This window comes from Loxodonta africana, chromosome X, assembly GCF_030014295.1.
Source record: "Loxodonta africana isolate mLoxAfr1 chromosome X, mLoxAfr1.hap2, whole genome shotgun sequence".
Lineage (NCBI taxonomy): Eukaryota > Metazoa > Chordata > Mammalia > Proboscidea > Elephantidae > Loxodonta > Loxodonta africana.
Genome location: NC_087369.1, coordinates 2,025,266 through 2,097,354, shown reverse-complemented (window position 1 = coordinate 2,097,354; position 72,089 = coordinate 2,025,266). Strand labels below are relative to the sequence as shown.

General features: G+C 47.4%; 1 protein-coding gene across 1 annotated transcript; it reads right to left on the bottom strand.

The window, feature by feature from the left end:
• Positions 1-23,055: 23,055 nt before the first annotated feature.
• Positions 23,056-62,832, bottom strand: GYG2 (glycogenin 2). The gene is made up of 9 exons (XM_064277982.1): positions 62,780-62,832; positions 55,190-55,331; positions 44,946-45,120; positions 41,734-41,896; positions 40,303-40,429; positions 38,226-38,448; positions 34,156-34,296; positions 28,879-28,986; positions 23,056-23,217 (listed from the first exon to the last, which is right to left on the bottom strand). The coding sequence occupies exons 1-9, from the start codon at positions 62,784-62,786 to the stop codon at positions 23,056-23,058; spliced, it is 1,248 nt and encodes a 415-aa protein (XP_064134052.1). The 5' UTR covers positions 62,787-62,832.
• Positions 62,833-72,089: the final 9,257 nt, after the last annotated feature.

Here is a 72,089-nt window from a genome sequence, read left to right as displayed (position 1 = left end):
GGTCCATGGCCTCCGGGGTCCCTCCAGTCCCAGACTGACCGTTAAGTCTGGCCTTTCTACGAGAATTTGGGGTCTGCATCCCACTGCTCTTCTGCTCCCTCAGTTGGGTTATATTTTTGTATTGATTTTATTTAACTTTGCATTACTTTTGTAATTCCATCTCTCAGCCTTATAAAAAAGACTACTATAGTTTGAATGTGGATACCACTAGACTGAATTAAGATTTCTAGAACTCTTGTGTAGAAAACAACCAGTTACATAGTGCTGCTGGTCCAGAATTACAGTGAACCAAAATTAACTACATGGGACTGAATGGACTAAAAGATTACTACGGTTACAATTACTACATCACAGTCAAGCTTTCAGAGCAAAATGTGACAGAAAAACAACATAAACTCATCAGTCTATTGAGTTCAGATGAAAAGTCAGGCCTGTACTCTTAAACAATGTAACAGAATAGAAAGCAAATAGGGAACGCAGGGTCTTAAAATGTATATGAATTCCTTGGTAAGATTGACTCAATTCTGCAGAAAAACAGGTCCTAAAGAAAACTTATTAACTTGCCAGAATATCAGATGTATAGGTATCTGACCCTGTGAGAAAACTTGAACACCCAATAAGTATTCCTCAAAGAGGAAAGAAAAGACAACGCAAATGGGAACTCATTTTCCCAAAGTGGAAGGAGAAATAGGAGGGATCTCATTTTTCCAAAGTGACCCCTGAAATTACAAATTGCTTCTAGGATATTCAGCTTTTAGTGCTTTCCAACGTAGAGCTCCAGGCTCTCTGGTCATGGATCCTATTCCCCAGGGCTGAAACTTTGCTCTCTGCAAGTCAGATAAAATTCCTAGGAGGTAGTCTGCTTTAGGATTTGGGTCAGTGTTTCGTTTTACAGTGTATGTGCATTGCATAAGAGTTCCCTTTGTGCCTGAGGGGCAGCTTAATGCTGTGGCCCATCATAGGTCCCAGCTTATCCCAACACCGGCATCTCTATTGGTAGCCTCCTGAAGACAGGCCGCCTCTCAGCTCCTTCAGGAGAGGCTTCTCTTGGCCTCCTTAGGACCGGCTCCTCTTGTCCCCCTCAGGACATTCTCCTGTGTCCCTGCTGTCTGTCACCAGTGACTGCCAGTGGGCTTGGAAGGTTTGCTACTTTTTGTCCATGTTGGTTGACATTTCCTAGGTAAGCTGTAAACAACTTGTGGCTTGATACTTGTTCTCTGGTCCTGGGCTTTTCCCACACTAAGGCAGTAGAAACTTTTAAACTGGTCAGTAAGTTCTTAGCACATCCCAACTCCGAGATCTAGACCCTCTTGCCATATTTAAGCCCTCTCCTATAGTTCCAACATGTTGTTGCTTTGTCCCTGGGTGTAATCACCTGTGTGGCCATGTATCCAAGCGTGCTGTAGCATCCTCTGGCTCCTTTGAGTGCTTGTATCTGGCCTTCTTACGTGAGTGCGCTTTTCTTTCTGCGGTTGACAGAGTATTCCAGAACACCCACAGACCCCCTTTGGGGGGAAATGAACACATGCATTCAATGGCCCACACCGTATTTTTGTAAAAATAAATTAACCTTAAAGAACTTTAGTTAGATCCTCGTCTTTGTGCCTCTTACAGATACACATCTCAGGTCATAAAACATCTTTGAGTATGTGCACAGGAAAATGGGAAAATTGCTTCTGTTCTTCAGGGCTGTGTGGACAAGGTCATAGTAACTAATGAATCCTGTGTTGCCTCAAGTTTCTCTGCCTTTGATTTCTCCATTTCTAGAAAGGCACTGCCATTTGTCCTGTTGGTTAGGTCTTAAAAGTGGAAATTACGAGTTTTCTGTCTGCTTTCATCAGTCACTGCCCGTTAAATCAGTCCTCAAGTTCTGCTATTTGTACCCCCAACACGTATGTCAGTATTGCCCACTTTTGGTAACAGATGTTGGTCTCCTTCAATATTTGTTGTTCTTTTGGACTTTAGTCATAGAATTCCTGAGTTTGAGTTGTAACTGTGGTCACCTAGGAATAGCATTTTATTTCCCAGCATTCCTTGCTACCAGATGGTACCATGTGACTAAGCTTTCTCAGTGAGCTGTAGCTAAAAGTGTCTCATGTCATTTCTAAGAAATGTCATTAAATGTAGAGAACATACCCCTTTTCAGTATATTAGATTGTTGAATTCTGCATTTCAGTTCATATACGCATTCAAGAAAAACCAGGCGTTTCTCTGTAGAGGAAATGAAGGGCAGCCATGGCCAGATCCCACACACCAGGGAGAACCACTGAGCCCCTAGGTCCCCAGATAGAGAGCACTCCAGGTTCCTGCACGGAAGCCCTCTATTGAGCATCTAGAGTCCCGGAAACCGGAAGCAGAAGTGAGCGTTCTGAGGGAGCAGCTGTGGACTGGGCAGTCCTGTCCAGGTGTGAGGTCTCTGTCCTAAATGTCCTGCCCCCACCTGCACTCCGCGGCCCCCGCGCCCGTTTTCTTCTCTCTCTTTTTTTTTTTGCAGTCCCATCTGGGCCAGACTCTTCGGCCTCGTCCACCACTGTTCGCTTACACACATGCACACACTCGTGCACTAACTGGTATCCAGGATGGACATCAGTTTATACACCAAGAAAACATTTGCTCACCGTGTATTGCAGTGCCGTCAGGAAAATGTCTCTGAAAGTTAACGATTTCTGCTTATCCAGATATATTTCTGTTTTGTTGTAAAGCTGTATCTGCTTTGTCAACATGAAGTAGACTGTGTGTCAATGTGACCTAAATCAATTTTAATAAGTGAACATAAGCACAGTTAAGGACCTGAAGGCACAAAGTCTTGTCTGAGATACAGGGCTTTACCAGGAGAAGCATCTCCGGGTTGTGTGAATTGAATAGGATGTTTCCTTTGTCTCGTCTCCCTAGTATCCAGCAGGGCTCTAGATCATCCATGGTACTTTTGGAGAATAACAGCCAGGATTAAGAACAAAACTGTAGCATATGAGCAGAAACGGGGTTGTCAGAAATTGAGACATCAAAGACAAATGGACCTGCCTCCTGACCCTGGCACGTCAGCATTCTGGCTGGCAGCGTCGAGCTCGTGGTTAATCGATTGTCTCTAACTTTACTCAACTGTGAGCTGTTTGAAATGATATCCGTGTAGGAGAGCCATGAGATATAAATAAGCTAGTGTGTTGAAAACTTGAAAAACCTTTCATAAACCGTAGTTGCTCAATACGTGGAATATTTTATCATTATTCTATCTTATAATGAAGGTTAGGGTTTTTGATGTCTTTAAAACATGCACCTGGTCCACTGCAGTGGAGGGGACTATTGGATGTTGCTTCTGGCTCAAAATTTGTTGTGACCCGTCATACCAGGACTGATTAGAGAGGACATAGTCAGCACATTTCACCACTTCTCTGACAAGAGGAGCCTTCTTCCTCTAAAGCCGCTCTGACTTAGCACCCTCTGGCTATGTGAGGAAGCCGACGGATCGGTGCTATGTCACAGAGGTCACTCTTACAGACCAGGGGATTCCACATGTCAGGGTTCCGGTGGTCATGGATGTATGCCTCCAGGGGCTGCAAATATTAGAGAAGTTTGGAGTGGAGCCTCTGGAGGGTTGGTGGTAATCCTCTTTCGTAGGCTTCACAGGCAATTTTAGAGTTAATCCGTCTGCATTTCAGCTTACTTACAAAATTATATGTTTTTGTTGTAAAAATTAAAACTAATGAACCGTTTGCAAATTCAACAGTGTTTACACGTGTAACTTGGTGTCATTGATTATGCTTATCGTGTTGGGTGGTCCTTACAAAATGGAAGTTGTAACTTCTCAGCAGACACAAGTATATGCTGTTGTCCTTTCTGCAGAGGTAGCCGTCTGTCATCTTATCGCAGGAGAGTGTGTGTGCGTGAGGGCATATGCGTTGATGTTTGTTGAGGGGGCAGTCACTAATATGTAATTGGCGTGCATCCAGTTGCGTGGGGTCTTGGAATTTGAACATTGTGGGGAGATCTGGGTTCTCATGTTCCCTGTCTCATCTGAGCTCGTTTTAATTTTTATTACCTTTGCCTGCCTCTGGAAGGGACAGAAAGTATGACAGAACAAGTGAGTTTTTGAAAAATAGTTGACTGACACATAGAAATCCATAATTCTCTGAAAGAATTTTTTTTTTTTTTTTTTTTTAGCTGATGAACCTGTCACCACTTGATCTGCTAGAGTTCAAGAAAATATAACCAGCCCAGGGCTTTGGGTTTCTAATTTGTGCGGGCGCTTGTTCCTCTCATGGCTGTGAAGGTCAGAAGGAAAAACTGCCATTCTGAAGTGTTATCCAGTTGTTAATCCTCACCGTGTGCTTTGTGTTTCGTTGAATGTTCTGGTGGGTCTTAATGGAAGGAGATACAGGTGGTGATCTGAGTGAGAGCATTTTTCAAATGTCTGCAGTGTTTTCTAACTATCCTAGACCATGAAGAGAGAAGAATAAGACTGCAGTTGGCAGCTTTCAAACTGTGGTGATGTTATTTCAGTGCGTTAGAAGGCCACAAGACAGGACGCAGTCAGTGAGGAGGAAGTGAATATAGTTAGTGAAGGGACGTGGCTGATGGCTGTACTCTCGAGTAGACCTTAGAGCACAGAACTTTGTGTCAAATCCCCTTCAATTCTCAGTTCTCCGTGACCGTCAGCCTCAGCCTTCGTCCTTGGACACCGTGGAATACATGGTACCCTCCTGATCCGAATGTATATGGGATGTTTTAGGACTCGGTGATCGCTGAGGATGTCGCTGTGGTCTTTAGCCAGGAAGAGTGGCCTTTGCTGACTCTTGCTCAGAGAACTCTCTACAGAGATGTGATGATGGAAACTTTCAGAAACCTGGCCTCAGTAGGTAAGGATGGCATGACTCTTTTTTTCCCCCCTATTTATTTCTTTAGTGAACATAAGTATTTTACTCATTGACGATGCTTCTGTATTTGGGCTGAGGAATGGCAATAAATTGTTCAATAAAACAGGGGTGGTCCTTTGGTCTATGGAGCTCACGTATCCTGGCGTCCCCATGAATATAAAGCTCTGTGTATTAAAGTGAGTTTTTATTTCCTTTGTGATTAAAAGTCCTCAGGTTCTTGGAGCATTGTAAGTGTAAATACTGGCTGCAGGGGTCCCTTTGGGGTACTGAGAGATAAGTGGTGTGGGACCTGGTAGAGAGTTTTATTGTGTTTGTTACAAGACTGATATGATTATCTTGGTGCACATAAACTCACACCTATGTTCAGAGAGCCCGAAGAGCAAAGTGTTGGCTGCATGTCAAGGAAATGTCCGTTGCTCTTCACAGTCCTCCTTTGTGATGTGTGTTTCTCCGTGAACACCATGTCCGCTGTAAGCATTTGTTTTCCCAGAGAAACAGGGAAAAGATCTGAAGACAGTGGAGAGAGGATTCACCCAGGGTCAGTGTGTGGGGAAGCACCAGGAAAGCAAGAATTTTTTGAAGGACTAGCCCTGCCTGGAGGGAATTACATTTGAATCGGTCAGAAAAAGTCTCTACTGTGTTGAGGAGACAACTTTGCAGACACCCGAGCTTACTTTTCTGACTTTAGTAATCCTCACAACCGTGGTCATGGAGACCTTTTGCCTCTTTAAATGTTACATGTGTGTTATGCCCAGCGCTTTTCTATTTAGCTCTCCTAGCTACACCTTTTTTACGTCGCCATCACTGTAAATCCTCACGGAAGTATTTCCTAGTAAATTGCTTTTTAACCATCGTGAGTGTGCTGCAACAGCAAAACGTGGCTGCGTGTTTCTTTGTTCAGAGCCTTTTTTATCCCCTAACAATTCCTTTCTTTTTTTGTTTTATGTCGTGAACCTGAACTTGAATTACGGGGTCAGTCTCTCAAAACTTTAATGATGGGGAAAAGTTATCCAGTGAATGTACAGTGGTGGGATACAAGAAGAATAATACCTCGTTGTCCATGTTAGGAGAAACCTTTGAATTGCACGGCAATAAAGATCAGTATAAAAACCAGGGCAGACATTTGAGGTGAGTGTCATTCAAAGAAAACAGTGCCTCAGGAGAAAGCCCTAAAGTGTGATGACATAGAAATACATACATATGTGTGTATATATGTATGTGTATTAGGACTTCACGCATGTTGTTACGATTCAGCTAATGCCAAAGTAACGAGGGCAGCGGATACAGTGTAGGGCAACCAAATGTGTTGCCCATTTGCTTTTTTGTCTGCATTTTTTCTTATTGTGCTTTAGATGAAGGTTTACACAACAGACTCGTTTCTAATTACACAACTAATGCACATACTGTTTTGTGACATTGGCTGCCAACCCCACGACATGTCTCCCCTTCTTAACCTTGGGTTCTCCATTACCACCTTTCCTGTACCCTCATGCCTTCTTGTCGTTGCTGCCAGGCTGGTGCGCCCCCTTAGTTTCTTTTTTGTTTTATGGGCCTGTCTAATCTTTGGTTGAAGGGTGAACCACAGGTGTGACCACATTACTGAGCTATATGGGTGTCCTGAGGCCATACTTGGGGTTTCGTCTGTTTGGATTTTGACTCAATTAGCAAACAATCAGTGGTGCCCTGCTCAAAGATTCTGGTGGACTGCGCCACTTTGGATGCGTGTTGCTCTCCACATTCCTACCAGAAAAACAATCTGTTGCATCAAGCTCCTGAAAGTTTCAGGATCTGTTTGGGTGATTGGAATTATTGGCAAGACTGTGAAGAGAAACACACATTCGGTGTGGCATATAGGCCACCATTTGTGAGCAGAGTGTTGCTCTTTGTTTCCTGTTTGGATCAAAATCACAGGACAACAAGCTTGGTTGTTGATGGAATGTGTATAGTGTCTTCATTTATGTTATCAGTTCCTGAACTGTTACAAACCGTTCTGAAGCCTTGATGTATAGTAATAAATACACCTCCTCCTCACTTATTGACTATTTCTGTATCCAACATTTTACATTTAAGACAATAGTGAAAAATCTACTCTCCGACTATTTTGCACATCAACAACATACATTTGCAAGTAAACAACGCTGAGGTGCAAGGCAAGAGTAACACTGGGTATGATGGTTAAGATTATGTGTCACTTTGGCTAGGCCGTGAATCTCAGTGGTCTGGCAGTCATGTAAGGATATACTTTGGCAGTTATGTAACGATATAGTCATCCTTCATTTTATGATCTGATGTGGTTACCATCCATTTTTGCACAATGACCCGATCTTTGGAATCTCAAGGTTGATACGTGAGTAGGTGTATGTATGCACGTGTAGATATATCTATGTATGTATAAATGAATCTAGCTGTATGTGTGTTCAGAGAACTTTCATAATAGAACATATTTAAAAAATGAGTCAGGTTTCGAGTATTTGAAACATATTTCACTTGGATACAATGATCCGAAGTCTCATGTTTTAGAAAAACAGTGACATAATGGTAGTATTTATCATAGACGATTTAATCTGTGAAACATGAGACAAATCAGGACAAAAACCATGTACTTTCAGTGTGTTTGGTAATAGCGCAATGGAAAAAATTTATTTCCAATGCATGTTGCCTATTTTTAACAGAAGTCATACAGCAGAGAACCTCCATGAAAGTAACGAAGGCAATCAATGTTGGGAAGCCTTCTGTTGGATTCCAGATCTTACCGGACTTAATAGAAATCCTCCCGAAGTAAATCCTTTTCAATGCCATAACTGTGCAACAGCCTTCATGGATCACTCACCACGTAACCATCATACCAGATCTTACAACGGATGCATTACTTGTCAGTGTAAGGAATATGGAGAAGCCTGCAGTTCTCCCTCTCTGCCAACCACTCCTATGAGAACTGTTAATGGAAAGAAACCCAATAAATGTAAGGTGTTTGAGAAGGACTTCATTTGTATCTCAACCTTTAGGAATCTTGTGATGAGACTCACCAGTGAGAAATGCTGTGAATGTAATGAATGTGGGAAGGATTCCTGTAGTTTCTCATCCTTCTGGACACATGTAAGAGGTCAGATGAGTGAATGTGAAGAATGTCTTAAAACCTATAGTCCTTTATCCCTAACGTTACATAAAAAATTTCTTAATATGGATAAACCTTATGAATGTAAGGAATGTGAGAAATCCTTTAGATGATTCTCACACCTCATTCTACATGAAAGAACTCACAGTGGAGACAGATCCTATGAATGTAAGGAATGTGGGAAAGCCTTTAGTCAGGCCAAATACCTCACTCAACACAGAAAAACTCACAGTGATGTGAGGGCTTATGCATGTGAGGAATGTGGGAAAGCCTTTAGATGGCCCTCAGTTCTTACTGTACATAAAAGAAGTCACAGTGGAGAGAAGCCTTATGAATGTAAGGAATGTGGGAAAGCCTATATTCAGGCAAAATACCTCATTAAACATAGAAGAACTCACAATGATGTGAGGCCTTATGAATGTAAGAAATGTGGGAAAACCTTTAGGTGTTACTCAGCCCACTGCTACTCATAAAAGAACTCACAGTGGAGAGAGACCCTGTGAATGTCAGGAATGTGGGAAAGCCTTTAGATGGCCCTCAGTTCTTTCTGTAGATAAAAGAAGTCACAGTGGAGAGAAGCCTTATGAATGTAAGGAATGTGGGAAATGCTTTAGTTATCCCTCAGGCCTCACTAGACATATAAGAACTCACAGTGCAGAGAAGCCTTATGAATGTCCGGAATGTGGGAAATACTTTAGTTATCCCTCAGGCCTCACTGCACATAAAATAACTCACAGTGGAGAGAAATCTTATGAATGTAAGGAATGTGGGAACGTCTTTACTCAGGCCTCACACCTCACAACACATATAAGAACCCACAGTGGAGAGAAGCCATGTAAATGTAAGTAATGTGGGAACACCTTTAGTCCTCATCCCTCATTAAACATATAAGAACTCAGAGTGGAGGCCTTATGAATGTATGGAATGTGGGGAAGCCTTTCGGTGGTCCTCATGCTTCAACAGACATATGAGAACTGACAGTGGAGTGAAATCTTAGGAATGTGGGAAAGCCTTTAGTCAAGCCTCACACCTCACTAAACACACGAGAACTCACAGCGGATTGACATGTTAGGAAGGTAAGGAATGTGGGAAAGCTTTTCGTTCTTACACCTCACTATACACATAAGATCTCACAGTAGAGAAAGCCTTTATGAACATAAAGATTGGGAGAAAGTCTTTAGACATACCTTATCCCTCATTAAAGAGAATTCACAGTGGAGCGAGGCCTTATGAATGTAAGGAGTTTGGGAAAGCCTTTTGTGATTCCTCAGCCCTCACTATGCATAAATGAACTCACAGGGGACAGAAACCTTATGAATGTGCCAAATGTTTTCTATTTCAATCATTTCTCCTATGTTTATTAATTGGAAATTTGCAAGAAATATCTTTACCTTCTCTCCCCTTTATCTTTTAAATTGTTTATAGCAGTACAGGCAGTCCCCCAAATTATGAACGAGTTCTGTTCGTAAGTCTGTCCTTAAGTCAAATTTGTGCGTCAGTCAGAACTTTTAGGTACAGTTCGTATCTAACATCAGTTAGTGAAGTGGTTGCCATATTATGTAATATATAGTAGACTTTTCTATACGTAAAACATTAAAGGGACGCTTGATACACTGAAACATCTTTAAGAAGATAATACTACAGTATTAACGTTTTGATCACTTTGCAAAGTAGCATCCGTTTGTTATTAGGATCCTTTGCCACTTCCTTGGATTACCTCTTGGTACGCCCTCCTCACCTCTGACTTGATGAGGCCAAGAGGCCGCCTGTGTGGGCACTGCCCATTTTTGCTATGCCAGGTGTGTGGAATTGCTGCTCACGTCAGAGACCTTCAGACGTTTGGAACGTGAGATTCCCATTTGGGTGACTCACGACCAGGCCACCAAGCCCTTGTGTTGTATTCCTATGGCTCCCACTTTTGGGATGCTTGGGCGCCTATTTATGCCCCTGCGTATGAACCTCGTTTCCATAGTTTTCTAACTGAATCAGCCCCTTCTTGATAAAGTTCAGCGAAAATGCTTGACTTCCCTCTTATTCCATATTTTTCTGAATTTCGTCTGACAGTTCCTGAGTATCTTGTTTAATACGTTAATGAAGATGTGTCTTACTCCATCTAGACTTTTTAAGGTGTCATCTCGGGAAGACTTGGTCCAGTCTACTGAAAGTGGACATCTCGTTTGTCATTTGAACATTTATTAAGATTTAGCATATATACCTATACTTATAAGGAGCCCTTGTAGCGCAATGGCTAAGATATGGCAGCTAACCAAAAGATTGCCAGTTTGAATCCTCCAGCCACTCCTTGGGAAGCCTTTGAGGTAGTCCTGCTCTGTCCTATAGGGCTGCAGTGAGTCAGAATCGACTCAATGTCTATGGGTTGGGAGCCCTGGGGGCATAGTGGTTAAGAGCTCAGCTACTAATCAGATGGTCGGCAGTTCAAATCTACCAGCCGCTCCTTGGAAACCCTATGGAGCAGTTGTACTCTGTCCTATGGCATTGCTATGAGTATGAGTTGAAATCGAGTTGATGGCAGCGGGTTTTTTTTTTTTTTTTTTTTTGCCTATGGCTGTATCTTTATTGCCCTGTCAGTAGTATAGATTTTGTTGTTTGTGGTGTGTGACTTCCAGTTAATAGTGACCCTATAGGTCAGAGTAGAACTGCTCCATAGGGTTTCCAAGGCTGTAATCTTTACAGAGGCAGACTGGCACATCTTTTTCCCGAGTAGGGGTGGTACGTTTGAACTGCTGACCGTTTGGTTAGCAGCCATGTGCTCTTAACCACCGTACCATTGTGGCTCCACATTTCGACTAGGGAGTTAAAAATGTTGCAGAGTGGAAAGAAGTAAGTAAAAGAAGCCACTCCAGAAGTGCCACATAGTGTGTGATTCCAAGTCTGTGGAATTCTGGAAAACTCAAAACTGTACAGTCAGTACAAAGATCAGTGGTCAAAAAGGGCTTAGGGAGAGGGAGGCAGAATGAATAGAGGGAGCACTGGGCATTTTTAGGGCAGTGTAAGTATTCTGTAGGGTACTGTAATGATGAACACATGACATACATCTGTCAAAACCCATATGACTACAACACAAAGAGTGAACCGTGATGTAATCTATGGACTTTAGCTAATTTTATAATGTATTAATATTAATTTGTTCATTGTAACCCATGTGTCCCACACCAGAGGAATGCAAGATGTTAATGATATTAGAAACACTGGGTGTAGGTGGGGTTCACGGGGACTCTATACACAATTTTTCTATAAACATAAACCTGTCTGAAAATGAAGTCTGTTTGAAAGCAGTCAACAAAAATGTGGTATCCAATTTTCGTTTTAAGTTTTTTTATAAGAAAGAGTGCATAATCTGTCAAAGGCCCTTATGTTTTGTTTTGTGTGAACCGACTAGACATCATTTGGTCTAATTTTTGTTTTTTTATAACTGAATTAAAAAAAATCGTGATAAAATATATGTAATGTAAACTTTGCCATCTTAACCATCTTAATTGTGGAAATGCAGTAAGTACATTCACAGTGTTGTTCAACCGTCACCCTTATCTATGTCAAAAAAATTTTCATCACCCAAACATGCTTTGTACCCATGAAGCAATAATGCCTCATTTCACCTCCCTCCAACCCCTGGTAACTGTTTATAAACTTTGGTCTCTCTGTATTTGTCTGTTCTTGACATTTCATATAAACAAAATCATACAATGTTTGCCTGGGGTATTTTACTTTGGTGTCTGGCATATTTTACTCAGAATGTCTTCAAGGTTCATCCGTGTCATAGCATGTACCAGAATTTCCTTTCTCTTGAGGGTTAAATAATAATACTCCATTGTGTGTATATATCACATTTTGTTCATTACTGGTTTGATGGGTACTTGGGTGGTTTTCACCTTTTGTCTACTGTGAATAATATTTCTATGAATATTCACAGAATGCTTGAGTCCCTGTTTTCCATTCTTTTGGGTCTATACCTAGTGGAGTGGAATTACTGTGTCGTAGGTAATTCTCATCTATGGGGTTGCTATGAGTCAGAATCAACTCAACGTCAATGGGTTTCATTTTTTTGTTTTTTGGATTTTTTGATGGGGGTTAGGGTCATTCTGTGTAACCTTGTTATTTGTTGTTTTGTGCTCAGGGTTCCAGTCACCTGAGGATTAATTCTCTTACTAACATTCCTGGTAATAGCCATTTAGGGCTACCACAATATCTTGTGGTGCAAGGATTTAAATGGAGGCGGCACTCTCCACCCATGCATAATTGGAGCAGCCTAGGCTATTCACATGGCAGAATCGGGTGCTCAGAGTAAGAGGAGACATTCAGGCCCCTGGAGTCCTAGGCTGGGACCTGGCACATGCTAGTTTTTATTATTACCCAAAGCAAGTTGCCAAGAAAAGTAGTCGCTCATCAAGTCAGTGCCGACTTATGGGGACCCCGTGTCTGTCAGAGTAGAAACGTGTTCCATACGGTTTTCTATGCTATGACATCTTAGGTCTTTTGGGCAGTCTGGCAGTTCTTATTCTAGGCATTTTCTTACGAGGTCTTCTGAGGCACATGTGGGCAGGTGAAAATGGGTTTCTGGTCTTGGTTGGCTCCCACATGCACCTACATTAGCTGAGGGTCCAGGAGGAAGCTGCGTCTCCAGGCTGGGTTCTCTCACGAACTTGGGCTTGGCTGGATGCTGGGTGATCTAGGATGGCCCTGGATGGGATGACTGGGCTCTGTTCCATGAGGTATCTCTTCTTCCAACAGGCAGCCCAGGCTGTTCCCGTGATGGAGGTGAGTGCCCAGAGTGAGGGGGAGCATGAGGCATTTCTTGAGGCGACAGAACCAGACATAAGCCGTCGTGGACAGAAGGAAGTTGTCTAGCCCTACAAACAGCATAAAAAGCCCATCTGAGGCAGCCGTCATAACCGAGGACTGTGCTGTGTCTGGATGTTCAGTAGCATCTTTAAGGTGGTGGTGGAGGTGTAACCGATGTCCGCAGAGGACAGCCTGGAGAGGGACAGTACGTGCAGCTGGAGATGGGAGTCTGAGATGATGCCTGGGTTGATGGTCAGGTCCCGCATGAAGGTGACCAGCTACATGGACAGGAAGGCCCGGACAGGAAGGGTTGCAATTCTGGTTCCATTGAAAATCCCAAAAGAAGAAAATTGGAAGTTCACACATCATATTTTGGCTCCATGCGTTCATACTGAGTACGAGGAAAAGTTTAAGGAAAAAAAAGACTGATTTTCACGCAGACATTACGAACCTAGCAGTAATAGAAGAGTTTCTATTCTGAGGTAGATGGATGATGGTAGATGGTATCCTCTATTTTGTTTATGGGTCTGCTCCTCTCTAGGGAATACCTAGTGTCATTTCTGAGTAGTGAATTCTTGCGCCCCCACCCAGCCATTGCCCGAAGCACTCATGTGTTCTATGGTCTCTAAGAGAAATTCATCTGAGGAATATATGTTGAGCACTAACTATGTGCCAGGCACTGTGTAGACAATGGGTATACAGTGCTGAAAAGCAGAAGTCCTTACAATCTAATGGTGGAGGCGGTGTGCAATCAAATAACAACATAGTATTGTAACATCAGATTGTTGACAAGTATTCTGGAGGAAAAGAAAGCAGGTGAAAAGTCGAGATTGAACAGGGGTTGGTATTTTTTGCTGGATGTTCAGGCAAGATCAGCAGACAAGGGAACGTGTAAACAGAGGCCTCAAGGATGAGCGTGCAGGAGACATGAAGATACCTGGGAAGTGTGTGCCACAGAGGGTGCAGACAGGGCAAAGTCCCCAAGAAAGGGGTTTGTTTAAGATGTTCAAGGCCGGAAGGCAGGCAGTGTGGTGAGAATGTGTTTAAGACAGAGATACGAGGTGGTGAAGAACAAGGTGGCCTTGCAGCTACTGAGACTTCAAGAACACAGGTTGTCCCTCACCCACTAACTGGACTTCTTGTACTATTAATTAGGTTGAGTTGGGTCCTCTCTTTCCATTTGGTTATTATTTGAGTTTCTGTGTTCTAGGAGACATCTTTTTGGATATATGAGCGCAGGTTCCCTTTCTCTGAAGGCCACTCATGCTGAGTGTAGTGTTCACACACACCCAGCACACCGTGGCTTCCCGAGGCTCTGTGAGTGCCATGCTCTTCCCACCTCCAGCCACACAGATTAGGTCAGGATTGGACACATCACAAGCTGACAACGACGGATTGTCTTTTCCCTAAAGATTGTAGAAATGGTATCCAGATATTCCAGTCGGGAAGCCTCGCGTGGACCTGCAAACTTGGGCTCATTTTGCCGTGGTCATTTTCTACCCTTGATTTAAAGAATTCTGAAAACGGCTCAGTAAACAGAGAGCAATGTAATGGACATGGAGTCAAATACATAAGGTTAGGTAGTCTCTGAGAGTCTGCGATGAAGAGAAAGGTTCCAATCCTGCAGCATTCCAATCCTGCTTACATTCCCAGAAAAACTACTAGAAGAGCAAAAATAAACTTATCCATATAAGACAAAAGGAGTGCTATCTTTTCAGTATCAAGACACCTTAAAGACTGAACACCCTGGAGAAAAGGAGCAAAAAGCAATAAGCCGGCTCTTCACAAAAGATAAAGTGCGAATTACAACCAAAGTGAGGAATTGTTAAATGAAATGTTAGAAGACTTCCCATATGATACTGCAGACAGGAATTTCAGAATCACACAAACCTGGATCTGTATCTCATATCTAATACATATTAGGTGTGTGCACTTGGGCAGACACGGAAGCATTCTGATTCTTAATATCTTTGACTCTGTAGTACACCAACCGTGTTCCTGTCGATTCCAACTCATAGCAACCCTATAAGACAGAACTACCCCATACGGTTTCCAAAAAGTGGCCGGTGGATTCAAACTGCCAGCTTTTTGGTTAGCAGCCATAGCTGTTAACCACAATGCCACCAGGGCTCCTCCCTCTCTGGTGGGGGTATTACTATCCATCCTCTTTGTTGGTTACACACACACCTGTTGCCGGAGAGTTGATTCCGACTCATATCGACCCTGTAGAACAGAGTAGAACTGCCCCATAGGGTTTCCAAGGAGCGCTTGGTGGATTCGAACTGCTGACCTTTTGGTTAGCAGCCATAGCTCTTAACCACTATGCCAGCAGGGTTTCCCTTAGTTGGTTTTTTTAAAATTCATGGTTGTAATATTTTGGAAGTAGATGACCAAGCCTTCTTTCCAAGGCACCTCTGGGTGTAATTAAACTGCTAGCCTTTCGGTTAGTACCCACGTGCTTAGCCTCTTGCACCACCCAGGGACTGCGTAGTCCATGAACGGTGATGACATCGGGCTGATATTTTTTTCCTGCATCTCAAATCTCTCCACTCTTTCCAGATCTCGGTGCCCCAGCCTCCAGCCTTATTTCAGTTCCTTATCATTTTCCCCAGCAATCCCAGGTTGGCAATCGTTCAGCCCAATATTCACATTGACCCAGAGAGATTGTAGTATCACTCAAGGGAATTGTTAAACAACCTTAATTTTTGAAAAAGGGGAAAGAAAAACATTTACTTGTTGCGTTCCCCAAGCTGAAGGTGAGGGTTGCAATGCTCCTTTTCCTATGCAGCCACCCCGCCCCCTGCCGCCACACACACACCGGATGGGATTCGCAGTCCACAAGGTCAGGCACCAGCAGGACCACCCACGCCCATCCCTGGAAGATCCATTTGGAATTGTTCCATTAGGAAACTGTCATCCAGAGAGTGAGTGAGTATTTGAACTTCCACTAGACATCTTTTAAATATTGCAGTGGAAGGACAGGGTCTTTTTCGTGGTACATACCTAAATGGACATATTATGGGGAGGGTGGAATTTTTAAAAATTTTAAAAAATTGTTTAAGGAAAAGTGAGACTATGCCACCAATGAACCTGCGAGTCCAGACTTGAGGATGGTGGCTTGACGGGTTTACAGAGCTGTTAAGGTGTGATGGTGCAGTGAAAGTGAACCTAGGCTTTGGAGTCAGACACACTGGTTCGAATCCTATTCAGGCACTCACTAGAGGTGTAATCTTAACCCCAATTTCTTTTTTATTAAAGTATGAATTGCTCAGTTACTTCTGTATACAAAGGCTAAATGGATCTTGGTGAAGGACAGTGGCTTGTTATTTACGTAACCAGGTAGTCACGCCAATATATCTGCTGTCCCAGATGTCTTTTCATTGCTGGTACAAAGCAGTACAGTCCTTAGCACCTGGTATGCAGGTATTTCCCTGGTAAATGTTTTTACTGTCCATTTGCCCTAGTAAATCCCCAAAGAAGATGTTTGCTTTTAGGGGGCAGGACCAAAACACCTTCCCTCTGCCTTCTCAGGGATATAGAAACTCTCCAGGACTCTGTCACGGCTTCCTCTGCAGAGATTGATCACTATTTTACTTCACAAGACAACACACTGGTCCACTATGACATCGATGGTGTTACGCTGACTTGGATGGGTTTGATCAGGAAGTAGCAACACTTCTAGACACCTTGGTAAGACAAATGTTGACCAGTGGGTAGGACATAAAGACCTTGTTATGGATTGAATTGTGTCCCCTATAAATGTGTGTCAACTTGGCTAGGCCGTGATTCCCTGTATTGCGTGGTTGTCCTCCTTTTTGTCTTCTGCTGTAATTTCGCATGTGTTGTAAATCCTAACTTCTATGACGGTAATGAAGCCGGATTAGAGGCAGTTATGTTAATGAGGCAGGACACCACCTACAGGGTTAGGTTGTGACTTGAGTCACTCTCTTTTAAGATATGAAAGAGAGAAGCTCGCAGAAAGGAGAGGGATCTCATACCACCAAGAAAGAAAGGCCAGGAGTGGAGCGCATCCTTTGGACCCGGGGGTCATGCGCTGAGAAGCTCCTAGATCAGGGGAAGGTTGAGGACAAAGACCTTCCCCCGGAGCTGACAAAGTCTTCCCCTGGAGCGGGCGCCCTGGATTCAGACTTCCAGCCTCCCAGACTGTGAGAGAATAAACTGCTTGTTAAAGCCATCCCCTTGTGGTATTTCTGTTATAGTCGCACTAGATAACTAAGACACCCCCTAAAAATCCATAGGTCTGCCACCTTAGTGAAATTTCTAGGAGTCCAGGGTCTGCAGCATGGTGACGTGTCCTTTCGAATGCGAAGGACACATTGCTGCATCTGTTCCCTCCTGCCACTGGGAACGAGGCACCAATCCTAGTGGCCTCTTTAGTTTTTGGAGACAACATGCACATGATTTGGGCCAGCTCTCCTGACCCATTTTCTGAGTAACCCTAACGTCTACGAGTTTTGAGTGGAGCCTCTGATACAATTTCAACAGGAAACAACATTTTCCAAGCGTTTGCGGGTCCTTTAATCATGGCGTTTTAGTCATGAATGTAGCAAAACTTTTTTGGGTCATCATAATTGTCTTAGTTTTCTACACCATTTTCTTACCAACCTTCACCATAAGGACATGGAATTCAGCAAGCACATAGAAGACCTGGACATCACCATCGCCGCCAACCAGGTTGACCTTTTGCGTGCCATCGAGTCCATTCCGACTTCTAGTGACACTCTATGACAGATTAGAACGGCCCCATAGGGTTTTGTGGGCTGTAATCCTTATGGAAGCAGATAACCAGGTCTTTCTCCCTTGGAGGAGCTGGGTGGGTTTGAACCGCCAATCTTTCTGTTTAAGCACTAAGAGCTTAACGATTGCAGTTTTTCTGTAAACATAAACTTCTCTGAAAATAGTCTATTTAAAAACAACAAAATACGTTACCCTTTTTTAAAAAGGTTTTATGGCAATGGCTGCATAATCTTTTGAACTTTCTTATATTTTCTGTGAACTGACTAGACATCATTTGTTTTTTTTTTCCATTAAACTTAATATTGTAAAATACATGTAATGTAAATTTTGCCGTCTTAAGGTACATTCACAAGACTGTGCAAGCATCACCCCTATAGATAATGGATGATACGCAGACAGATAGGTAGATATATAGATACGGATAGACACAGATAGCTAGATAGATGGAGGATGGATGGATAGACGGATGATAGGTGGTAGGTGGATGGATCGATGAATGATAGATGATATATAGATAGATGATTGACAGATAAATGATAGGTAGAGGGTAGATCGATAGAAGGATGCGCAGATTGATTGATAGATGGTAGACAGACATGATGGATGGATGCATTGAGGATGGTAGATATGTAGATAGATGGTTGATAGATGATATATAGAAGATGGACACCAGACAAATAGATGATTGATAGATATAGATAGGTGATGGGTAGATAGATGGATGATAGATATATAGATAGATGGATGATAGATATATAGATAGATGGTACCTACCTATCCACCTGCCTACCTTAGAAACAAGGACGGTGAGACTTCAGCTCACTTCCTTTGGGCATCTTATCAAGAAAGACCAACCGCTAGACAAGGACATCATATTTGGTAAAGTGGAGGGTCAGTAAAAAACCCTCCATGAGATGGATTGACACAGTGGCTGCAACGATGGGCTCAAATGTACCAACGATCATGAAGACGGCGCAGGACCGGGCAATGTTTCATTCTGTTGTACATTAAATCGCCATGAGGCAGGAGTGACTCGAGAGCAGCTAACAACAACAACAAAAAGTTTTCAGCGTTTGTCTATGATTTAACGACGTGGATAACTTTTTTTTTTTAGCCTTAGTAGTGTTCACTGGGTTAGTGTTTTACAGAAGGCAAATGATTGGCAGTGTCTCCAGAAATTCCAGTAATGTTACCAATGACAACAGCAACTACAGATTGAGTGCTTAAAACCACATGTCACGCTGAGCTGTGTTCTGTATCCTATTTCATTCTCTGCAAAACCCTGCAAGCACGCATCATGATAAACTCTTTTTACAGATAAGGAAAAAGGGAAGGAAAGCTTATTTTTTGTTGGGATTTTTCAGAGGAGGGCTTTTTAAGCAATGGGCTGTGTTCCATTCATGAGGTGGGGCTGTTTTCAAAAAAGCACCGCAATCGGATGTTTAAAAAAAAAATGCTGATTACAGGTCTGAGAGGAGCAGGCATACAGTGTTTCTAGCAAGCTGTGTTTTCCCAGGAAACAAGGAAGTGGCCAGAGACCAATGGGGGCGGTCCAAAGTTATACCAGCTGCTGCTGAGTGGACCCTGGCTCATGGTGCCCTCATGGGTGCAAAGTAATGGTGCTCCACAGGGTTCTCAATGGCTGGTTTTTTGGAAGTAGGTTGCGAGGACTTTCTTCCAGTGTGCATCTGGGTGGACTCAAACCTCAAGCCTTTGAGTTAGCCGCCCAGTGCACTAACTATTCACATGGCACACACACATCACACACCTAAACCAGTTGCCATCGAGTTGACTGTGACAGGAACCCCCGTGTGTCAGGTAGAGCTGTGCTCCACAGGGTTTTCAATGGCTGGTTTTTTGGAAGTTGATCTCAAGGCCTTTCTTGCAAGGTGCCTCTGAGTGGACTGGAATTGGCAACCTTTTGGTGAGCAGCTGAGCACGTTAACTGTCTGTGCCACACCCACTGCTGTCGAGTAGATTTCAACTCATAAGGACCCCTTGTGGCAGAGCAGAAGTGCCCCATAGGGTTTTCTAGGCTGTAATTTTTATGGGAGGAAATCGCTAGGTCTTTCTCCCGAACAGCTGCTCATGACTTCAGACTGCCATCCTTTAGGATAGAAGCCAAGTGTTTAATGTTTGTACCACCTAAGGCTTCCATATACACATATAAAAACCAGATAAAAAATCAACCAAACCCGACGCCCTTGAGTCAGTTCTGACTCATAGTGACCGTATAGGACAGAGTAGAACTGCCCCATATGGTTTCCAAGGAGCACCTGGTGGATTCGAACTGCCGACCTTTAGGTTAGCAGCCATAGCTCTTAACCGCTGCGCCACCAGGATGTCCATGTAGCATATACATACATATGTAGTCAGTTGCAGTCAAGTCCACGCCAACTCATGGCAGCTCCATGTGTGTCAGTGTAGACCTGAGCTCCACAGGGTTTTCAATGGCTGCCTTTTCAGAGCTAGGTTGCCAGGCCTTTCTTCCGAGGGACCTCTGGGCAAACTCAAACGTCCAACCTTTCAGTTAGCAGCCAAGCACGTTCACGGCCTGTACCACCCAGGTGCTCCAACAATTCTGAGAACGCATTTAATAAGTCTCCTGTAGGAAAAAGGCGACCACGCGTCTTCTTCCAAACACAAAACGTTCCTGATTTCTCGCAACATATGCAAACACAAACCAGACAGAGAGACTACTGCTGGTTAAAAATTTTAATTTAAATGCGTTAGCGTTAGTCCAAACGTGATAATGCACGTAGAATACAGAATTCCGTGTGGAACTTAGACCTTGATACGATTGACCAGCGGCCCTGAACAAGCATTCATTCTCTTCTCCAGAGAAACCAAAACAGAGTCACTCTTCTCTGCAGTCTTCCCTCTGGACTCGTCGGGCAGAGACTTGTGTTATTCACAGCCAACACCATAGCTCACGGCACCTGCGCTCTGTCTCTGACCTGTACACTGGCTTTGATTCCCACCGCATCCCAGTCCACCCGAGACTCTGCCTGTATGGCCCTGTTAAGTCAGCCCCTGAAACATCTCGTACGCACTGCTAATCCAGACCGCAGATCACCTCCCAGAGGGAAATGAACCCTCCAGAACCCACGCCTTCCCCACATGGATGCCACAAGCAAAGAAACACAAGGGAAATTTCACCCAAATTCCCTGTTGGCTCAAAAATAATTTGCTTCAGGACCCGGTTAATCAAACTATCTGACATAGTCCTCCAGCTTTTTCAAAACCTGGGTCTAATTCATCCTTTGCTTTTTAATACTGAAAAACAAACAAAGAACCGTTGCCATCGAGTTGACTCATGGTGACCCCATGTGGCAGAATAGAACTGTGCTCCGCAGGGTTTTCAGTGGCTGTTTTTTTCCGAAGTGGATTGCCCGGCCTTTCTCCCAAGGCACCTCTGGGTGGACTTGAACCTGTAACGTTTAGGTTGGCAACCAAGGGCTTACCCATTTCTACCACCCAGGGACTCATTCTTAATTTTACAAATCACACTTCCTTCTCTTTGTTATGCTGATTTCCGTTTCCGATTATAATGGCTGTGGCTGCAAACTGGAGGCCCGATGAGATGTTACAACACAGTATATCATCAACACAGAAAACTAGGATATTTCTGAAGACGAGGCTCCCCCGTGGAATAAAGTGTCCGGCCTTATAAAACGGAGAACTCTCCTGAGAGAGCTGGGTTGAACGGCTTGGAGAACACAGTGGCTCCAAAGGTCATTTAGACTGAGGTAGTGAGGCTGAGAGATAGCAAGCTAGGCCAACCAAATTGCCATCAAATTGACCACAGATTGGCTTATCTTTAAATGAAGAATGTCTCCAAATCCTGTTACTATGAGTGAGCTGTTGATTGAAATTACAAACAAACAAACAAAAAACGCCACACCAAACCAGTTGCCATGGAGTGGATTCTGACTCATATCAACCCCATGTGTGTCAGAGTAGAACTGTGCTCCACAGGGTTTTTGATGGCTGATTTTTTGGAAGTAGATTGCCAGGCCTTTCTTCCGAGGTGTCTCTGGGTGGTGTAATTAAAAATGAAGTTCGACAAGGCAAACTAGACCACGTACTGTATATTTATGAAAATAATCCACGCCTTCTGTGTGTGTTTGCCAGCCGTGCCCTCCTCCACCCTGAGATAGTTTCATAGGCACTGCTATGCCCTTTTTTTGTTTTACATGTTGCTGCATTATTTTCATAAAAATACAGTAATCCTACTAAAACCAGTGGCCGTTTGAGTCGATTACGACTCATGGCGACCCCATGTTGTGTCAGAGTAGAACTGTGCTCCACAGGGTTTTCAGTGGGCCATTTCCCAGAAGTAGATTGCCAGGCCTTTCTTAGAAGGCACTTCTGACTGACTCGAACCTCCAACCTTTTGGTGAGCAGCCAAGTGTTTACCCATTTGTGCTACCGAGGGACTCTTGTCCAGAATCATTTAGGGTAAGGTCCTGAGTGCTTCTAAACCAGTCAGTAAATTTAGACGAGATTACATCACCACCATGCCTGTTAAAATCATCCTTCCAGATTTCTCTGGCATTTCCCAAGTTGAGTTCCCATCAAAGGCACCGGGAATCCTGAAAGATTTCAGAGCTGAGCGGACAGCCACCATGGTGGTTCTCAGACATGCTACACCGCGACTAAATGAGCGTCAGTCAAAGAGGACATCTGGATGCTAACTTAGCCCTAAAGGAGCAGACGTTTTTGTCCATGTATTCCGTATGTTGAAAACCGCAGGGAATAAAACGTCTGCTCCTTTCGGGTTTCAACATACGGAATACATGGACAAGTGTCAGTAGCTTAGCGGCAGAAGGAAATTTGCAGGGAAATGTTTAACTACACATAAAAAAAAAAATGTTGCCATGAAGTCATCTCTGACTCAGGGCGCCCCCATGAGTGTCAAGGTAGAACTGTGCTCCATGGGGTTTACAGAAGTGGACTGCCGGGCCTTCCTTCCAGGCACCTCTGCGTCGGTTCAAATCTCCAACCTTTCAGTTAGGAGTCAAGCACTTCATCATTTGTGCCACCCAGGGAAGCCCTGCCGGAACTCTGTTAGAAGCTCACTCCTGCTCACTCTGCCCACAAGGTGAAAAGACAGACTCGGCCTTTCCGGAAAGCCTGGAGGTTGTTTGTCACTCGGATCAGCAGTGGGCTGGGTTTTTTATTTCCGATGTGATTTTCCTAGGCACTCAAGTTGGTCGACCATAAGTAGAGGCACGTGGTTTAACAGCGTTTCCCTTTAGGATAGGAGATGTCCGAGTAACAGAACCATGGCAACAAGATAGTCTCTGACCACACACACACGCACATAAACACACACCTACACAGATCACTGCAGAAAGCGGTCCAACTTCTCCTGAATTCAAGCGAAGGCATCCACACACACACACACACACACAGCTGCACAGATCACTGCAGAAAGCGGTCCAACTCCTCCTGAATTCAAGCGAAGGCATACACACACACACACACACACACACACAGCTGCACAGATCACTGCAGAAAGCGGTCCAACTTCTCCTGAATTCGAGCGAAGGCATCCCTGCCCAGGTAGTCAATACGTCCCTCTTCCCATTTCTTCCGCTCTTCCTCCGGACTCAGTTCTCTGACCTTTTCCCGGATGGAGATCTCGGAGACAGAAACGGCCAGGTCGACCTGCAGAAGAGAAGCCGACAGAAGAGGGGTGTTGGCACTGTCCACCGCTGAATGGAAGGTGTCTACAGCATCCGTCTGCTCAGTAATCGATTCCATGAACAGTGGTGTCACGAGGGGGGTGTGGGGAGAGTGCACCACACCGGGTGACGCCATCAGAGGGGGTAACACCAGAATGACTGCCTCTAAAACTTTTGTACGGTGTTGCAGCAGACATTATTTTTTATAAATAGAGGGTCCTGCACAGAGCTGGAGAAAAATGTAAAGCAAAATTCTAACAACAGCAACAAAAGACCAGACTGACATGTCTGACAGCGACTGGAGAAACCCCGAGAGTATGGCCCCCGGACACCCTTTTAGCTCAGTGCTGAAGTCACTCCTGAGGTTCACCCTTCAGCCAAAGATTAAACAGGCCCATGTAATAAAACAAGACTAAAGGGGCACAGCAGCCCAGGGGCAAGGACTAGAAGGCAGGAGGGGACAGGAAAGCTGGTAATAGGGAGCCCACGGTTGAGAAGGGAGAGCGTTTATACATTATGGGGTTGACAACCAATGTCACAAAACAATATATGTATTAATTGTTTAATGAGAAGCTTGTTTGTTGCGTAAACCTTCATCTAAAGTACAATTGGAAAAAAATCTCCGCAGGTAGTTGTAACAACAAAAACATTTTTGGTAAGTCCAGCTTACATGTATCAATATACCTACAAAACTAAAACTCTATGCTAATGTACTTTGGTGAACTTCTAATGCCCTCCGGTCAGAACTGTCACTGTTACTCAATTACAATGACGCTTCGTCTGCACACGCTACAGGCACGCGCTGTTTTTGTCGCTCATGTTTTATAGTCGCTGATTTTGTCAAATTTTCTGGTGTTTTAGCTACGATACTGTGGTAATTAGTATTTGTGAACCTAAATCAACAACTTTTTTGAGAACGAAGTAGTAATTAAAGGAAAACAAGGAGTGATATACAGGAATTAAGGTTCACGAGTAACATCAGTACGAAAAACATGAGTAAGGATTCTGTATGGCCTGGTATGGGAGGAGGTCTATGGCGGGGTGACCCCAACCCTAGAGATGCCGGTGGCCATAAAGGAAAGTCGGTCCTCAGAGAGAGCCTGCAACCAGCAGCACTTTTTCTTGAACAAATACATACTGAACCTAATGTGAGATGCTTTTTGCACGTGTTCTTTGAAATTTTATAAAATATATTCATTGTACATATGTTCACATTTTTCCTGAGAATTGCTGTTTAATTTCTAATGTGAGCTGCCTGAGTCAGTCTCCAACTTACAGCGACCCCATGCATGACAGAATGAAACATTGCCTGGTGCTGTACCATCCCCATGATGGATTCCAGATCAGACCACTGTGCTCCACAGGGTTTATGCTGGGTAGATTTCAGCAGTACATCTCCAGGCCTTTCTTCCTAGTCAGTTTTGGATCAGACTGTTGTGATCCGTAGGGTTTTCGTGGGCTCATTTTTGGAAGCAGAGTGCCAGGCCTTTCTTCCTTGTCTTAGTCTGAAAGCTCCAGTGAAACCTGTCCAGCATCACAGCAACAGGCAAGCCTCCACTGACAAACGGGTGGGGGCTGCACACGAGGTGCACTGGCTGGGAATCAAACCCGGGTCTCCCACATGGAAGGCAAGAATTCTACCAGTGATCCGCCGCTGACCTACCTCCTGATTTCTGTGGGATTAACCATTTTCTGCACGCACACACAGACACACACACACACAATTGATTTAATATTTCCACTCACCAAAACCTTAATTTTGTATCACGGTAAATAATCAAGCTACGTTAAAGGAAGAAAATGTTCACCTCGTGTAAATTAAACCTATACTGTTTGGAATTGGATGGCAAAAAAAACCCAAACTCATTGCTGTCAAGTTGATTCCAACTCATAGGGACCCTATAGGACAGAGTAGAACTGCCCCATTGAGTTTCCAAGGAGCGCCTGGTGGATTTGAACTGCTGACCTTTTGGTTAGCAGTCATAGCACTTAACCACTATGCCACCAGGGCTTCCGGGACAGCAAGATAAGCTAAACAATTTCCTCTTTCAATGGCCAGGCTTCTATATTCTTAAGCGATAAAAACTTATTGCCGTTAAGTCGATTCTGACTCATAGCACCCTACAGGACAGAGTAAAACTGTCCCATAGGGTTTCCAAGGAGCGGTTGGTGGATTTGAACTGCCGACCTTTTGGTTAGCAGCCGAGCTCTTAACCACTATGCCAGCAGGGCTCCAGATATGATATATAAATATGCAGGTGTTGAAGCACACACACACCTTACTTCTGTTTAGTATTCAAGAGAGTCCACAAAAATAAACACATTTGCTTTAAAAACTTCTTACTAAGCATTAGAAAAAGACTTTGAAAAATACGTATTGGCAGTAATAACAGACTCACACAGACACACGTTTGACACTAAAATTGACCAGGCTTTCCCCAGATGGTCAGTGCTGGACACTTAGTTGTTTTCTGCTATTGAGTCCACTCTGACTCATGACGACCCCAGGTGATGTGGTAGAATTGCCCCATAGGGTGTTCTACGCTGTCGTCTTTACGGGAACAGATCACCAGGTCTTTCTCCTGCGGAGTCGCTGGTGGGTTCAAACCGCTGACCTTTCGATTAGCAGCCGAGTGCGTAACCATCGCACCACCAGGACTCCTTACAAAAGGCCTATCGTTAGGTGCTGTCAAATCAGTTCCGACTAGCAACCCCATGTGACAAAGTAAAACTGCCCCCATAGGGTTTTCTAGGCCTTTCTCCCACGGAGCCTCTGGGTGGGTTTGAACCGCTGACTTTTCAGTTAGCAGCCGATCGAGTAACCCATGATGGACACTAGCTACGTGAATTACAGTTCACGGGTGGAGTAGTGGTTAAGAGCTATGGCTGCTAACCAAAAGATCACCAGTGTGAGTCCACCAGGTGCTCCTTGGAAACCCTATGGGGCAGTTCTACTCTGTCCTGTCGGGTTGCTATGAGTCGGAATCCACTCGAAGGCAGTGGATTTTTTGGGGGATACCACTGGGCACACACTCGTTTTTCCACTTATTTTTTGCTCCGGTGTTTTCACAGTTAAGATTCTGCCTTCTACACAGACCATCATACATTCTATCTAAATATAGCCATCCCATTGATTAAGGAAATAGCAAGAGTTAAAAAAAACAAAACAAAACAAAACTCTATTTCAGGTTAGCATCACATTTCTCCCCCCCTAAGGAGTATGGAAAAACCTGTTGCCGTCAAGTCGATTTCAACTCATAACGACCCTACAGGACAGAGTAGAGCTGCCCTATAGGGTTTCCAAGGAGCACCTGGTGGATTCGAACTGTTGACTTTGTGGTTAACAGCCAAGCTCTTAACCAGTGTGCTTATGATAAACAGAGAAAAGATTGAAGTTGTCAAGGATTTCATTTTACTTGGATCCACAATCAGCACCCATGGAAGCAGCAGTCAAGAAATCAAATGACACATGGCATTGGGCAAATCGGTTGCAAAAGACCTCGTTAAAGTGTTGAAAAGCAAAGATGTCACCTTGAAGACTAAGGTGGACCTGACCCAAGCCATGGTATTTTCAATCGCATCATATGCATGTGAAAGCTGGACAGTGAACAAGGAAGACCGAAGAAGAGTTGACGCCTTTGAATTGTGGTGTTGGCGAAGACTATTGAATATACCATGGACTCCCAAAAGGATGAACAGATCTGTCTTAGAAGAAGTACAACCAAATGCTCCCTAGAAGCACGGGTGGTGAGACTGCATCTTACACACTGTGGTGACTGAACCAGTCGGGATGAAAAGGAGAATCCGACAAACCAAGTGGCCTTCGGTTTTGTGAAACAGATTGTTAAACGAGATGCTAGTTTGGGATGTTGCATGATACAGGGGCAGGAGTATGGCCAAGGGCCTGGTTAAATGGACAGATGACGACAGCAGGTCGCCTTCCCAGCCACGAGGAGGCCGGTTGGGGTAGGACTCCATATATATGGCAATGCCTCAGTGAGCTACGACACTCTTGGTGTCATCCACTAAGAACAGACCGGCAGTGGGACCGGAGCAGAGCATACAAATCAGGCCCTAAGTAGGGTTTCCTCCAGACCCCCTCTCCGACCTATCCCCCCAGCTCTCTGTGGTAGGGAGCTTGTCTGTATCTCACAGATACTGGGGGGAAGTCAACCAACTTAACCAAGGTCCCAATCTACTCTAGGGCAAATCTGTCAATGTGAGGTCTCCCATGATTCCTCTTTGTGCTCTGAGAATATAAATTCCATGATTTCTGGTGGGTCATTCTGTGCATGGAGCCCTGGTGGTGCAGTGGTTAAGACCACAGTTGCTAACCAAAAGGTTGGCAGTTTGAATCTATCAGCCGCTCACTGTAGGGTCATTATGAGTCTCAACGGACTCCATGGCAATGGGTTTTTTTCTTTTTTTTTTTTTGTATCCTGCATATACATGTCAAGGTACACATTTTGGATACCTCTTGAAATGGAAGGCTAGTTTGTCGACAGACGAGTTCACTATGTTGTTGTCATTTTGTTGTTGAGTGCCATCAAGTCAATTCCAATTCATAGCAACCCCGTGTGACAGAGTAGAACTGCCCCATAGGGTTTTCTAAGCTGTCATCTTTACGGGAGCAGATCGCCAGGTCTTTGTCCTGCAGAGCTGCTGGCAGGGTTCGAAGCAATGACCTTCCGGTTAGCAGCCAAGCACTTAACCGCTGTGCCACCGGGGCTCCTCCCACGCCACCTTACCAGCTGCAGTTGTTGAAAAGGCTTTAAGGAAATCTTTACTCTCTTGGAGAGCTGAAACCTGGTCACGCTGTTCTCTGAGAAGCTCTCTGGAGCCATCAGAAAACCAGTTCCCGTCGAGTCCAACTCCGACTCTCAGTGACCCCACATGTCAGGGGCAGAACTGTGTGCTCCATGGGGGTTTTCTGCAGCTGAGTTTTTGGAAGCAGATTGCCAGACCTGTCTTCCAAGGCACCTCTGGGTGGACTTGAACGAGCAACCTTTCAGTTAGCAGCCGAGTGCTCAACTGTTTGTGACACCCAGGGACTCCACTTTCCCCCCAGTAGCCTTTGGCTATTTTCCATTTACAATTACGTAGAAACCAATATGCCTCAGGAGATCCCTGTTAGGGGGCAAAGAAGACATGAGCCATGGCTGTCATCGAATGCATTCAGGGACAAAATGAAGTCTGAGACGGGAACACCTGTTCCCAGAGGAGCACTGGGCAGGAAGCAGGTGTCTTTCATTGTATTCTTAAAGACAGGACCACTGAGTGCTGCTGGGTTTGGATTAAAACTCCTCCCTCCTCCCCACCCCTTGGTTTCACAGCTCGGATTCTCTTCATTTCAGAAAAGGAATGGCCGTGAGTCAGCTTCCACGTAAATAACCTTTGCAGAGAAGTTTTCTAGGGCAAGCACTGCACGATTATCAGAGCCGTGGGCAGGAGACAGAGCAGACCAACCACCCCAGGCAAACACCGACAGACCACAGACAGACGGAAAGAGGGAGCCCAGAGAGACAGGCAGCTGTTATTTCCATCAAGCAGGGCTGAAATTGAGTTAGTGTGCCATGTATGCTTGCAGCCCCACGGGGTGCTGATGGCAAAGAGATTTCATCAGGAGGGACAGGGGTTTGGATACCACCTGCAATGTGTCCTGCGGAGCTGGGTCCTTTGGGGTCTGGACACGGGGGTCCTGCCAGGGTTCCAAGTTGTCCTCCTCTGGGCTGCTCTCAGCTTTATCCACTGGCTGCCAAAGACATAACCGCTCCATCAGTAATCTGCATTAGGCTCCAGGGACTTCAGTACCAACCCAGGGACTGGTTGTCCTTGAGTTGACTCCTACTCAAGGTACCCCATGTGTGTCAGACTGGAACTGCACCCTACAGGGTTTTTTAATAGATGTGCTCTTGTAGAAGTAGACTGCCAGGCTTTTCTTCCAAGGCGCCTCTGGGCAGACTCGAACCTCCAACCTTTCAGTAAGCAGCTAAGTGTGTTAATTGTTTGCACCACCCAGGGATCACCAGCCCAAAAGACAGAGAGATATTTTTCCCCAAAATTAATCAGCTGCGCTAGCTAGTCTTCTCTGGGGAGATCAAAAGAGCTTTGCTGCACAACTCCTAGCTTCCCCTGAGCCACACACATCATGTCTTATGCAAGATGAGATGCTGAAAGTTCTTAGGAAGTTTATCAAAGCTAGCCCGTGGGGATGCAAAGAGTCAGTGCGCTCAGATGCTAACCAAAAGGTCAGAGGTTTAATTCTGCCCAGAGGTGCCTTGGAAGAAAGGGGTGGCTATCTGCTTCTGAAAACAGCCACTGAAAACCCTATGGAGTGTAGTTTTTACTCTGACACACATGGGGGCGCCATGAGGCAGAGTCCACTCGGCCGCAGTTTTCTTTTGGGGGGGTGTCTGATTTAAATCATTTCCCCAGAACAGTTTGGATGTTCAAAGGAAAAAGAGGCTCTACATACAGCAACTTCTGAAACAGAAAAGGCAGTGAAAGCCTTTGATAGTAGAGGTTAAATGGGTAGATTCTTCTCCGTAAGACAGAAGTTACCGTGCATCTAGAGGAGTGGCTTTGGTGGTACAAAGAGTGAAGGTGCTCGGCTGGTAACAGAGAGGTCCGAGGTTCGAGTCCACCCAGAGGTGCCTCTGAAGAAAGGCCTGGTTATCTACTTCTGAGAAATCAGCCACCGAAAACCCTGTGGAGCCCAGCTCTACCCCCCGACACACGTGGGGGCCACCATGAGTTGGTGTCAACGCCTGTTTTGTTTTTGTTTTAACTGGTTGTCACTGAGAGTAAAGGTATCTGTAGAGTCTGTCATCAGACAACGTGCAGCAATGAAAGCCCAGATTCATTGGGGGTGAATTTTTTTTTTTTTTAATTAAACTTCCTCATCCTTAAATACAGATTCTAGATATTGGTGAAAAATCCCACCCACGATTAAAAAAACAAAACAATTTAGTGAGATAAACATGGCATATTGACATTATATCTTTTTACTTTCTACTTCCTAAAATAAGGAGCAAACGGCCAGATGACCGACATGGAATACAATGACAATATGAAGGAAAAAAAAAGTTTGAATAGATAAAAACCAAAAAATCCAAACGAGCTGCCCTGGAGTCAGCCCTGACTGATGGCGACCTCACGGGAATTAAGAGTAGAACTGTGCTCCACAGGGTTTCCAGTGGCTCATAGTTCAGAGGTAGGTCGCCAGGCCTTTCTTCCGAGGTGCCTCCTAGTGGACTTGAACCTCCGGCCTTTTTGCTAGCAGCCAAGCGTGTTGACCGTTTGTACCACCCGGGGACTCTTTGGATGGACAACCAGTAACCTTATCCTCGTGGATAGTAAGAAGTGAATGAATGATAACACGCTACTCTCTGAGGAAAGACTAGTCAGAAAGAACGTAGGATGCAACGCTTTCCTCGGTAGTTATCGGGCATAGACAAGCTGAGAAAACGAGGAAGGACGGAGAGAGATGTGTTTAAGGAGCATCACGGAGATATACCAAGGGCATTTCAGCCTCTGTGATGTCTGAGAACTGGGGGGAGGATGGTGAAACCGGGCCGCGCGCTACTGCAGCGGAAGTCTCCATTTCAGGGCGACCTATCACCTGTTACAAAGATAAAAGAGCAAAGGCAGGTTAAATAAAGTCAGGTCAGCCGCAACCTTCATGCCGATAAAAGCAGTTCAATGGAAAACACCCCATCTATTTATTTCTGCCTCCACGATGCAAAGGAAGCCTGATGCTGAGTAGGTCTTGTGCAAATGGTTTACGTTCGGCTGCTACCCCAAAGGTCGGTGGTTCAAACCCACCCAGCAGCACCATGGAAGGAAGTCCTGGCAATCTGCTTCCATAAAGATCACAGCCAAGAAAACCCTGTGGAGCACAGTTCTAGTCCGTAAAACATGGGGCGGCCGTGAGTCGGAATGCACTCGGCTGCAACTAACAACAACAACACGTCAGAGAGCGACAGGCTCACTAACACCTGTGTTTGCCCCTTCCTGGGCACACACCTGAGTCTACTTCTCAGCCTCCTCGTAGTCGTAAGTACGGCTATGGGGCTGATTCTCCCAGTGGAATAGGAGCAGGTGTCCTGGGGGTCCCCACAACACTGGGAAGGGGGAAAGGAATGCCCTTCCTACTTTCCCTTTCCCCACTGGCCATGTGAAGAACAAACCCCCAAGCCTTCCTCAATGGGGGTTTCACAAGAGAATGAAACCCCAGGAAAACAACCCTACTGACTCTTTTCTCAGTTCTAAAACCAAACCAAACCAAATCCGTTGCCAACAACTCGATTCTAAGTCACAGCAACCTGAGAACTGCCCCATAGGGTTTCCAAGGAGCGCCTGGGAGATTCAACTTTTTAGGTAGGAGCCGGGATCTTGCACACTGCGCCACCAGGGCTCCGCCACAAGTATAGTAATTTGGGAAAGCAACAGTCTCTTTCGGCCTGGATTCTGAACCAAAATAACCCGTAGCCACCCAACGGATTCCGACTCATGGCGACCCCATGTGTGACAGACCAGAGCGGCTCCGTAGGGTTTTCTTGGATGTAATCTTAATGGAACCAGTTTGCCAGGCCTTTCTTCTGTGGCACTACTGGGTGGGCTCGGACCTCTAACATTTAGGTTTGTAGTCGAGCTGAAACTTTTTTGCGTTCACCTGAGCTCCCCTGAAAAAGAAGCCACAGTAGAAGGACCCAGGGGCTCATGGTCCTCAGACCTTCTGTTAGCCCAAGACAGGAACCTTTCCCAAAGCCAACTCTTCAGACAGGGCTTGGACTGGACAACGGGATAGAAAATGATACTGATGAAGAGTGAGCTTCTTGGATCAAGTAGACACATGAGACTATGTGGGCAGCTCCTGTCTGGAGGGGAGATGAGAGGGCAGAGGAGGTCAGAAGCTGGCTGAATGGACACGAAAATAGAGAGTAGAAGGAAGAAGCGTGCTGTCTCGTTAGGGGGAGAGCAACTGGGAGTATAGACCAAGGTGTATATAAATGTTTCTATGAGAGACTGACTGGATTTGTAAACTTTCACTAAAAGCACAATAAAAAAAGAAAAAGCCACCTTCAGAAATTCAATGAATGGCCAGTAGGTGGCAGCAATGCCGCATAAATTAATTATCGAGCTTAAGTAGGAAGCGGGGGTGGAATAATGAGGTCAAAACCTGTGCCTTGTTGTCTCAGACTCATGGCGACCCCATGTGTGTCAGAGCAAAACTGTGCCCCACAGGGTTTTTGTGTGTGTCTGCGTGTGTGTGCTTTCGGTGAAAGTTTACAGCTAAATTAGTTTCTCATTCAAACATTTGTACCCGAATGGTTTGGTGACATTGGTTGGAATCCCCACAACCGTCAGCACTCTCCCCCTTCCCATCCCAGCTTCCCTGTGCTCATTTGCCTGGTTTTTCTGTGCCTTCCTGCTTTCTCATCTTTGCTTTTGGGCAGGTGTTGCCGACTTGATTGAACTAAGAAGCACGTTCCTCACCTGTGTTATTGTTTGTTTTATAAGCCTATTTAATCTTTGTCTGAAAGGTGGACTTTCGGATTTCAGTTCTATCAGTTCTCAGTTAGCAGAGTGCCCTGGGGCTATAGCCTGGGGGGTTCCCGCCAGTCTCCGTCAGACCAGTAATTCCGGTCTTGTTTCGTGACTTTGAATTTTGTTCTACATTTTTCTCCCTCTCTGTCCGTGTTTTCTATTGTGATCCCTGCTAACTGACAAGTTAAAGGTTCGAGTCCACCCAGAGGTGCCTCCAGAGAAAGGCTGGGGAATCTGCTTCTGGAAAACCAGCCATGGAAAACCCTGTGGAGCACAGTTTTACTCTGACACACACAGGGTCACCATGAGTCAGCATCAACTCAAGGCACCTGTTTAGGAGTCCCTGAATGGCACAGTTAACACACTTGGCTGCTAACAGAAAAGTTGGAGGGCACCTCAGAAGAAAGGCTCGGTGGTCTCCTGCTGAAAAAGCAGCCACTGAAAACCCTATCTGTGGAGCGCAATTCTACTCCGATACACACGGGGTGGCCATGAGTCGGCATCAACTTGACAGCAACTGGTACTGGCCCCATTGATGACGCTGGGCCGACCCATATGGCCCAGGATCCCCTTCCATCTCCTCTCATGAATCCCACCTGCAAAATCAGTCCCCTGTGCCTGATGATGTGCCATATCCATGGACTCCAAGGATTACGACCTGGACCCTCTCACAGACGAAACCTGTTGCTGTCGAGTCGGTGCTGATTCATGGCAACCCCGTGTGTGCACGGTAGAACTGTGCTCCACAGAGTTCTCAATGATTGTGACCTTTCAGAAGGAGATCACCAGGATTTTCTTCTGAGGCATGTCTGGGTGGATTTGAACCATCAACCTTTTGGTTAGTTTGCAAGCACTTAACCGATTGCACCACCCAGGGGGCTCTTTGGACATTCTTGGGGGGCCATTGTTGAGCCTATCACTACATGTGAATATGCAACGTCCTATAGGACAAAGTAGAACTGCCCCATAGGGTTTCCAAGGAGTGGCTGGTGGATTCAAACTGCCGACCTTTTGATTAGCTGCTGAGTTCTTAGTCACTGTGCCACCAGGGCTCCAAATGAAGGCCCTCATTCCCATCGAGTCAATTCTGACTCATAGTGACCGTAGAGTACCAAGTAGAACTGCCCCATGGGGTTTCCAAGGAACAGCTGGTGGATTCGAACTGCCGACCTTTTGGTTAGCAGCCAAATGCTTAACCACAGCGGCACCAGGGCCCCTGAAATGAAGGCAGGAGCCCCTAATGTCACAGAAGCCCTGGACGCCAGCTCTTCTTTGCCCTCGCTCCTCCCCAGGGAGCTGTGAGGGCCCCCTCTGCGTTCTCCCAATGAGGGTTAGGGTCTGACCTCCGTCACAATGTGGGTGAGGTACTCACGTCTTCCAGATGGCACCCGACGGGGCAGGGCGGGGTCTCGTCCACCACCACGGTCTCCGCTGGGGGGCTCTGAACAGGTGAGGGCTCGTTGGCACCTGACACTGAGCGAGCACACGGCTCCCCAATGCCACCTGGGGAAACCTGCAAAGTGGAGACACCTGGTGAGTGAAAGGCCTGGCAATCTCCTTCCCAAACCTCCCAAAATCACCAAAACCGTATGGATCACGGCGGTCCCAGCTATAACCAATCACAGGGATGGCTCAGGACCGGGTAGTGTTTCATTCGGTTGTGCACGGGAGAGTTGTGGGTTGGGGCTGACCTGACCTCAGGCAACAACGACAACACACTAAATTTTTACTCCTCCTTCAAAAGTAGCACCTGTTGTTGTTGTAGGGTGCCGTCAAGTCCTTTCCTACTGATAGCAACCCTGTGGGACAGAGGAGAACTGCCCCACTTTTTTTTTTTTAATCTTTATGGGGGAAACCCTGGTGGCATAGTGGCTAAGAGCTATGACTGCTAACCAAAAGGTTGGCCATTCAAATCCACCAGGTGCTCCTTATGAGAAGCTGGACTATATGAAGAAGAACGGGGCGTCAGGATTGGGGGAAGACTCATTAACAACCTGCGTTATGCAGATGGCACAACCTTGCTTGCTGAAAGTGAAGAGGACTTGAAGCACTTACTAATGAAGATCAAAGACCACAGCCTTCAGTATGGATTACACCTCAACATAAAGAAAACAGAAATCCTCACAACTGGACCAATGAGCAACATCATGATAAATGGAGAAAAGATTGAAGTTGTCAAGGATTTCATTTTACTTGGACCCACAATCAACAGCCATGGAAGCAGCAGTCAAGAAATCAAAAGATGCATTGCATTGGGTAAAACTGCTGCAAAGGACCTCTTTAAAGTGTTGAAGAGCAAAGATGTCACCTTGAAGACTAAGGTGCGCCTGACCCAAGATGTCACCCTGAAGACTAAGGGGCGCCTGACCCAAGCCATGGTATTTTCAATCACATCATATGCATGGGAAAGCTGGACAATGAATAAGGAAGACCGAAGAAGAGTTGACGCATTTGAATTGTGGTGTTGGTGAAGAATATTGAATATACCATGGACTCCCAAAAGGATGAACAGATCTGTCTTAGAAGAAGTACAACCAGAATGCTCCTTAGAAGCAAGGATGGCGAGACTGCATCTTACACACTTTGGACATGTTGTCAGGGGGGATCAGTCCCTGGAGAAGGACATCATGCTTGGTAGAGTACAGGGTCAGTGGAAAAGAGGAAGTCCCTCAGTGAGGTGGATTGACACAGTGGCTGCAACAATGAGCTCAAGCATAAAAGGATTGTAGGGATGGCGCAGGACCAGGCAGTGTTTCGTTCTGTTGTGCATAGGGTCGCTGTGAGTCGGAACTGACTCAACGGCACCTGACAACAACAACAACAACAACAAGGTGCTCCTTGGAAACCCCATGGGGCAGTTCTACTCTGTCCTGTAGAGTCGCTCTGAGTGGGAACCGACTGGACGGCACCTGACAACAACAACAACAAGGTGCTCCTTGGAAACCCCGTGGGGCAGTTCTACTCTGTCCTGTAGGGTCGCTCCGAGTCAGAACCAACCGGATGGCAGCTAACAACAACAACAACAACAAGGTGCTCCTTGGAAACCCCGTGGGGCAGTTCTACTCTGTCCTGTAGGGTCGCTCTGAGTGGGAACCGACTGGACGGCACCGGACAACAACAACAACAACAAGGTGCTCCTGGAAACCCCGTGGGGCAGTTCTACTCTGTCCCATAGGGTCGCTCTGAGTGGGAACCGACTGGACGGCAGCTAACAACAACAACAACAACAACAACAACAACAACAAGGTGCTCCTTGGAAACCCCGTGGGGCAGTTCTACTCTGTCCCATAGGGTCGCTCTGAGTGGGAACCGACTGGACGGCAGCTAACAACAACAACAACAACAACAAGGTGCTCCTTGGAAACCCCGTGGGGCAGTTCTACTCTGTCCTGTAGGGTCGCTCTGAGTGGGAACCGACTGGACGGCAGCTAACAACAACAACAACAACAAGGTGCTCCTTGGAAACCCCATGGGGCAGTTCTACTCTGTCCTGTAGGGTCGCTCCGAGTCGGAACCGACCGGACGGCAGCTAACAACAACAACAACAACAAGGTGCTCCTTGGAAACCCCGTGGGGCAGTTCTACTCTGTCCTGTAGGGTCGCTCTGAGCGGGAATCGACTCGAAGGCAATGGGTTTTCTGTTTTGGGGATTTTTATGGGAGCAGATCACCAGCTCTTCCTCCTGCAGACCCACTGACTGGGTTTTAAGCACCAACCTTTCCGTTAGCTGCTGAGCGCTTAACCATTGCACCACCAGGGCTCCTCCTAGCTCCACACAAATAAAAGCTGTAATACAGTGACGCCTGTGAGAGCCGGTACCCGACAGGACTGCCTTGTTTTTCTGGGTCTCGCAAGTTTTCCGCCCTTGCAGTCTCACCACTTTTCTGTCCTCTCTCTTGTCTGTTCCTGTTGCCATCGAGTCAGTTCTGACTCCCAGCGACCCTGCAGGACAGAGTGGAACTACCCCTATAGGGTTGCCAAGGAGCAGCTGTGGATTCAAATAGCTGAGATTTTGGTTAGCAGCTGAGCTCTTAACCACCGCGCCACCAGGGCTCCATCCTCTCTATTAGTGGAAAGCATTTGAGTTTTCCTTCTCTGATAGATTTTACTGTACAATTTAAAACGTGAACTCTACTCAAGGTCCCAAGCAATAAATGTGCTGACCCTTGACTAGGTGGCGATAATAAATTTGGTAAAAACAGACCAAGAATCAAGAATTTCCTGAGACTTCACTTAAGAGAGTCTTTTGTAAGACGGAGGCATCCGTATTTACGGGGTGGCAGAAGGGTCACTGTTGAGGGCGTGCTTGCTTATCGTGACTTAAGAGCAAACAAAATCAAGTCGGTGTCTATCAAAGCTTTAGGAATCCACTTCAGAAACTTCCTTCAACCGTTGCCTCAGATGATTTAAGTGGAAAAGAACTACTCACAGGAAACCGTAATCAGCAATTTAGGCACTTATCAGCAAGGGGCTCTTTCCCCGATGAGGGTGGCTGATTTAAATAACCTGCTTACCCGCCAGTTCTACAAATCTCAGGGGCACTTTTGCTCTTGAAACTTCACTATTTCCAGCCCGATTCTTCACCATCCGTCTTCATGAAATAGTGTCTTTGAACACAAAAGGGTCGTAGCTGAAGAAAACACCTTAGGTGTTGATAAAGGGAAGTCATGGGTAATGCCAAGGGTTAATGTGCTCGGCTGCTAACCGAAAGGTTGGAGAGTTGAGTCTGCCCAGAGGTGCCTTGGAAGAAAGGCCTGGCAACCTACTTCCAAAAAATCAGCCTTTGAAAACCCTGTGGAGCATGGTTCTACTCTGACACACATGGGGTCTCCATAAGTTGGGGTGGACTCGATGGCAACTAGTTTTGGTCAGTTGTGGCCAACACATGTTGGTACAAGAATGTAGTTTTCTCTTCGCTCAGCTTGACCCACGATACAGGGCGAGGTAAAGTCCAGTAACCCCGCAGCTTACAAAAGGACTACATCTTTTCAAGGAATTTAAATGAAGGCCCTTGGGTGTTGCGAAGAGTTAACTCGCTCAGCTTCTGACCGAAAGGTTGGAGTTCACCAAGAGGCATGTCAGAAGAAAGGCCTGGCAATCTACTTCTGAAAACTGAGCTATTAGAAACCCTATGGAGCACAGCTCTACTCTGACACACATGGGGTCACCAGGAGTCGGAGTCAACTTGATGGCACATGGTTTGGTTTGGAGGTCCCCGGGTGGTAAAAACCATTGATATGCTTGGCTGCTCACTGAAAGGCTAGGGGTTCGAGTCCACCCAGAGTCACCGCGGAAGAAAGACTTGGCAATCTACTTCTGAAAACTCAGCCGCTGAAAACCTTATGGAGCAAAGTTCTACTCTGATACACATGGGGGTGCCACGAGTCAGAGGTGACTGGACCGCAAGGGAACGGGTGTTAGGAGGAACCCCCCCCAGCTTACTTGGTGTCCGGGGGCTGCGTGCTCGTCCACGTCTCTAAGATTTTCCAAAAGAGGCAGGACGCTGCTGTGGTAGACCCCCCACCAGAGATTCAGAAATGCCAGCTGGTGTGGGGTGTCCGCACCCGAGCCGTCCTGCACGATGGAGCCGGTCTGCGGGTTGTACTTATAGCTCCAAGGTTTGGTGGACCCCAAGAAGTGCACCACCTTTGCGCCAGAACCAAACCTGAGAAGGAATCAGAAAGGATTCGATCAAAGATCCACAGAAAGCATCTACTTCAGACACTTTGCAGTAACGAGTGGCTATTGATGATAACCCACCGCTGCCCAGTTGATTCCAACTCACCGTGACCCCGTAGGACGGAGTAGAACTGCCCTGTGGTGTTCCCAAGGAGCGGCTGGTGGATTCGAACTGCCGACCTTTTGGTTAGCAGTCGAGCTCTTAACCACTGCGCTGCCAGGGCTCCATTTATATACGTATCTACTTTATATATACATCTATAATTAAAAAAAAACCAAACCCATTGCCATCGAGTCGGCTCCGATGCATAGTGACCCTATAGGACAGAGTAGAACTGCCCCATAGGGTTTCCGAGGAGTGCCTGGTGGATTCAAACTGCCAACCTTTTGCTTAGCAGCCGAGCTCTTAACCACTATGCCACCAGGGTTTCCATATATATAATATAAACAACAACAAAAAAAAACAACCCCGTTGCCATCAATTTGATTCTGACTCATAGGGACCCTACAAAGGAACTGCCCCGTAGGATTTCTGAAGCTGTCATCTTTACAGAAGCAGACTGCCACATCTTTTTCCCTCAGAGGGCCTGGTGGGTTTGGACCACCAAGTTTTCAGTTAGCAGCCGAGCACTGTAACCACTGTGCCACCAGGGCTCCTTATATAAAAAAAATGTATAATACCTATATGCATATATACTTCATTATATATATATATATACACATACACAGAAACCCTGGTGGCGTAGTGGTTAAGTGCTATGACTGCTAACCAAAGGGTCAGCAGTTCAAATCCGCCAGGCGCTCCTTGGAAACTCTATGGGGCAGTTCTACTCTGTCCTATAGGGTCGCTATGAGTTGGAATCGACTTGACGGCACTGGGTTGGGTATACATATATACATACATACACACGTATATATAATATGGAAATCCTGGTGGCACAGTGGTTAAGAGCTATGGCTCCTAACGAAAAGGTCGGCAGTTTGAACCTACCAGCCGCTCCTTGGAAACCCTATGGTCCGTGTATTATACATGTAATATGTATCTCTCTGTCCACATATATACATGATAGCTATGTATATAATGGAAAGGTTGGTGGCATAGTGGTTAAGAGTTCGGCTGCTAACCAGGAGGTCAGTAGTTCAAATCCACCAGGTGCTCCTTGGAAACCCTGTGGGGCTGTTCTACTCTGTCCTGTAGGGTCGCTATGAGTTGGAATCGACTCAATGGCAATGGTTTGGGTGGTTTTATATATATAATATACCGGAAAAAAAAAAAAAAAACATTGCTGTCAAGTTGATTCTGACTCATAGTGACCCTACAGGACAGAGTAGGACTGCCCCATAAAGTTTTCAAGGCTGTAATCTTTACGGAAGCAGACTGTCATATCTTTCTCCCAAAGAGCAGCTGGAGGGTTTGAACCAGCGACCTTTCAGTTAGCAGCTGAGCATTTTAACCACTGCCCCACCAGAGCTCCTATTGATAATATAACCACAAAAATTGTTAAGGTCGCCCTGGGTGATGCGTACGGTTAAGCGCTCAACCGCTAACAGAAAGGTTGGAGGTTCGAGTCCACCCAGAGGCACCTCGAAGGAAAGGCCTGGCGATCTGCGTTGGAAGGTCACAGCCTTGAAAACCCCGTGGAGCCCAGCCCCACTCTGCACACACAAACTAGCCCCGAGTCAGGATCGACTCGACGGCAACTAAGGACAGCAGTTATGCTCCACAAGGGCAAGTGGGGGGATGACCTAAATCCCTTCCACGTGGCACAGGCCGGCGTCCTCTGAGGGAGAAGCACGCCGAGTGGCACCGGGCCGGGAGGGCGCGGCGACGAGGACTCACTGTCTGAAGGCAGGGCCGTAGGTGTAAGCCGCGTTGCTGCTCAGGTTGTAGATGAAGGGCAAGTGTTTGCGGATGTCCGCCGTTGGCCAGCTACTGAAGAAGCTGTTCAGTAAGCCTTGGTCCGCCCCTGCGTCATGAACCAACACCGTTAACAGGTTAAGGCAGCACGCTGTAGGATGGGAACCGTTCCCGACTGTCTGTCTGTCTGTCTGTCATACTGTGGAGGCTTGTGCACTGCTGTGATGCTGGGAGCTATCCTGCCAGTATTTCCAACACCAGCAGGGCCACCCACGGTGGACAGGTTTCAGCAGAGCTTCCAGAGGAAGACAGACTAGGCAGAAAGGCCTGGAGATCCACTTGTAGAAATGAGCCAATGAAAACCCTATGGATACCAACAGCACATTGTCCGATACACTGCTGGGAGATGAGCTCCCTAGGTTGGAAGGCCCTGAAAATACATGCTGGCTGCAAAAATGGACTCAAGCGGACCAACGATCATGAAGGCGGTGCAGGACCGGGCAGCACTTCATCCTGTCGTGCATGGGGTCGCCATGAGTCAGAGCTGACTCGACGACAACTAACAACCGCAAACTTGGATTATTAGTAGCCGTTACGGGTGAGACTGTACATATGTCCTTGTTGTTGTTATTCCCTTTGAGTTACCCCCAACCCACAGCGACCCCCCTGAACAGCAAATGAAAAGCTGCCCCATCCTGCACCATGCCCATAACCTGCTGCGGATTGGACTGTCATGATCCAGGCGGTTTCCAGCACCTGGTTTGCGGAAGTAGATCTCCAGGCCTTTCTTCCTAGTCTCTCTCAGTCTGGAAGTTCCACTGAAGCCTGATCAGCATCACAGCCACATGCAAGCCTCCACAGACAGACAGGGGTGGCTCCGCGTGAGCCGCACAGGCCGGGAATCGAACCAGGGTCTCCCGCACAGAAGGCGAGAATTCTAGCACAGAACCACCACTGCCTTCTGTTTGGAAATGGGGTTTTCTTTGTTATGTGAATGAGGTCATAACGGTGGAGGGTGCCTCACAAACCTGACCGCTTCTGAGTTACAGAAGGAGCATGCTAGACACAGTGATACACAGTGGGAAGAAGGCACCGTGTGTAGACAGACACACACAGCGGATGCACCTACAAACCCTGGCCCTCCAAGGATGGCCGGCAACTACTAGAAGCTGGAACAGACAAAGAAGGACCTCCCCCTAGAACCATGCTCTGAATTTGAACTTCTAGCTTCCGTAACTCTGAGAAATAAATGGCTGCTCTTTAAAAACACCCACCTGCGGCATTTGTCTTGTTTCGTTTTGTTATAGCAGCACTAGGTAAACAAGACACAGGGAAACGGGGGCTGGCAGGGAGTGGGTACGGACTGACAACAGCCCCGTTCTCTTCTGCAAATCCGCAGGTCCCCTTGTTTACCATCAAAGCTGCCATGGTTGGCCGCGTGTTGCAGCAGTCGGCTGTGCGTCTCGAGAGAAGGCTGGAAGACAAATACGCCGCTGTTGAAGCAATCTGGCCACCCTGGGTCTGGGGCTGCAGACAGCTCTCTCCGGTCAAACAGCTCGTCGATATTGGACAGCACCTGTCGGAGAAAAAGGTACGAAACCCGTTGAAACATGTCTCTACCTCAGGTACGCAAGTAAGAAATGAAACGGGAGGTTAGGGTGGGCCGTCGGGAACCTGTGCCCAACTTTTTTTTTCACCCAGTATCAATATTTTGGGGATTTTTTTAATTGGGTGAAAATATACACAGCAAGACGTACACCAATTAGCAGTTTCTACATGTACAATTTAGCGACATTGATTACGTGGACCTCCAACCATCTCACTATCTTCTTCCCAGTTATCCCTCCACTATGAGCATAAACTCACCACCCCCTAAGTTTCCTATCTAACCTTTCGAGTTGGTGTTGTCAGTTCGATACCATATAGCTAATTCTTTAAAAGAGTATGATAATTAAAGGAGACATTCTTTTCTAGTTTGGCTAAATTCTTACTTGGTTCAAAGATGACTCCAGGGGATACTTTCCATTCAAGGTTTAAAGGTTCCCTCAGGGTAATAGTTTTTGGGGATCTCCAAGCTCAGTGGCTCCAGAAAGTCTGGATTCTGTGAAAATTTGAAATTCTATCCCATATTTCCCCCCCTTTTGGTCAGGATTCTCCTACAGAACCTTTAATCAAAATGTTCAGTAATGGCACCCTGCTAACTCAGAACGGAAGCCAATGCGCGAACCACCTTTCAGACAAAGATTAGACAGACCCATAAAACAATCACACACGTGAGGAAAATGCTTCTTTGTTCAACCAAGTGTATGAGACCAAATGGGCAACACCTGCCGAAAAGCAAAGATGAGAAGGCAGGAAGGGACAGGAAAACGAGACAAATGGAAGGGACAGGAAAACTGGACAAATAGACACAGGCCATCTGGGGTGGAAAGGGGGAGAGTGCTGACACATCGTGGGGATCGCAGCCCATGTCACAAAACAATTTATGCATAAATTTTTGGATGAAAAATTAATTTGTGCTGTAAGCTTTCACCTAAAACACAATAAAAAAAAAATTATTGATTTGGAAATTAACTTGCTCTGTAAACCTTCACCTAAAGCATAATGTTCAAACACACACACACACACACACACAAACACACACACACACACAAATGTTCAGTCATGTAGCCGGGCACCATCCAGGTCTTCTGGTCTCATGGTAAAGGAGGCAGTTACTCATGGAGATGCCTAGTTTTTCAAGTGATACTTTTGGGTTTATACTCAAAGGAGAAAACTTTGTGGGGAAGACTGCTTTCCAGCTTATTCTGAGCAATTGAAGTAGTGCCGTTTCCACAATGAAATTACTTTCTTGAGGCTCTTAAGATCCTCCATGGATTTCTCTTAATCGTGTGCCACCCCCGACCCAGCCAATGTGACAAGTGAAAGTGTGAATCCTATCCACAGAGACGGTGTGAGGGAGTACAACGCGATCAGTTGCCTTGGGGAGCGAGGCTGCTAATGGCAGTTCCCCCTGACACACGCTGGCTTTCTACTAAATAGTGCTCAGTTTAGAAAAACCACTGTTTTCGTTACTCCATTGGTCTTGGGAGCCTGGCGGCGCAGTGGCTAAGAGCTCAGCTGCTAACTGAAAGGTCGGCAGTTGGAATCCACCAGCCGCTCCTTGGAAACCCTGTGGGACAGTTCTACACTGCTATTTTTATCTTCTATTTTTTATACCTCGTCTCTTCCTTACAGAGCTGCTATTGTGATACCAAAAAACCAAACCAAGCCTGTTGCCGTCGAGTTGATTCTGACTCATAGCGACTCTACAGGACAGAGTAGAACTGCCCCATAGGGTTTCCAAGGAGCGGCTGGTGGATTCCAACTGCGGACCTTTCAGTTAGCAGCCGAGCTCTTGACCACTAAGCCACAATAGCCAAGACAATTCAGGACTGACCTCTGACAGGGGACCTTATTCTGCATTCTGACTTCCCAATGGCTGTTTTTGGAAGTGCCCGCCATGGGCTGGCAGAAGCCCTGGTGGTACAGTGGTTAAGCACCGCTGTTAATCAAAAGGTTCGAACGTACCCAGTACTCCCAGGGAGAAAGATCCAGCAGTCTACTCCCATAAAGATTACATCTTAGGAAGCTCTATGGGGCAGGTCTACGCTGTCATTGGGGTCGCTGGGAGTCCCAGTCGACTGGACGGCAAACAACGCACACAGCTAAGACACCCATGGAGTCTGTTTCTGTCCCTGCTAGGCCTCTCTGTCCTTCGCAACAACCCCAAAGATGCCACAGCTCCGTTCTATGCTTTCTGTGCTTCTGAGTTTGGCAATCCGTTCCACCTGGTAAAGCCCCTGTCCCGCCTTTTAAAAATTACCCAAAGTATCTACAGCACAGATCCAGAAAGGAGCCCTGGTGCCACATCAGTTAATAGCTAGGCTGCTAGCCTAAACGTCGGCAGTTCAGACCCACCCAGCAGCTCTGCGGGAGAAAGGCCTGGCGACCTGCTCCTATAAAGACGAAAAACCCACTGCCATCGAGTTGATTCCAATTCATCGTGACCTAGCAGGGTTTCTGAAGCTGTAAACCTCTACGGAAGCAGACTGCCACATCCATCAAGACTACAGTCTGGGAAATCCTATGGGACAGTTCTACGGTGTAACACATGGGGTGGCTGAGAGTCCTAACCTCGGTGATGTTAATGAGGCAGGGTTAGGCTGTTATGTTAATGAGGCAGGACTCAATCTACAAGATTAGGTTGTGTTTTAAGCCAATCTCTTTTGAGATGTAAAAGAGAGGAGTGAACAGAGAGACATGGGGACCTCATACCACCAAGAAAGCAGCTCCAGGAGCAGAGTATGTCTTTTGGACCCGGGGTTCCTGCACTGAGAAGCTCCTAGTCCAGGGGAAGACGGATGACAAGGACCTTCCTCCAGAGTCGACAGAGAGAGAAAATCTTCCCCTGGAGCTGGTGCCCTAAATTTGGACTTGTAGCCTCCTAGACTGCGAGGAAATAAACTTCTCTTTGTTAAATCAATCCACTTGTGGTATTTCTATTATAGCAGCACTAGATGACTAAGACAGAGGGGTTCATCAACAAGGGGAGCCTCTGGCCCTCACCATCCCCCTGAACTCACCAGCGTGTCCGCGTCCAGGAAGACGCACTTGCTGTAATGGGTGAGGGTCCAGCAGTGGAGCTTGGTGAGGGTGACCCCGAGCTCAGGTCTCTTCAGGTAGGCCAGGTGGATGTAGTCTGCGCTGCGTATCAGGTTCACCTCAATAACGTCATCGAACACCCTCGAGAGGATGACCCTGGAAAGACACGGGGCAGCAGCTACTGAGAGGGCCGGGATCAGCGAACACAGGACACCTCACCTCTTAAGGGGTGCCACCGACAAACATGGAGCATGGACCTACTTCCACACCTGTTACGGATGGAATTGTGTCCCCCCAAGATATGTGTTGTAAATCCTAACCCCTAAACCTGTGGGGAGCCCTGGTGGTACAGTGGTTAAGAACTCAGGCTGCTAACCAAAAGGCCAGCTGTTCGAATCCACCAGCTGCTCCTTGGAAACCCTATGGGGCAGTTCTACTCTGTCCTGTGAGGTCACCATGAGTTGGAAACAACTCCACGGCAACTCGGTTTTTTTTTTTTTTTTGCATACTTATGGATATAATGGCATGTAGGGATGGGGTTTTCTTTGTTATGGGAATGAGACCATATCAGTGTAAGGCGTGTCTTTAACCAATCACTTCTGAGATATAAAAGGAACAACTCAGGCACAGACACAAGCACAGATGGGGGAAGACAGATGGCGTGTGAGGATCCCCAAGGAACCAAGCAACAGAAGCAGGAAGGAGACAAGGACCTTCTCCCAGAGCTGACAGAAAGAGAGCCTTCCCCTAGAGCTGGCGCCCTGAATTCGGATTTCTAGCCTCCTGAACTGTGAGAAAATGTCTGTTCATTAAACCCAGAAACCCCAGTGCCGTCGAGTCGATTCCGACTCATAGCGACCCTATAGGACAGAGTAGAACTGCCCATTAAAGTTTCCAAGGAGCGCCTGGCAGATTTGAACTGCCGACCCTTTGGTTAGCAGCTGTAGCACTTAACCGCTACGCCACCAGGGTTTCCATCAAAGCTTCCCCCTTTTGGTATTTCTGTTATAGCAACTAGGAGACTCAGACACCATGACACTCAGTGCAGTTGCCATGTTTGGGGTTGGTTTTCCACGGTTGTCTTAGAGCTCGGCGCACTTTTCAGTTATGCTGAACACTTACGTAAACTTGAAAAACACGACAAATTGAACAGAACGGTGTTGAGACTCCAACTCGTGGCAACCCCGTGTGTGTCAGAGTGTAACTGTGTTCCATAGATGTCTTTGTTATCTAGTGCTGCCATTACAGAAATACTACAGGTGGATGGCTTGAACAAACAAGACTTTATTCTCTTACAGCCTAGGAGTATAGAAGTCTGAATTCAGGGCGCTGGCTTTCTCTCTCTCTTGGCTTTGGGGGAAGGTCCTTGCTATCAATCTTCCCCTGGACTAGGAGCTTGTCAGCGCAGGGACCCCAGGTCCAAATGATGGGCCCTGCTCCCGGCACTGCTTCCTTGGTGGTATGAGGTCCTCATGTCTCTCTGCTCCCTTCTCTCTTTTATATCTCAAAAGAGACTGGCTTAAAACACAATCCAATCTTGTAGATTGAGTCGTGCCTCAACGACATAACTGCCGATAATCCCACGTCACAGAGGTAGGATTTACGACATAGAGGAAAATCACATCAGATCACAAAATGGTGAACAATCACACAATCCTGGGAATCGTGGCCGTCTTAGTCAGCTAGTGCTGCTATAATAGAAATACCACAGGTGGATGGCTTTAACAAAGATAAATTTATTCTCTCACAGTCTAGTAGGCTAGAAGTCTGAATTCAGGGTGCCAGCTTCAGGGGAAGGCTTTCTTCCTCTGTTGGCTCTGGAGGAAGGTCCTCGTCTTCAGTCTTCCCTTAGTCTGGGAGCATCTCAGCACAGGAACCTCAGGTCCAAAGGACACACTCTGCTCTCGGCACTGCTTTCTTGGTGGTATGAGGCCCCAACTATCCGCTTGCTTCCCTTTCCTTTTTATCTCTTGAGAGATAAAAGGTGGTGCAGGGCACGTCCCAGGGAAACTCCCTTTACATTGGATCAGGGATGTGACCTGGGTAGGGGTGTTACAATCCCACCCTAATCCTCTTTAACATAAAATTACAATCACAAAATGGAGGACAACCACACCATACTGAGCATCATGGCCTAACCAAGTGGACACATATTTTTGGGGGACACAATTCAATCCATGACAATGGCCTAGCCAAGCTGACAGACATTTCGGTGGGACACAATTCAAGCCATGACAATAGGGTTCTCAGTGGCTGATTTTTCAGGAGATTGCCAGCCCTTTCTTCAAGTCACCTCTGGGTAGATTCGAACTTCCAACCTTTCAGTTAGCAGCCGAGCATGTTCACCATTTGCACCACCCAGGGGCCACCCATGGGGTCACCGTGAGTCAGAGTTGACTCGATGGCAATAGAAGTCCTTGGATGATGCAGGGGGTTAATGCAGAGGGTACTTTCCCTTTGAAAAACACATGGGTGGAGAGGCGTGAATGCTGAGCAGGTAGAAACCAACAGACTTCCGCTGCAACTTCTGTTGATACTAATTAGAAAGGAGTCCTGCTGGAGCAATGGTTAAGCGCTCAGCTGCTCACTGAACGTCTGTCAGTGTGAACCCACCAGCCACTCTGAGGGAGAAAGACCTGGTGATCTGCTGCCGTAAAGATTTTACAGCCTTGGAAGCCCTATGGGGCAGTGCTAAAGGGTAACTGTGAGTCGGAATCAACTCGACGGCACACAACACAACATCAACAACAACAATAACAGAACAATTAGATAAATCAGCATTTAGACCTAACTCAAAGTTTTACCCATTTATTTAGCACTGCTTCTTGTTCACAATTTCTTCTTTTCTTGATTTGTATTTCATTTTGCTTGAGTATATCCTAAAGTGATTCTCTCTCAAAGGTCATTGGTGAGTAAATTTTTTTTTTAATTTCTGCATATTTAAAATACCTTCATTTTGCTTTCAAAACATGCTAATTTAGCTGAATACAGAAGCCTCTTTTCAAACTTATTTTGCTCCAGAACTTTGAGACATCAACTTTCTCAACCCCGACAGATACTGAAGGGTATCTAAGTACTTTTTCTTTATCCTTGGGGCTCTGACATGACACCGCTTTGTAACAAGTTTGGGCTTCCTTCGCTCATCACGTTCAACCATCAGGAATATTCTCAGCTTCAAATTCTTTCTCAGAGCCGAGATACTCCATGAGATCTTTTCTCCACTCCATTCCCTCTGCTTTTCTTTCTTCCTGAAGCTTCTACTGGACAGGTGCTGGAGTTCCTGAATCTACTTTTTTTATCTCCCTGAACTTTGCTCTTGTATGTATTACATGTCTGTGTTCTTTTCCAGGCCACGGTTTCCAAGGTAATCCTGTCTCTAAGAAAGTATTCCATCTATTCCCCCACCACAGCCCCCTGCTTCCCGCTCAGTCATTCCTGGAATCTGTGGTATCTCCATGGTTGTGGAAAGATCCGGGGAGGCCAAGCAAAAGAGTATTCTGCTTCGGTACAAATAACAGTCTGATAGATGTTCCCCAATCCTGCTGGTCAGCTCTGCTCGGTCCCCTAAAATAAGTCCCTGGAAGTAGAATTAAGTTTCATGAATGCAACTTGTTCAAAGCTTCAGGCATACGGAAGATGTGGGTTTGTTTCACTTGCCGAAAGGATACCCCACCCCACACTTGTTCCAGAGCCTGGGCGAGTGGTGGTCTTTGTTACCCACATACCCGGTCATTTCTGGTTACCAGCCACTGTGTGTCTCCTAGGAGTGTGAGTATCAGAGGCCACCTCCAACCACCCCTTCCAACCAGTGTGTCACCTACATAATTCAGGTTTTTCAAAAGCTAAACCAGTCCTACAACTTTGAACTCCTCCAGCATTTCTCTGGAGTTCTTTCTGAATATTTTAATGTTCTCCGTGAGGACCTAACCTCTTTTTTGTGTGTGTGCTTTAGGTGAAAGTTTACATTGCAAATTACTTTCTCATTCAAAAATGTATATATAAAATTGTTTTGTGACATTGATTGCAATCCCTGCAATGTGTCAGTACTCTCCCCCTTTCCACCCCGGGTTCCCCGTGTCCATTCATCCAGGTTTCCTGTCCCTTCCTGCCTTCTCGTCTTGCTTTTGGGCAGGTATTCCCCATTTGGTCTCGTAGACTTCACTCATCTAAGAAGTACGTTCCTCATGTGTGTTATTGTTTGTTCTCTGGGCCTGTCTAATCTTTGGCTGAAAGGTGGGCTTTGGGAGTGGCTTCAGTTCTGACTCAGCAGGGTGTCCAGGGGCCATTGAGTAGATCTTGTTGTTGGCTGTAGTCAAGTCAGCCCCTGACTCATGGCAACCCCACACACAGCAGAACAAAACGCTGCCTGGTCCCGTGCCATCCACATGATTGGTGCAGATTAGGACAGGGTGATCCGTGGGGTTTTCATTGGCTGATTTTTGGAAGTAGATCACCAAGCCTTTCTTCCAGGTGTGTTTTAGTCTGGAAGCTCCCCTGAAACCTGTTCTGCGTCACAGCAACACGCAAACCTCCAATGACAGACGGTGGTGGCTGCGCCCGCGCTGCACTAGCTGGGAATCAAACCCAGGTCTCCCGCATGGAAGGTGAGAATTCTACCACGGATCCACCGCTGCCCCCTCACAGACGAAATAGGTCATATAAAGGCTAAACCAGTCCTGCAACATTTAACTCTTCTCTGTATTTCTGTGACATTATCCTAAGTATTTAAAAGTTCCTCTGGGAGAACCTATGTCTTGAGTAGACCAAGTTAATATTTTGGATGTTATGAGCCATCAAGTCGATTCCAACTCCTGGCGACCCCGTGTGACAGAGCACAACTGCCCCGTAGGGTTTCCTAGGTTTTTTTTTTTTAATCTTTACTGGAGCAGATTTCCAGGTCTTTTTCCTTGTGGAGCCACTGGGCGGGTTCAGTCATCAACCTTTCACTTAGCAGCCGAGCACTTAAAAGTTTGCTCCTTGTAGGAAGAATGAAGAAAACTAAAGACACAAGAGAAAGATAAGTCTAAACGACTAATGGACCACATCTACCACGGGCTACACCACACTGAGTCCAGCACAGTCCAGCACAACTAGGTGGTGCCCAGATACCACCACTGACTGCTCTGACAGGGATCACAATAGAGGGTTCCCGACAGAGATGGAGAAAAATGTAGAACAAAACTCTAACTCAGAAAAAAAGACCAGACTTACTGGCCTGACAGAGGCTGGAGAAACCCCGAAAGTATGGCCCCCGGACACCCTTTCAGCTCACTAATGAAGTCACCCTTGAGGTTTACCCTCAGCCAAAAATTAAACAGGCCCATGAAAAAAACAAGACTTAAGGGGCACAGCAGCCCAGGGGCAAGGACGAAAAGGCAGGAGGGGGAAGGAATGCTGGTAATGGGGAACCCAAGTTTGAGAAGGGAGAGTGTTGACATGTTGTGGGGTTGTCAACCAATGTCATAAAACAATATGTGTACTAACGGTTTAATGAGGAGCTAGTTTGTTCTGTAAACCTTCATCTAAAGTATGGTTAAAAAAAGTGAAAAAAAAGTTTGCTCCTTGAGTAAACCTCAAGGCTTAAAAAACATATGTTGATCAAGCCTAAGGAGGCAGGAGTTCAGGAGAGAGTCAGGTATGTTTTTCGGGACCCTTTTGGGTTTATCCTGACAGTTCTATAAAAGAATATAACTGTCCCACTGTTGTGAATTGAATTGTGTTCCTCAAAAATATGTACTGGGCTCTGTTTAGAAATAGGAGGTTTCTGTTATTATTATATGTGAGGACTGAGGTGGTTCTGACCCAAGCCATGGTGTTTTCAATCGCCTCACGTGCATGTGAAAGAATAAGGAAGATAAACAAGGAAGACTAGAGAGGAACTGATGCCTTTGAGTTATGGTGTTGGTGAAGAATATCGAATATACCATGAGCTGCCCGAAGAACAAACAAATCTGTCTTGGAAGAAGTACAGCCAGAGTGCTCCTTAGAAGCGAGGATGGCGAGACTTTGTCTCACGTCCTTTGGACATGTTGTCAGGAGGGATCAGTCCCTGGAGAAGGACTTAATGCTCGGTTAAGTAGAGGGTCAGTGAAAGAGAGAAAGACCCTCAGTGAGATGGCTGGACACAGCGGCTGCAACAAGGAGCTCAAGCATAACAATTGTGAGGATGGTGCAGGACTGGGCAGTGTTTCGTTCTGTCGTGCAGAGGGTCGCTATGAGTCGGAACCGAATCCGCGGCACCTAACGACAACAACAGTTATAATGTTATGTTCCAGGGTATCACAAATGTTTTGCATTCTACTGCTAACCTAAGAGTTGGCAGTTCAAACCCACCCAGTGGTGCCTTGAAAAAAAGGCCTGGTGATTTGCTCCCATAAAGATTACAGCCAAGAAAATCCTATGGAGCACAGTTGTACTCTATAACACATGGGGTAGCCATGAGTCTGAATAGAATAGACTGCTGGAAACGACAAAATTGTTGTGTTCATGAAGCCATACCGGAGTGGTGGTTGTTAGTTGTCATCAAGTCAACTCCGATTCGTGGTGACCCCATGTGTGCAGAGTAGAACTGTGCTGCATAGGGTTTTCAAAACTGTGACCTTTCAGAAACAGATGGCCAGGCCTTGCTTCCGAGGTGCCTCTGGGTGGGTTTGAACCAGCAACCTTGCAGTTATTAGCCCAGAGCTTCATCATTTGCTCCACCCGGGGACTACTAGAGCAGGGTGAGTGCTAAACCTTCTGAGTCGTGTCTTATAAAAACCGCAGAACAGACATAGAGACATACATGCAGAAAGGGAAAACACTGGCCACGTGTGGGACCGTCTACAAGCAAAGAAATACCAAGGATCGCCAGCAGACATCAGAAACTAGGAGAGACACCACAGAAAGAATCGACAAGGCCGAGACCCCGATTTGCACTTTTAGCCTCCAGAACTGTGAAAAAATAAATTCCTGTTCTTTAAAGCCACCCTCTTGCGGTATTTCTGTCAGGGCAGCCCTAGGACGTTAAGACGTCCATTCAGAGTCTCATTTAGGGATGATTGGATGGACAGGAGGCAGATCCCAGAGGGGCCCCCAAGACAAGCACCCACTCACAGGGCACCATTCCGTACCCCAGGCGCCTGGGGACTCCGGCCTGAATCTGGAGGCCCAGGGGGATGTTTACTGCAGCTAAATGAATTCTGTTCTCGTTTCTTCCTCTTTGGGGCCCGAAGGGTTCATCTTGGGCAAGAAGAAACACAATTAAAGGATCTGTTCGCTGCAAGTATGTTGTAAGAGAATGGGTTTCGATGCCAGTGCGGTCCAAGTCTAACCACACCGCTTGGTGGCAACGGAGAAGGCTGGCCTCGAGAGCCAACTTTTAAAGAAATATTGGCAACCCGACTGGGGGAAAACATTCCTAACATACTGTGTGATTTATGACTTCAGTTTCTCCTGAAGCTGAGCAAGGATTGAGGGTTTGTGTCTTCTCCCCACGGCTGTATTTGTCCGTCTTGTCCTACTGTTTGTAGGAGTTCTCTATAGATTATGGACAGTAACGCTCCCGCACCCCCATATATTTAGGAGTCCTGACTGCTAACTGAAAGGCTGTCAGTTTGAACCAACCAGAGGTGCCTTGGAAGAAAGGCCAGGCAATCTACTTTCGAAATACCAGCCATTGAAAACCCCGTGGAGCACAGTTCTACTCTGACACACACGGGGTCGCCAGGATTCGGGATCGGCTCCACTGACCACTGGTTACTGTACCTGTTCACTCACTTTTTTCGGTTTACTTAGGACAGAAAAACTTTCCTCTCGTGGAGTTATATTTTGGTAAGTATAATCTCAGCAGCACATTCATCTGTACCATTGGAGGGGTTATCATTGGATATCCACACTCATCCATTACCCCTCACCGTGGAGTCGATTCCGACTCAGCGACACCATAGGACTGAGGAGAACTCCCCCATAGGGTTTCCTAGGCTGTCATCTGAGGCATTTTTCTCCCATGAATTGGCTAGTGGGTCCAAATCGCCAACCTTTCAGTTAGCAGCCAAGCGCTTAACTGCTGCGCCACCAGGGCTCCTCATATACATATCCAGATACACCCTATATTTACCATATTCAATATACTGCCGACTCGTAGGACAACAATGGAGTCCCTGGGGGCACAGTTACCATGTGCTTGGCTGCTAACAAAAGGTTGGAGATCCAAATCCACCCAGAGGTACCTCAGAAGAAAGGCCTGGCAACCTACTTCCGAAAAATCAGCCAGTGAAAACCGTACGGAGCACCGTTCTACTCGGACACTCACGGGGGTCCCACGAGTCAGAATCAACTGCACGGCAAACAACATTATAAATATGTTTCCCAGTCTGTTGTTTGCCTTTTGTTTTTATGTATAACACATGCACCAAAAAACCAAACCCACTGCCGTCGAGTCGATTCCGGCTCACGGCAACCCCAAGTGTGCGGAGTAGAACGGTGCTCCATGGGGTTTCCAATGGTGTGACCGTAGCAGATCAGCAGGGCTTTCTCCCGAGGCGTCCCTGGGTGGATTCGAACCATCGAACTTTTGGTTTGTTTTCGAGCACTTAACCAACTGCAACACCCAGGGACTCCTTGGACACTCTTGGGGGGGCATTATTCAGCCTGTCACATGTGTACTGTGGGGTGTCCTCTAGGACGGAGTAGAACTGCCCCACAGGGTTACCGAGGAGTGGCTGTTGGATTCAAACTGCTGACCTTTTGGTTAGCAGCTGATTTTTTTAATCACTGTACCACCAGGGCTCCAAAGGAAGGCCCTCGTTGCCACTGAGTCGATTCTGACTCATAGCAACCCTATAGGACAGAGGAGAACTGCCCCCATTGGGTTTCCAAGGTTGTAATCTTTAAGGAAGCAGGCTGCCACATCTTTCTCCTGCTGAGCAGCTGGTGGGTTCAAACCGCCGACCTTTCGGTTAGCAGCCGAGCGCTTAACCACTGCACCAGCAGGGCTCCTTGTAAACACATGAAATACAGACACACAAACACACGCCTGTATAGTGAAAAACCCAGTCAGTGGCCACATACATGGAGGAAACAGGGACCTTCAAACCCCGAGAAACCCCACGGAGCCAGCTGTGAAGTTAACAGGACTTCCAGGCTTAAGTCTTTTACGTTGCTTACCGTGACTGCCTCTCGAAGTTGTCTTTTTCCTCAAAATTGGCTTTTTTTGTTGCTGTTTTTTTCTAATTGGGGTGAAAATATTCACAAGGAAACCACATCGATTCAATAGTTTCCACGTGTGCGATTCAGTGACACGGCTCACAGCCTCTGAGTTGTGCACCCATCTGGCTCTCCTTTTCCACCACCACGAACACAAACTCCGTGCCCCCTGAGCACAAACTTCCCCCTCCCTCCCACCCCTGGTGACCACGAATACGCTTAGATCTCTATGTATTTGCTTATTTCATGTAAGCGAGGTCATATAATACTTGGCCTTTTTGCAGCCGTCAAAACACTGGCTTTTCAATCTCCGTAGCTAAGAAAATGAACAGTAACCGTAACAAAAATGTCGTTTCTTATGCATTCCGTGACAAATCCTTGTACTTCAGGGATGATCTTAGGACACTGTACAAATGTTTTCTGCCTACCAGGATTGCAGACCACCCAGGTCTATGAAAAATGGTGCTCAGAAAACCGTCTGGTTTTCCCTATAAATGTGAAGCATTGAGTTACCACCGTTGTTGTTTGGTGCCATCGAGTCGGTTCTGACTCATAGCGACCCTGTGTACGACAGAACAAAACACTGCCTGGTCCTGCGCCATCCTCACAATCGTTAAGCCTGAGCCCACTGAGTTACCGTGTGACCCAGCAACTCCATTTCGAAGTATATACTCGACAGCATAAAACTTAGGTCCACGAAAGCTTGTACGTGGAGGTTTCTAGCAGCTCTATGCGTAAGAGCCAAACTGTGAAAGCCACCCAGACGTCTATCCACGGGCGAATGGATAAACAGACTGTGCTCCGTCCATACACTGGAATATTATTTGGTAATATTTATTAATCAATCTACTTACCTTCTCTTAGCCAGAGTCAGTATAAGCAATCTATAACTATCAGTGACTTTTTAGAAAAATAAAAATATGCAATTTGTTTTTAAAGATGGTGAGTCCAGACATTCAGAACAATCCCTGGGGCTTCCTAGAATATTAGGGGAACTGCTCCCAGGGCAGAAGCCACCTTGGGACACCTGGCGTCTTACCTGAGCAGGTGGGACACCTGAGGTGTAATCAGCACCGCCAGCTTCCTGGTGGTCCGGTGGTTCCTCAGTGACTGTCCCAGGACCAGCGCCCCCTGGCAGTAGACATCATTGGTGGCCAGTGTGACGAAGGCCTGGTCGGCCACTATGGGGTGGACAAGACACCAAGGTTACGCTCCCGAGGGGGCTCGTGGGGTGGAGGGGTGACGCTCACTCTCCCTCCACCCTGGCACTTCATGACCACTCAACCGAGTAAGTGGTCCACGCTCTACGGGTGTTTGCTGGTGACGCTTCACACACACCGTCTCATTCTTTTAAACACAGGAAGTGTTGTAAGGAAAAGCATAAACAGGAGGCAAAGTCAACTAGTACCCTATTGCTGTTTCCTAATACTACAGTACGATACTACACTGTCATACTACAATTCAACACCAGAATACAACATGACACTACAATACTACAACATAATACTATAACACTACACTACAACACAACACCACAACACCACAGCATAATAATATAAGACAATACAATACTATACTACAACACAATACTATAACATGACATTATAATTAAAAAAAACCCAAAAACCCATTGCTGTCGAGTTGATTCGGACTTATAGTGACCCTATAGGACAGAGCAGAACTGCCCCATCGGGTTTCCAAGGAGCAGCTGGTGGATTCGAACGGCCAACCCTTTGGTTAGCAGCCAAGCTTTTAACCACTGCGCCACCAGGGCTCCTATACTGTAGTACTACAACACAGTACTACACTACGCCATGACACAATGCTACAATACACTGTTACAACACAATGCTACAATACGTTACAATATAATACTGTGCTACAACACAGTACTACAATGCTACAGCACAACGCTACAGTACAATGCAATACTGTAACACTACAACACAACACAATACTATAACACTACAATACAATGCTGTTGTTGTTAGGTGCCGTTGAGTCGGTTCCGACGCATAGCGACCCTTGTACAACAGAACAAAACACTGCCCGGTCCTGTACCACCCTTACAATCATTGTTATGCTTGAGCTCATTGTTGCAGCCACTGTGTCAATCCACCTCGTTGAGGGTCTTCCTCTTTTCCGCTGACCCTGTACTCTGCCAAGCATGATGTCCTTCTCCAGGGACTGATCCCTCCTGACAACATGTCCAAAGTGTGTAAGACGCAGTCTCGTCATCCTTGCTTCTAAGGAGCATTCTGGCCGCACTTCTTCCAAGACAGATTTGTTCGTTCTTTTGGCAGTCCGTGGTATATTCAATATTCTTTGCCAACACCACAATTCAAAGGCGTCAACTCTTCTTCGGTCTTCCTTGTTCCTTGTCCAGCTTTCACATGCATATGATGCGATTGAAAATACCATGGCTTGGGTCAGAGGCACCTTAGTCTTCAGGGTGACATCTTTGCTCTTCAGCACTTTGAAGAGGTCCTTTGCAGCAGATTTGCCCAATGCAACGCGTCTTTTCATTTCTTGACTGCTGCTTCCATGGCTGTTGATTGTGGACCCAAGGAAAATGAAATCCTTGACAACTTCAATCTTTTCTCCATTTATCATGATGTTGCTCATTGGTCCAGTTGTGAGGATTTTTGTTTTCTTTATGTTGAGGTGGAATCCATACCGAAGGCTGTATACAACACAATACTGCAATATGCTACAATACAATAATATAACACAATACTATACTACAATACAACACTTCAATACAACACAGCACTACAGTAGGCTATAATACTACAATACCATGCAGTACTAAAGTACAACATGACAGTACAACACAACACAATACCACGATACAATACAATACCACAATATGATACAATACTCCAATATAACACAACGCTACAACCCTGTGCAGTACGACAATAACCTAGAACCCATTGCCGTGGAGTAGACGCATAGCAATCCACGTTACGGAGTAGAACTGCCCCATAGAATTTTCCAGGCCCTGGTGGCACAGTGCTTGAGAGCTCAGATGTTAACCAAGAGGTTGGCAGTTCGAATCCTCCAGTTCGAAGCCACCAATAAGCAGCCCTATGGGGCAGTTCTACTGTGTCTATTCTAGTCTGTCTGTCTGTCTGTTCTATTCTGTCTCTATGAGTCAGAATCGACTTGACAGCAATACGTTTTTGATTTTTTAATCTTTACGGGAGTAGATTGACAGGTCTTTCTCCCATGGAGCCGCTGGGTAGGTTCGAACTGCCGACCTTTTGGTTAGCAGTCCAGCGCTTAACCCATGTGCCACCTGGGCTCCTTCAATACTATAATACAACAGTACAACACAGTACAATGCTACAACATAACACTATAATACAACACAACACTACAATACAATGCCACAATACTACAATAAAATATAATACAAGGCTACAACACCACACTACAACACACTACTACAATACAATACAATGGTACCGTACAACACCACACTACAACACACTACTACAATACAATACAATGGTGCCGTACAACACCACACTACAACACACTACTACAATACAATACAATGGTGCCGTACAACACCACACTACAACACACTACTACAATACAATACAATGGTACCGTACAACACCACACTACTACAATACTGTAGTACAATAGAACGTGCATGGATATACCAATGCCTGTTGCCATCAAGTCACTTGCAACTCCTGGCGACCCCACGTGTGTCCGGGTTAGAACTGTGCCCCACAGGTTTTCAAAATCGCTGCTTTTTCAGAGGTAGGTTGCCAGGCCTTTCTTCCAAGGTGCCTCTGGGTAAACTCGAACCACCAACTTTTTGGTTAGCAACTGACCACGTGAACCATTTTCACCACCCGGGGTCTCCATGCATAGATGGAACACCTTGTTTTATTTTGCACTGGCCTCTTGCCTGTATGGACCACAACGAACGTTGTCCGACCCACAAGTGATCTCACGAAGATGGCACAGGACCGGGCAGTGTTTTGTTCCAGTGTGTGGGGTCGCCATGAGTCAGGGCGACTGACTCCACGACAACTGACAAGAACAATACAGCAATAGAGTCTTGAAAACTCACCCCAAGTACCTGGATCTTCGATGCAAGAAAAGCTTAAGAGTGGAAGCAAGGAGCCAATGGCTTAATTAAAATGAAGATGCCTCCCCAATTCAAAAGAGCCACGCCAAACGTGTTAAGTACATTCTTCACAGGTCCGCGGGAGGATCGCTTCGACTCAAGAACATGTATGAGGCCACGGAGACGGGAGAAGGGGGAATATATTGTTTCATGAACCCAAAGCACCTTAGTTTCAGAATGCCTCAATAAGAGAGCCAAAAAGTGAGATCTATTGAAGCCTAAAGTCATGTCCATGACGTGAACTTTTACAGTGACTTTAAACCACTCATTCTGGGCCCCCCAGAGCTCGTTTCTGGGATAGACAACACAGCCTGCGGGGGCAGATGAACCAGTGAGCAAGGTATGCCAGGCTTACTTGTGTTTGCTTACCAATCTGTAGCGCATGAATTTCACATGGGTTTGTGGTGAAAAACAGGTGGGACAGAGCACTACAGATTAGTAAACGAGCACCAGTAAGCCCGTGCGTACCTTGCTTCTTGGGTAATCCCTCCCTGGTGGCACGGAACAAACAGCCACGCTGGGAAACCGGGACCTTGTCAGACTCCGGCGCTATCTAAAGAAGTGAGACTTCCCAGCACTGAAGCGGGGCCAGAACACACAGACCTGTGCTTCCCAAAGACACCATGTTGTCCTCCTTCCTCCCTGAGTGCCCTGGGGCAAAAATATTCACAGTCACACCAAATAGACCCACCGAACCTAAGCTCCCCGGGCCTCCTCGCTCCCCAGGCTAAAGGGCGGCCTTCTTGCTCCAGAGGTATAAACCCTGCAATGTGCCTGTGACAAAAGATGGGTGTCCACACGTTTCTGGCATGTTTGTAATTTGAGTAGGACAGACAGGAAACTTTTGAACACCAATCTGCAGATACCTCTTCAGTACCTATGTCTGTATCAATATCTTTATCTAGGAAGCAAAAAACCAAACCTGTTGCCCTTGAGTCGATTCTGACTCATAGCAACCCTACAGGACAAAGCAGAACTGCCCCAGAGGGTTTCCAAGGAGGGCTGGTGGATTCGAACTGCCGACCTTTTTGGTTAGTAGCCGAGCTCTTAACCACTGTGCCACCAGGGCTTCATATTCGTATATATACATTTGTATATATGGAGGAGAGATTTAACTATATATGTGTATTTTTTTATATGATATAGCATACGATGTTCTGTGTGCTCCATGGGATCTTCACTGGCTGAGTTTCAGAAGCAGACTGCCAGGCCTTTCTTCCTAGTCCCTCTTTAGTCTGGAAGCCCCACTGAAACCTGTTCAGCATGACAGCAACACACAAGCCTCCATTGACACACAGGCGATGGCTGCACGTGACGTGCATTGGTCGGGGATTGAACCTGCGTCTCCCACGTGGAAGGCGAGGATTCTCCCACTGAACCACCCTGTCCTCACGTATTCTACACCCAGGTCAAAAAGCAGATTTGCTAGGAAAATCAGATTCAGCTTGGGGAGGATGGTGCCTGGGAGTTTGATAACGGGCCTGTAAAAGAGAGCCCCTGGGTAGTGCAAACGGTTCACACTCTCGGCTGCTCACCAAAAGGTTGCAGGTTCGAGTCCACCCAGAAGTGCCTCAGAAGAAAGGCCGGGCAATCTCCTTCCGAAAAATCAGCCGTTGAAAACCCCAGGGAGCACAGTTCTGCCCTGAGACACATGGGGTCGCCATGAGTCGGAGTCGTCTTGATGGCAACCGGTTTGGTTTTTTTTTGTGTGTTTTCCTGTTAAACATGTTTATTTCTATCCCTCGCCAGCCCTCCCCTCAACCCATCTCTCCTCACCACCTCCTGAAATATCATCCGCGGCGTCCTGCACCTTCCTGCCCCTCACTCAGAGGTGGTGTTGTTTCCTGCACTGAGCTGATGATACGCACACGGGATCCTCTGGCTGCGTTCCGAGGCTGATCGAGGTGTGCTCGGACGTCTGTCTGTGAATGTCGCCATTATTCAGCCCCAGCACTTTGGGGAGATGTGTGGTTTTCACTCTGGAGGGCTCCTGACTGCTCTCCCAACAACAGAGCGTCTTTTCTGCTGCTCCTCCAAGTGGAATCTTACAGCCACTTCTCCACAAAAGTGCCCTTTCTACTCCTGGCCCCACAACGTTCCTTTCCAAGGCCAGAAAACCAAAACAACAAACCCGTTACCATCGAATCGATTCCACCTCACAGCAACCCTATAGGACAGAGCGGAACTGCCCCACAGGGCTTCCAAGGCTGTCTTTTTTTTTTTTTATTTTTAATTGTGCTTTAGGTGAAAGTTTACAGCTCAAATTAGTTTCTCATTCAAAAATGTATACACAGTTTGTTTTGTGACATTGTTTGCAATCCCCACAATGTGACGCACACTCCCCCTTTCCACCCCAGATGCCCCATGTCCATTCGTCCAGTTCCTGTCCCTTCCTGCCTTCTCGTCTTGCTTTTGGGCGGATGTTACCCATGGGGTCTTCAATATTTGATTGAACTAAGACGCACGTTCCTCACGTGTGTTATTGGCTGTTTCATAGGCCTGTCAGTGGTTAACAGCTTGGCTGCTAACCAAAAGGTTGGCAGTTCAGATCCGCCAGCAGCTCCTTAAAAACCCCGTGGGGCAGTTCTGTTCTGCCCTATGAGTCGGAATCAACTCAGTGGCAACGGGTTTGGTGTTTGGTTTGAAATCTTTGAAAAGTGGGCTTTGGAAGTGAAGGCTGTAAATCTTTACGGAAGCAGATTGCCACGTCTTTCTCCCTCAGAGCAGCCGGTGGGTTCGAACTGCTGACCTTTCAGTTAGCAACCGAGTGCTTAACCATTGCGCCCCCAGGGCTCCACTTTCTAAGGCTGGTGGGTGCCTTCCTGTCAGCTGTGACTCACGGTTCTCCTATGGGTGTCAAAGTACAACTGTGCTCCATAGGGTTTTCTTGGCTGTAATGTTTATGAAAGGAGATCACCAGCCCTTTCTTCCTAGTGTCTTAGTCTGGGAGCTCTGCTGAAACCTATTCAGCAAAACCCAAGCCTCCACTGAGAGACAGGTGGTGGCTATGTGTGAGGTGCGCTGGCCGGGAATTGAACCAGGGTCTCTCACATGGAAGGTGAGGGTTCTACCACGAACCACCTCACCTCCTGTTAGTTACATAAAACCAGTTACCGTCCAGTCGGCTCCAAGTCAGGGAGACCCCATGTGTGTCAGAGTAGAACTTCTCCCTAGGGTTATCTTGGCTGTCATCTTTATGGAAACAAATTGCCAGGCCTTTCTTCCGTGGCTCTGCTTTGTGAGTTTGAACTGCCGACCTTTAAGTTAGCAACTGAGCGCAAACCGCATGTGGCACCCAGAGGGGTGAAAAAAAATCACAGAAGAAGCTCAATGATTTGCCAAATCCGTCCTATGAGTAAAAAGTAACCTCTTTAAAAAAAAAAAATCCTCATGCATAAATTATCACGTGGGACTAATTCAAGGAGTCCTTGGGTGGTGCCAATGGCGAAGATACTTGGCTGCTAACTAACTGAGGTTGGAAGTTTGAGTCCACCCAGGGGTACCTCAGAAGAAAGGTCTGGCTGGCAATCTACTTCCAAAAAATCAGCCGCTGAAAACCCCATGGAGCACAGTTCTACTCCAACACACATGGGGGCGTCATGAGTCCAAGTCAGCTTGACAGCAGTTGGTGGCACAGGTCTAGTGCAAGACGCATACGTCTTAATGATAAAAGGAACCTCTAATCTTTCTTCATCCTTGCATTTTCTCGGCCTTTAAAGTCAACTCTCCAAACCCGATGTTCACAAAACTTCTGGGCAGACCTCCTGGGATCCCCAACCTTCCCTGAGGTCCTAGCTACCTGGGTTTCCTTGAAGGGGGCTTTATTCCAACACGTTTTGCCTGTGGCCTGAATTCAGGAGAACTCTCCAGCACCAGAGGAGCCCTGGTGGCACAGTGGTTGAGAGCTTGGCTGCTAACTGAAAGCTTGGCAGTTGGAACCCACCAGCCCGTTGGGGAGAGAAAGATGTGGGAGTCTGCCTGGTAAAGATTACAGCCTTGGAAACCCTATGGGGCCCTTCTGCTCTGTCCTATAGGGTTGCTATGAGTCGGAATCTCAGGCTTTGTTGGGGTTGCTCGGGCACCATCTCCTTGATGGTTTTAGGGACAGGCACGTCCTTCCATCTTGCAGGCCAGGAGAATCACGACAGTTTAAGGATATTCCCAAGAAACTCACTGAATGAAACTTCCAGGATAGTTTTACATTTTACCGAGGGACAATTAGGAAAATTTTATGCCCCCTTACTAAGCTATAAATCACCCTTCCCCCTCCAGCAGCTGGGACCCACCCATGTCTCCAGCCAGCACAGGGTAGCCTCTTCAGTTCCCACAGACCAAGGAATGGGGCCAGGGAGACCTGGGGAAAGGCAGAAAACTGGACCTTGGGGTTTGGGGAAGCCCAGCGGGGTCTCCCTGGCTGAGCCTCATCTCTCAGGAGCCAGCAGGAGCAGGGGCTGGACCAGCGGGGCGACCCCGACTCACCCGACATGGTCCGGGCGCGGGGTGCCGGTTGTGGGGCGTGGACGAGCTGGGCCGGTGGAGGCGCCGCTCTGGACGCGCGGGTTCCCGGCCTGGGGGGACAGAGGTGCTGTCGAGACCCGCGCCTGCGACCCCCTCCCCCGGCCACCTCCCCAAGCTCGGGCTCGCTCTGTCACCTGCGCCCCGCCACGCCCCGGCCACCCCATGTCCTGGGGCCCTCCTTGCCTCCCTGCCCGGAATACCCCGGCCTCCTGTTTGCCCCCCGTCACCTGCGTCCGGCGCTCAAAGGGCCTCCCACGCACCCCAAAAAACGGCTGCCTTTGGCCCCGGAGACCCCCCCACCGCGCCCCGGCCACCCCCCTGCCCCGGGGCTACCTCTGCCTCCTCCGCGCCTGGCCGGGCCCCCCGACCCCCTGCCCACCTCTGTCCCCACCGCGCTCCTGCCACCCCGTGAACCTACCCAGCCCAGGGACGGCCTCTGCCTGGATCCGGAGCTCCGGAGTCCCTGCGCCCAGCACCGACTCTTCCCCCCAGACCCAAATCTGCCCAGTATCACCGTGGCTTCCCCGCTCCTCGACCATTCGCCTGCTCCTCGACGCCCCCGGCCACCCCTGGACCCAGCGCCCCCCGCACCCCCTGCAGCTCCTCGCCCTCGGCAGCCTCTCCCCACCAGCGCTGGGAGGCCGGCGGCCGCGCCCCGCAATCGGCAGCCCCCGGAAGCGCGCCCCGCCTGCTCAGCCACCGGGCCCGCGTCCCCCGCCTCCACCGCCGCAGCCCCCGCCCCGCCGCCTGGAGCTGGGCCGCCCCGAGAGGGGGAGGGGAGGTGAGGAACGGGACGGGGAGGGGAGGCAGGGGAGGGGAGGGGGGAGAGGAGGGGGAGGGGAGGGGGAGGGGAGGGGGAGAGGAGGGGGAGGGGAGGGGACGGAGAGGGAGGGGAGGGAGGGGGAGAGGAGGGGGAGGGAGGCGAGGGGACTGGGACGGGCGGCCCTCTATTGCGTCCCGCCCCCTGCCCGGCCAGTAGCCCGCGCTGCCTGGGTTGGGACATTTAACCTTTCATTGGCCATCCCCAAAGTAAATGTTTGCAATGGCTTAAGGGCCTGGGCCCAAGGCCAGCGGGCTGCCCGGGCGAAGGCCACGCTTCAAACCGCCCAGCCGGGCCCGGGCGCCAGGGCCTCAGTTGGTGATCTCACTGGGTGATGAGTGAGGGGAGGAAACAAGGAACGCCTGGGTGCCTGCGTGGAGGAGTGAGTGCGTGAGCTGAGCGCAGGACAGAGTGAATGAAGGAAGTGATGCTTGATCAGCGCCTCGGCTGAATGTATGCATGAGCCGATGAATGCAGGGGCCAGCGAGTGAATTCGTGGGCGAGGGAGTGAATGCCTGAGTGAATGAATGAAAGGATGCTTGTGCGAGTGAATGAATGAATGAGTGAAGGCGTGATTGAATGAGCGAAGCATGCATGAATGAGTGAATTCAAGGCACAAAAGCATCCATGCACTGATGAATGAATGATTCTATGAATGACTGAATGAAAGGACATATGCGTGAGTGAATGAATGAGTGAGTGAATGAGTGAAGGCACTGTGAACGAGTGGAGGAACAAATGGGAAGATGGCTTCTGATGGGAATCAGCCACCCCTGAGCCTGGTGACTGACTGGGCCGGGACCCCTTCACTGTCTCATGGCCGGAAGAGAAATAATCAAGGAGGGAGGTGAGGTGTGTGTCTAAGATGCCAGCTCTGGAGGCCAGGAGACCCGGGTATCCGATCTCCCCTCTGCTCCTCTGTTCTACATCAGGGCTTATAAGACCAAGTGGGCAGAGACCCATTCGGTAAGGCCACTGGCCCAGCCAGCACTGGGGCAGAGGGGTAGCAGGCTTCAGGCTGGCCCTCACCTTCAGCCAGATGTGTCTGGGGGGGGGTGCGGAGGGATGATGCTGGCCAGGGTTGCCCGATCCTTATGATTCGTTCCGAGACACCCCAAGTTCCTGTGTGGTTGTCAATGGTGGCCAGAAGGTAAAGTTCCTCAGAAGTGAGGATGGCGAGACTTCTTTTCACTTACTTTGGACACGTCATCGGGAGAGACCAATCACTAGAAAAGGACACCGTGTTTGGTAAAGTAGAGGGTTAGCAAAAACGAGGGGAAGGCTCCGTGAGATGAATTGACGGAATAGTCTCAACAATGGGCTCAGACATACTTAGGCTCGTGAAGATGGTGCAGGACCAGGCGCCGTTACCTCCTGTTAAACGTGAGGTCACCGTGAGCCAGAGCCGAGTCAACGGCACCTAACAACAGCATGTATATGTGTAGCGTGACCAATTTCTAGAAAAGGACATCACGTTCGGTAAAGTAGAGGGTCAGCGAAAATGACGGAAACTGTCCCTGAGATGGATTGACGCAATAGCCAGAATGGACTCAAACACACCACTGATCGTGAAGATGGCGCGGGACCAGGCAATGTTTCGTTCCGTTGTGCACAAGGTCACCATGAGTCAGAGACAATTTGGTGGCAACTAACAGCAACATGTATGTGTGTATAGTGACCAGTCCCTGGAGAAGGACATCATGCTTCGTAAAGTACAGGGTCAGCGAAAAAGAGGAAGAGCGTCAGTGAGACAGATGGACACAATGGCTGCAATAATGGGCTCAAACAGCAACGATCGTAAGGATGCTGCGGGACTGGGCCAGGTTTCATTCCGTTGTACCTGGGGCCCCTAAGAGTTGGAGCTGACCCGAGGACGCTTAACAAGAATTTCAGTAAATCAAATCAACAGTCCAGCAAGGGGAGGGCGAAGGAGGTCTGTGGCTCAGGCATGGCCCCCGGTGGCAGCCAGTTTGAAAACTCAGATGCATGGTCAATAGAGTTGACCCTAAGAACTGAAGAGGGGAGGAGAGGGGAAGCTGAGTGTCCAGGTTTCCTGCCCTCCAGAGCTGGTGTCTAGACACACGCCTTTGAGGGGCTGGGGAAGGAGCCAGGAAGAAGCAAGTGCCATCTGTCAGGTAGGGGACACTTGCAGCCCTGAGAGTTCTAGAAGGGGGCGGGGTCATGACTGCCCGAAGGGGCAGGGTGCGCCTCAGAGAGAAGGCAAACCTCAGCCAGGGCCAAAGGAGAACACAAAACCCATGCGTGGAAGGACAGTCAATTATTTCAGGGATCCCCATCTTCCTGGACCTTCTTGGTTCAGCAGCTTCTTTGTCCTGAGGGCTCAAGTCTCCAGGGATGCAGCCCCAGAGGAAGGCGACATTCCTACTGTATAGGAATGCTTCCCCCCCGCAAAAAATTCCTCGAGTGTCACCTGGGGTGAGAAGGGGACGGCCAAGAAGATCACCTCCCCAATAAACCCTGCCGACCACACCAGCAGCCTTCTCTCTCGTGATGTTTTTACATCAGCAAAAATGCCACCACAATTAAAAAGACAAAGGATGTCTCAGAATTCTTTTTTTAAAACTTAATTTTGTTGTTATTCTTGAGAATACACACAGCAGAACATACACCAACCGAACAATCCCTATGTGTGCAATTCACGGACGTTGGTTACAGTCTTTGAGTTGTGCCACCATTCTTGTCCTTTTCTGAATTGTTCCTCCCCTGTGGTGGTGCACACACACAGTCTTGGAACTCCCACCCAATTGATTGGGTAGGACCGTGCAGATAAGCTGACTTTTCGGAGTTAGATTGCCAGGCCTTTCTTCCAAGATGCCTCTGGATAGACTCCACCATCCAACTTTTCAGTTAGCAGCTGAGCCTATTCACTGTTTGCAACCCAGGGACTCTATTTCATGCTAGATCATTCTTCGTTGGGGGGCCGTGCTGTGCACTATAGGGTGTTGAGCAGCATCCCTGGTCTCCACCCCCTAGTCATTCTCTGTGGTGGGGGCTGTCCTGTGCACTGTAGGGTGTTGAGCAACATCCCTGGTCTCCACCCCCTAGTCATTCTCTGTGGTGGGGTGTCCTGTGCACTGTAGGGTGTTGAGCAGCATCCCTGGTCTCCACCCCCTAGTCATTCTCTGTGGTGGGGGCTGTCCTGTGCACTGTAGGGTGTTGAGCAGCATCCCTGGTCTCCACCCCCTAGTCATTCTCTGTGGTGGGGTGTCCTGTGCACTGTAGGGTGTTGAGCAGCATCCCTGGTCTCCACCCCCTGGTCATTCTCTGTGGTGGGGCGTCCTGTGCACTGTAGGGTGTTGAGCAGCATCCCTGGTCTCCACATCCTGGTCATTTTCTGTGGTGGGGGCCGTCCTGTGCATTTAGGGTGTTGAGCAGGATCCCTGGTCTCCACCCATTGGATGCCAGCAGCATCACCCCATCCCCTACTTATGGCAACCAAAAGTATCTCCAGACATTGCCCAATGTCCTTGGGGGTGGAATCACTCCAGGTTGAGAAACACTGCCCTACAGCAACAGAGAAACTTCTGGGTAGAAGGCCACTGGAAACTTCACCACACAGACCTCCCCTCCAGCACTAAGAAAAGTGATGGGGCCATTCCACTATCCACAACAGCCCAGCAGCCCTTTGATGTTTGCTCTAGGGGTCTTTGCGTGCAACAATCTAAGCTGACATCCAATTAACATGGTTGAAGGTGATGCCCTTACAATTAGAAAAAGCAGAGCCTTCCTGTAGGTCTGGCTCCAAGACGGATCCCACCACTTCCGCCCCCCAACCCCCGCCCCTGCCTGCAGGGAAAGAAAACACATTTCTCTCTCCCAGCAGAGCAAACGCCTCTGGGTGCCTTCTGCTCACAATCTCCCCCTAGGCTCGCCCACCAGCAGCAAAAGTCAGGTCAAGAAGGGCTCCGACCTTGGGTCTCGGTTCTTGAAAGCTATAATTCTCGGGTGGGGCTGTCCTGTGCACTGTAGGGTGTTGAGCAGCATCCCTGGTCTCCACCCCCTAGATGCCAGTAGCTTCCCCACACAGTTGGGACCAGTAACCGGTTGCCATCAGTTGACTCCAACTCACGGCACCCCCGTGTATCTCAGAGTAGCACTGTGCTCCACAGGGTTTTCAATGGCACTGGGTTTTTTTTTTTATTAGTTTTCAGAAGTAGATTGATGGCCAGCACAGCCAGGAGCTGCTTTGCCATTATCAAGCAAGACCTGCTCCTCCTGTCTGGTAGCAAACAAAACCTTAAGTGATAGTGCTGGGTGTGGCTCCGTTAGCAGGGCCTCAGACCAAGGGGAACCTGCCCCCTCCTGTCCACTGTCCTCAGAGCTGCGAGTGGCTCAAGCCAGTCAAACCCAGTTCACCGGCCTACACGCCAAAGAAAAAATGCAATTTGTCTCACTGCGCCTGCCGCCATGACAACCTATGTAGTCCGTGATGTGTGTCTGTACTTCCTTGTGAGATGGTATAAAAGATTCTGCCTCCCTTTGTTCGGCGACCTTGATCTGAGGTCTACACCTCCTCGCTCCTTGCCTTTGAACTTGCAAGGTACGGTCTTCCTCCCTCCTGACCTCGGTGTGTCTTTATTGACAAGCAGCCAAACAGAGCAGGACCTGCTTTGGGTAATAGATGGCCAGGTCTTTCTTCTGAGGTACCTCCAACCTTTCTGTTAGCAGCCGAGTGCGTTAGCTGTTGGCACCACCCAGTTGCCTGGAGTCGACTGTGACTCCTGGCGCCCCCATGTGTGTCAGAGTAGAGCTGCGCTTCAATGGCTGTTTTTTTGGAAGCAAATTGCCAGGCCTTTCTTCCGAGGAGCCTCTGGGTTGACGTGAACCTCCCACCTTTTGGTCAGCATCTGAGCACATTCACCATTTGAATTGCAGAGATGTTTAAGAAGAATGTTTAGGACTCGTGTTCTGCAGGGTGCCCAGTATGTCTCCCAGGACCCATCTGTAATGTTCACCGTCCCCTGTCCCCACTCCTTCCACCACCCTGTTTCTACTTGGAATTTATTCTCAGAAAGCTGGGCTGTGGCAGTAAGCTACAAGACAATTCCCTGAGGCCTGGGCAAAAGGGCACGTCCTTTTTTTTTTTTTAATTGTGTCTTAGGTGAAAGTTTACAGCTCAAGTTAATTTCTCATACAAAAATTTATACACATATTGTTTTGTGACATTAGTTGCAATCCCCACAATGTGACAGCACTCTCCCTCTTTCCACCCCGGGTTCCCCATGTCTGTTCATCCAGCTCCTGTCCCTTTCTGCCTTCTCATCCCACCTCCGGACAGGAGTTGCCCATTTGGTCTTTTTTTTTTTTTATCTGCTTGAACTAAGAAGCACACGCCTCACGTGTATTATTTGTTGTTTTGTAGTCCTGCTAATCTTTGTCTGAAGAGTGGGCTTGGGGAATGGTTTCAGCTCTGGGTCCATTTATAACACAAAGGCTGCCTCTCACCATGGGCGTTGTTGGGCTCCTATTTCTGTCGTGGGTTGGTCTCCAGGAAGCCATGGAGAGGTAGGTGGCTCTAACTTCTGCAGACAGCATTCAACACAGGGTGTTCTCTCCTCTCTGTGACCATGAACAGGAGCCTGCTAATGGTAAAATTCAGTCCTTAGGTGGTGCAAACGGTGAACACGCTCGGCTGTTAATCAAAAGATTGGAGGTTTGAGTCCACCCAGAGGTGCCTTGCAAGAAAGACCTGGCAGTCTGCTTCCATAATGATTACATCCTAGAAAGCCCTATGAGGCAGTTCTACTCTGTCACATGGGGTCACTCTGAGTGGGAATCGACTCGATCAACAGCAACATGCTAATTGAGGTGCCCTGGTAGCACAACCACGGGAGAGAGATGTGGCCGTCTGCTTCCTTAAAGATTACAGCCTTGGAAGCCCTAGGGGGCAGTTCTACTGTGTCCTAATGGGACTCAATGGCAGTGAGTTTTTTTGCTGGCACAGTGGTTACTTACTCAGCTACTAACTAAAAGGTTGGTGGTTGGAACCTAGCCATGGAAGAAAAGCCTGGAGATCTGTTCCTGTAAGGATTAAACCAAAACCAAACCCGTTGCCCTCGAGTTGGGTCAGTTTGGACTCATAGAGACCCAATAGGAACAAGTAGAACTGCCCCCTAGGGTTTTTAGGGAGAGGCTGGTGGATTCAAACACCCAAGCTATGGTTTAGCGGATGAGCTCTTAACCACTACGCCACCAGGGCTCCCCCATAAACCCTCTGTATACCCCAGCTTTAATCTTTCATTTCTTATTACCATGCAGTGGGTCACATAGCCGTCACTGGAAAGAAAAATGGATACTTTGACTGGCTTTCAAACAACTAAAATTGATGAGGTGAGAAAGGGTGAACGCTGGAGGATAATCCAAGCCCCGTCAACAATGGGCGTGATGGAAAATGTGGTTGAATGGGTAGCCAATAGCAAGCACTGTAAATCCTTTGCTCATTTTTAATCGAGCTGTTTGAAATCATGATTCTTTACAAATTACCATATTAACACATTGTTGTTGGTTCCCATCCCATGTGACAGAGTAGAACTGCCCCCAGAGGGTTTCCTAGGCTGTAAGCTTGATGGGGGAGCCCTGGTGGCATAGTGGTTAAGAGCTCATCTGCTAACCAACATGTTGGCAGTTCGAATCCACCAGTTGCACCTTGAAAACCCTAGAGGGCAATTCTACTTTGTCCTATGATGGGGTAACCGGGGTTGCAATTGAGCTGCACTCCCTCCCTGTTAACAACTTTCTGCACCTGGCGATTCTGCCTCCTCACCCATCACCAGCCCTGTTTAGCTGCCCTGGGATGAAGGGATGAAATGCCGTAAGCCCATCAGGTCCAGGAACCGTTTAGTCTCCAGGGTGAGGGAAAATTGGGAGGAAGGCAGACCTACCATGTTCAGTTCATACACCTCCAGGGGGTGGTGGAGAATTTGTGTCCGACTTACACCCGCTCAGTAGGGAACAGACAGAAGGGACCAGGAAGAACAGACGTGACGAGAGTTGGCTGGAGCCTAGAGAAAGCGTGGCATGTGTATTTGGGACCTCGGAGGATGTGCCTCAATTAGTTAGATGTGGTTTGGGCAGAAGCCAAATTTACCAAAGGCTGCAGCCTCAGAAGCCAGGGCAGGATGCAGGCTGCAAGGTCCCTGTGGGGACGGGGCTGGCTCCAGAAGTCATTATCACCCTACGGCCACATGCCTCACCCAGCTGGAGAAACGCCCACCTCGTCCCAGCCAGGGAAATCAACACCCAGTTTCAGAACAGTGGGGCCCAGGGAATGGAAAGGACGCCACTTTTCCAGGATGTGCATAGTAGACGCATTTTATTTATAATTTATCGGATTTGTTGTTGTGGTGGAGAACACACACAGCAGAAGGTACACCATTTCATTAGTTTTTGCGTGTACGGTTCAGCCACATTGATTGCCTGCTTCCAGTTGTGTTAACCATTCTCACCCTCCCTTTCTGAGCTGTTCCTCCCCCATTAACATACACCCCCTGCCCGCTAAGCTTCCTGTCTAATCTTCCCAGTTGCTGTTGTCAGTTTGATCCCATATAGATAGTACTTAACAGAGCACAATTCTCCAGGCAGACATTCTTTCCTGAGTAAGCTAAACCATTGTTTGGTTTTAAAAGAAGACTTCAAGGGATATTTTTGGTTTAAGAACAGATGCATTTGAGACTCACAGACCAGATGACATAGAGCCAGGGCTGGCACAGAAGGGCTTCCGTGCAGACTGAGGCACCTCCAGCAACAATACTCTCTGCCCTGATCAGAATCTCTGAGCAGAAACCCACCAGCAGGGAACGAAATACGCTGAGTGGTCGAGAAGCAAACGTGGGCAGAAACACTCTTCACAAGACCCAAGAGGTGGAAACAGCGCAAGCGCCCACCGATAGCTGAATGGATAAGTAAATACAATGGAACATTACTCAGCCATAAAGAGAAATGAAAGTTTAATCCATGCCATGACATGGATGAACCTTGAAAACCTTACGCCGAGTGAAATAAATCAGACACAAAAGGACAAAAACTGTATGATCTTACTTATATGATAAACGCAGGGAGACAGAAACAGATTTGTGGTGACAGGAGACCTGGGGGAGAGAAGAACAGGAGTTATCTATCGCTGAAGGGGGACTGAGTTTCTGTTTGGGGTGGTGGGAAACTTCGGGGAATGGATAGAGGTGATGGTTGCACAACGTGGAGAATGTAATTAATGTCACCGAATTGTATACACTTAAAGAGTGGTTTAACATTCTGCATCCCACCTTGAAGTGTGACGTCTGGGGTCTTAAATGCTAACACATGGCCATCTAAGATGGATCAGTTGGTCTCGACCCACCTGGAGCAAAGGAGAATGAAGAACACCAAGGACACAAGGTAATTATGAGCCCAAGAGACAGAAAGGGCCACATGAACCAGAGACTACATCAGCCT

Coding starts and splice junctions, on each gene's coding strand:
- GYG2 (XM_064277982.1), bottom strand. Junction 40,430..41,733: donor CAACCATGGCAGCTTTGATG/GTAAACAAGGGG, acceptor TTCATGACGCAG/GGGCGGACCAAGGCTTACTG. Junction 34,297..38,225: donor ACGCAGCCCCCGGACACCAA/GTAAGCTGGGGG, acceptor TCCACTTTGCAG/GTTTCCCCAGGTGGCATTGG.